The following is a 72,089-nucleotide window of genomic DNA, read 5'->3' as shown; positions in this document are numbered from 1 at the left end:
CACTGTTTGTCTGTGATTTGTCATCCATAAGAAAAAAAAATCATATTTTTCAATATTAAAAGAAATCTCTATTTTTCAACATTAAGAGGAATTTCTATTTCTCATTATTAAGATAAATCTCTATTTCTCAAATGTGTTCAAATTAATAATCTTGACTGTCATTCAAGACCAGAGAGATAAAATAGGCTAAAATCTTTAAACGACTTTTTTTCGACAACTTAGATGTACATGTGTAGAGACCAGATAATGGACTTACAGTAAGCTGAGATGAAAGGCTACCGAGTTTGTTAACATTAATGACCTTGACCTTCATTGTTACATGCTTTTCTGCTGCAACACCACATTAACAGTCTATAATAATAGAGGGTACAATAACATTTCAAGATGCTTTTACATAATGGATTTAATAAACTTACCTTTCTTTGTCTTAATAAATTTACCTTCTTTGTCCCAATAAACTTACCTTTCTTTGTCTTAATAAATTTACCTTCTTTGTCCCAATAAACTTACCTTTCTTTGTCTTAATAAATTTACCTTCTTTGTCCCAATAAACTTATCTTTCTTTGTCTTAATAAATTTACCTTCTTTGTCCCAATAAACTTATCTTTCTTTGTCTTAATAAATTTACCTTCTTTGTCCCAATAAACTTATCTTTCTTTGTCTTAATAAAATTACCTTTCTTTGTCCCAATAAACTTACCTTTCTTTGTCTTAATAAGCTTTAATTACCTTCTTTGTCCCATCGTCGATCTTCAAGAGTATATATCTATCCCTGGACTGTGCCATAGCAACACAGAAGGCCATGCATGTATATGACGATTTGTGTATGAAATGATATAATATAGTTTGAATGGTCTTTGATGTCGCTGGGCATGAAGGAGTGGGACGACTGGTTTACCACTTGTCAGTATATTGTAATCGGGTCGGGTGTTTTGTTTGATATCTTTGTGGTATGATTCAATGAGATAACACTATAAAAATGGCTAAATTTACACTATAACAGGGAAACACAACATGAATATACCGAAGCCTCCCAAAAAATAATACATAAACAGGCAAAAGATTGCACACAGAAGAGGCCGTTTAATGGATAACGGGACAGTATGTTGGCTTTGAATTGGACATGGATGATTCGTTGTCTTCGCAAGAAGTCTCCATAGTTCCGTGTTTTGTCAGGAATACCTTCAGCTATGACATAGTCGAGGGTGGCATATATAACAACAGCGAAAGTAACCCTAAAGTTTTGAAAATGTCGCTAAACATACAAGTAAACGGGAATGTTGTTATATATCATGAGAGGTAACTCAAGATGGAATTTAATATTGTCTGTGTAAGAAACATTGCAACTCTTTCGTGTCATACTGCAAACCAACTAATTTTTGTGTGCGATTTAATTTTCGCGTATATTATCATTCTTGGCGATTCCTCGGTGATTAGAAATAGCGCAGATTAGCGATAGCTGCTGCGAAAATGCCTCAAATACGGATTCATTAGAACAATACAAGTTGATGACTATTAACTTGCGAAATTTTAACACACTGAAACAACTGATATGCAAGAAAACGCAAAAATAAAAATTCTCGCGAAAATAAGTTGTTAGTGTTGCTATAGCGTAACATATAACATTTGAGTAATGGCTTATGATTCTATGGGAACAAATAGCTACACGGGTTCGTCTTGGCATTCAGATGTAGAAACGAAATATAAAATTTAAAAAATGACGTCTAAGGTTATTGGTAATTAGATAAACTACTCTTGTATACACAATGCCGTTTGATAAAAAATAAACTGTATTAAGGAATTTATTCCGGATTAGATTTCAAGATAATTGCGAGCATCGGCGACGACCCATTTAAACCCATTTGATTTATTATACGCTACGTAAACGTACGTTACGTCAATGCATCTCTGACGATGGAACATAAGCCAATTTTTTACACGTGATGCCAACAATTAAACATGCTCCACCGACGACAGAAACGATACTCATCTTTTAACAATAATTGATGTTTAATCGTGTATATATATGACTTATTATCACAAAAAAATAACAAACAATAATTTGTTTTGATTTTGGTGCATGCGCAATCAGTAATTCATTCCATATAGGACATACATGTAGTGCCACGGATTTTTTTTCGGACGCAATTTATTATTTCTAATATTTTTTCTTGAAGTAAAATTAGAAGCTAAATTTTTTCAATGGTGGCCATGGTGTAAAGTAAGTAACTTTTGTTGTAACTGAAAAACATACTAATTCATATGCTCATGTTTTTGATTGAGAAAAATACCATTTTTCAGCGGTGGAACATCTTTGACCAACGGCGATACATTTCTTTTAGTAATCATTTGCGAGTTAAGATTCACGTAAAAAGCTTTATGACGCGAGTGTTTCTTGTAATGCGATGGAGTTAAAAAAGTACCGATACCCTTCAAATTTCTAAATGCGAAAAAGGCGAAGCTTGACATTTTGATAAATATATTTGAATACAAAAGTTACCAACATAACGGAAAACGTTTGCGGAAAAAGACCATTCGAGATGCCAATAATAAATCTGGCTCCAGTTTCCTGAACATACCTTAACTTAATTCTTAAACTTAAAATTCTCCATCGGAAGAAACCATTACAAAGGTTAAGGAAAGTTTCTAAACTTCAGATATTTCTCTTGAATGTTGTAATGCTTTTCTATGGAGAATTTGAAGTTAAGGAATTCCTTAAAGTTAAGGCATATTCTTAAAACTGGACCCATGTCTTATATCCGTGTTGTTTGTTTTAACTACATCGTATATCCGTTAGAATTCGATACATTATATAACGAAATAAATGATAACAGGCACAGCTAGGTAAAAAGTCTGTACCAAGAAAAATGTATTTACTAGGTCAAATTCGCAAAAACTATGATAAATCTATCTTAATTAAGTACATGTTTTATATGATGACTTGCAAATGTAAGATTTGTTACGAAGTTCATCGGAAAGGTTGCAAGTGAGTTTGGGTTAGATAATAACTCATTCTTTCCTGAAATTTCATAATGGACTAGTCTAGTCTTTGATTAAGAAGAGTCTAAATGTGCCTCCAGGGGTAAATAAGTTTAGGCTTACATCTGTATAGTAACAGACGTCTGCAATAGCCACCACATATTTGGAACTCAACATGTACAACATGGGTCAGTTGTCAGGCTATACGATATAACAACGGTTTATTACCTGGAACTCCGGCCTTTAGTACTTAATTGACACTCGCGTTATCATCAAGTAATTTAATTGATAAGACATAAATCACACATATGTAGGTATAGACAACGTAAAACGGCGAGAATGGTACCGGTTCATGAGATATTTATCTGTTCCATTTGAACAATAATCAAATATATATGGATACAAATGTTGGTAAAATTTAGACTTACCTGGAATTTTAATTTACCTTCCGAATTTCTTAAAATAGAAATACACCAAAAGCTTTACTCCAGATGAAATAGGTATTACATTGTATTTAGATTTGTTAATGTATGAGTACGTTTATAACAATTCACTCATAGAAGAAAAAATATATATCGACAAAGAAAAATCACATTTAGTTTAATTTAAAAAGTCACAAAAGTACGAACTGATAAAATAGACATGTGTAGTCAACATTGCGAACTTGAATGCTAGCCAGAAAACTTGGGTAGTTCCCCCTCTTTCTACTTCCTGGTTAGTTATATCGTCTACTTAGTTAATGCGTGGAGACTGAACGAGTGTGATCGGTTAACTAACGCTGGATAAATGGACAGGTAGGTTAACCTATGTAGGATTTAACAAGTAAAATATTACTTATATATAAGTAAGGACTAAAATAATACTTTTATATAAATTGGCAGGTAAAATACTAAATATGTTACTTGTATATTAAGGAACAGGTACAAAGGAGGTGAGATACACATATTTATTCTTGGACAAGTAAGTAGTATTAATAGTTTAAAGTAGTACTGAAATGACGACATACGTGTATAAAGAATAAACATAACATTTTATCACAGAATCCGTCTGATATTCCGTGAATATAATTGCGTATATCACTAGTGTAATACTGTATATCCTGTTGTTTTTTTAAACACATTTTGAAGTTGTATATCTTCGAAATGTAGGTTGTAGTTTTGTGATAAAAAGTATCGTAAATTTGTGTTCATTTCATATAAAGTTTTAAGATTTGCTTCTTTTTTAACTTCTGAAATGAAAACTTATCTAAGATACTATATATTTTTTAAGTTCTAATGTATTGATTTCATGAAATGATATTTTGATGATAAACTAGTTATTCTGTGAACTAACGTATTTTTCGCGTGTGATCAGATTTAGTGTATTTTAGCGAATGATCAGAATTCGCGAAAATAAATCGCCGCTAAATCGTTTCCGCTACAAATACAGTAGAGCTTTTAAAGTGTAAATCGCGATATTAGTTCGTCATGCATGAAAACGCGAAAATAGGTTACCGCGAAAATAGGTCACCACGAAAATAAGTTACCGCAAATAAAGTCACCGTGAAGCTAAATTACCAGCAAAAATAAGTTACCGCAAAAATAGGTAACCACGAAAATATGTTACCGCAAAAATAGGTCTTTACGAAAATAAGTTACTGCTAAAATAAGTTACCGGGAAAAATGGTTTACAGTAAAGATTTATTAGTGTAGTTTGCCCATTTTTCTCGTTACAGCATTACTGTATTATATTCTTTCATATCTTCTCAAACAAAATGTATGCTTATCTTGAATGGCATGTTGTACATATGGCGTCCGTTTCATACATTTCATTTTTTTACTCTATTGTCAAAACAGGATTCTTGTGTTTGTTCTCCATTATATCTTTAGGTGCTTGTAATCAGGATATGATTCTCAGTTTGTGGCTATGCTTAATTCTCTTATCAAATTTGAATCTCGTGGAACTTGAGTGATATTACCGCGTTATGCGTCATTTTTTAACCACTTTACTCTTCGTTATTTTGAACGTATTTGCGAATACATAAATTAGCAATCATTATTTCGTTCATTATAAATATCTTTTATACAATTATTTGCGAGATTTTCGAATTCAGTTTCGGGCTCTCCAGCGAAATAAAGCAAAAACTTATATCTCGGAACATAAAGTAGCCTACAGAACGTTGTTGTTTCTAGTCCACCACTGTTGTAATATACCTAAAAACTAATCATATGGACCCATTGAGCATGAAAATTAACAATAGTCTTGCTAATTATCATATCTCCGTTTTAAATCGATCAAGGGTTTTAAAGTCCTTAAACTTTTTTGGTGTGGGAAGATTTCCGAGTATATACACGTGCTTTAGTTTGTGAAGTACTTGTGTCGCTCTGGTGAGTGTTTACATTAAAGACAAGCTATATATGGACTACCTGGTATGCAGTGATATTATGTGTATTGAACTTAGTAAAGTGTTGTAATCTTGACAGTTTGTGTGGATTACTTTGAGGAAGTTGATAAGATACGGTAAAGCCAACCAATCGATTTTGTTCTAAGTATATCACTGACCAATCAAATCTGCTCTAAGTACATGTACACTGAACAGTGTAATATAACGGCCAGTAAATAATGGCATCTCTCGCAGATTAAGGTTGTATGTTGGGACCATATATTAAATGATTTCTATATACTGTAAACAAACTTGTTTTCGAGTGAAAATAAATTTCGCATAGATCACGAAGGTAATAACGAATCTCGAAAATAATGCACCGCGAATTTGTTTCAAATACAGCTATAGTAGAACCTTAGAAGTGTTGATGTCGAAAGTGAATTGTCGCGAAAAAAGTCATTGTACAAGAAAACGCGAACAAAATTTATCGCAAAAATTAGTTGGTTTGCAGTAGTATGATCAACACTTTCATATACTCGTATGTATTAAAGCAGTATTTGTCGTTGTCAAAACAAAGTCAGTAGTACTTCATCAGGCACCGAAATTTAATGTAAATTGCTTCCATTGAATGAAATGCAAAATGTTTGCTTTAATTAAAAAAGAAAAGCTCAACGAAGTTAATAGGATGGCAAATATGAAAGTTTAGTGCAAATTCCATGCACGTTTTCGTTGCGCCATTTTCACTAAGTAGCAAAAACGTAAACAACACATGATGTTAATTAGATGCAGTTTGAGGCTATTTGGTCGATACGCTAATGTGCAGTTGTGGTGCATATCGATTTATTCTGCAACATATTGATGCAATCTTTGCGTCAGTGTAACTTCCTGAAGTATGTGTTATAAACATGCGGAATATAGTATCGTGTATAATTATTTATTACTTCTATTTCCTGCTTGTGCGTTCTTCTTATTGGTGCTTTACCCGAGAACAGGATATACTAGAACATCCTTGTCGATTTGTTCCGTCTGTAATTTCGTTATTTTGTTGTTTGTAATCCATATCACTGAATAGCATGGTGTATTAAATCTTGTATAAGCGACTACCTCTATATAAAGACCACCTGGTAACTATGGCCACTCTCTTTGGGTCCCAAATGGCTATTTCCATTTTTCTTTGTCCTTTGGGTGGTCTCTATGTACAGGTTTAACTGTATATTCGTTGTGTGTTGAAGTTTTGATTGTTTTCGTGACAGCAGTATGAAATGGGCAAGAGTTCCTCTATGACAAGAAGACACAACATCAGTATACCGCAGCCTCCCATACAATCACACATACACACAATGCATTGTACACAGAGGAAGACCATCAATGATCTTAGCTGGTGATAGGTCCGATGTTTAGCCTGGTTATTATAACTAAAGTTAAAATTTGTCATTACAGAATTATTACTATTGAATATATTGTTTGTTACATAATGCATTGGATTTACCACGAAACGATTTAACAATATTTGCTTCGTTCACATCAGCCTAAACACTTTGGAACCGGAATAAACAATATTATGTAAAAAAACCATTTGTTTGCATTCGTTGTATCATATATAATATTATATATATATTATATAATGTTAAAGTGAACAGTCGGGCAAGGATGGCTAAAGTCGGTAAAAATGGTGTGAATGTATCCAGTATAATTTCTTATGAAATGGAAAAATAAAATCTCTCGTCAAATTCTGTCTGCGTACGAAGAAATTAATTTAAAGTATGGAAATTCTAAAACGTCCTCCCGGCTCACTATGTCCGTGGTTACATTTCCACGCAGCCTCGCTTTCAATGCTTTCAACTTTTCTTTACTTTAATGGTCAGAACTGGGAAACTAAGCAGAACTTGACCGTCGTATTAATATGTGAGAACTTTTGGAAGGCCAATGAACGCATTTAGACTGGTTTTCTTTGCCCGACTATTCACTTTAAAATATTGTTATATCACTTTACTAAGCATGCATGATTACTTTTACTCTGCTGTGAACCATGTTTAATGTCACCTCGTTGCGAATCGTGGTAACACATGGGTACATCATCAAGCATGTTTATAATGCTATTCTGCAGGATTGAGTCAAATAATAGATGTTTTACATTGTACAGTATTTCATAATGTTTTACCTAAGATGTTTTACATGTTTGTACAATGCGTTTAGTTATGCTTTACATGCATTGTATTTCGCAATGTTTAATGCACTGTATATTGTATTTTCTCGCATCATATTACAAGTTTTACGGACATAGCCAATGGGTGAATTGATTGATTTATGCTTGCTTACTTTTATTGATGTTGGACTGCTTTTTCTCGATGACTTTAACGTAAAAGGCTGAAAATGAGGGTTGTTTGAATTTCTACGCAATGTGAAAACCGTGTAGTTTGTTTTGTAGTTTGTGAATGTTTTGTTTGCACGTTGCTGTTGAAACTAGAGGGGACAATTATATATATCTCCACCTGTCCATCCTCGATACTTTATTACTATCACTGACGTTATATCCACCCTTAAAGATGCTCCACCGCTGACAAATGGTATTTTTCACTATCAAAAACAGGAGCAGACGATTTAGTATTTTTCTTCAGTTACAAAAGTTACTTACTTTACACCATTATCACCATTGAAAAGTTTGAACTTCTAATTTTACTTCAAGTTAAAAATATGAAAAATAATTAATTGCATCCCGAAAAAATTCCGTGACACTATATCCTATATGGAATGAAGTACTGATTGCGCATGCACCAAAGGTGAAATAAATTATTTTTTATTATTTTTTGTGTTAATTAGGCATATATGTACACGATTAAACACCAATTATTGCTCAAATGATTTATATCATTTATGCTCTGTCGGCGGTGAAGCATCTTTAATATATACGTATATGTCATAGAGTTGGGCGGTTTGATTGCAATACAATGTTAAACTATAAACACTTATTGACATTGAATGTGGAACCGAAAGGTAATATGGCAATTGATACTGCTGCCAAAAATAGACATTTTCAGTCAAGTTTTGGTTTCTATACGATAACCTAAAAAAATATGAATTCATTTTATGAAATTTAATACGCAGATTCAATTGATTTCGGAGTCCGACAGAGAACATTGTTTCGCTTCCGCGATACATAATGTTTTACATGTAAAGTGATACATTGATCCTGCACTTGTTTGCGAAGCAACTTCTATATTTTTTCTACATGTGACATGCATCTAAATTTATATGTTTGTTTTCACACAAAAAACCTTTTTTATTCTTTTTCAAACTTCCTGCTTGTATAACGTAAGTTGAACTTCCTTGTTGATTGTTGAAAACCTGTCATTATTATTTGAATTACAGGTAGAATAATGTTAGAATACAATGTAGTACTAGCGGACAATCGATACCCACAGCCACGATACTATTATACCCGGCCATTGGTCTATGTGACGTTGTGTTAGCTAACAGAACATTATCTATGTACACGTGTTAATACTGGTAATTATTCAAATTAAAGATTTTTCTTTGAGTATGACAATTGAATTTTGTCACTAGTATGAAATAACAAGTTAAACGAGACGCTATTCAGTTGTGACTAGTAAAAATAAAATAAAAATTTAAAAAAAATAAATAATAAAATCAGTACATAATTAAGATGGTTATCTGCACGTGGTATTTATAGCAAGCTTACTTATTGTTTCTGCGTGTATATTAGAAACGCCGTTGTATAATGCCCCATACGGCAATGGAGATAATGACTTATTGTAGGGCTTAGAATCGTTGGGTAAATTGGTGGATATTTCAACACTCATCGATTGTTTTAAATTTTAAATTGTCGAATGGTGTATACGTTATTGAAATATAAAATGCCCAGAGTGCTTATAAAATTCTATTGTATACCAAATAATTTTCGTGTGTGGCTAGATTTTCGCGGGATATTAGAAACCACGAGAAAAATATCTCCGCGAAAATATTATAATAAAAAAAACAATAGAGCCATATGACTTCAAATCGCAAATTTACATCGCTGCGAAAATGTCGTTAGGGATGTCAGCGCAAAACAAGGTCACCGCAAAAAAAAGTTGTTTACAGTATGTTGTACGCGTGAATTAGCTTTCAAGGAGCGTTCGAGGATTATATATAGTGTACTGTAACCGTGTAAATTTACGCGAGGGGACATTTTCGCTGTTAACGCAAAGATCGCTTGATCACGAAAATTCCTCTCGCGCGTAATATTTTGTACATGTGTAAAGTTCGTCTTTCAAAGTCTGAAAAGTGTATCTATTACGAAAATAAGAACACCGTGAAAGTTTTATTAAAGCAAATCGCGAAATTGAGCACTCGCGAAAATATTCACGTTTACAGTAATACATAAAAGTATAAACGCTTTAGCGTATTTACAATGTTTATGATCACGCCTTTATCGTGACCGCGCCCTTTCCTTTATATAAATGTATATCATTTTAACTTGTTTACCTGCAAAACCACCATTGCAGTCAAAATAAATGAAGAAATGTCCAGTACTGTAAACTAACGTATTTCTCTATATGTGGTCAAATGTCTCGAAAAAAATGGTAACTTTAAGTACAAAACAATTCTTTAGTTGAAAAACCGCAAAATTAAATCTTTGCAAAAATGTTGTTAGGCATGAAAATGCGAAATTAAGTCGCAATTAAAAGATAAGACGGCTTAAATCTTAAATTTCATAACTGTTAAGAAAGTCGTGAAAAGTACCAATACAATATTCAGATATAGGGAGGTTAGGCGTCGTAGCCGATTTTGTTTATGGACATATAATCTGAGGTTGATCTAAAGTTTTTGCACCAATGGTGAACCTTTCACGATAAACAATGACAAAGATATATTGAGAGCGCTCAGAACGATTTTATTTAGAACTGGCTAGTTCTTTAAATAATATAGTGCCAAGAAGCTGTTAACATTATATTCCGCTCTAAATGTAAACCTATTCTGTTTTGAATATTATAGAGTTATCTGTACTTGCGGGTAGGTATTGATTGCGACGTCATGTAATTGCGAGCGTAACGCCTTAATTTTCGCAGAAAACGACGTGAATTGTGCATGCGCTCACAAAATAATGAAGTCACAATGAATACCTACCCGCAAGGGAGCTATCTCTGTAAAATGCAAAGACGGAATATGTATTTTAGTTAAAATGCATTATGTAGTAATGTACCATGGATTAGGTCACAATCGTGTGTAATATACGTAATCAACAAATTGATATGGTGACAGCCCTAAAGTTTTTGCACCAATGGTGAACCTTTCACGATAAACAATGACAAAGATATATTGAGAGCGCTCAGAACGATTTTATTTGGAACTGGCTAGTTCTTTAAATAATATAGTGCCAAGAAGCTGTTAACATTATATTCCGCTCTAAATGTAATCCTTGATCATATTCTGAACTGTATTGGAGTTGTGCAGTGGCCCGTGACTTTACTTCCTGGTTAAATTACATCAGACAATATTTGGTTTATTTTTGCCTTATCTATCTCATACATACACATATACTCGAAACGATTTTTAGTCATATGATAAACACAAAAGTCAACAAATGGTTGCTTGTATATTGAAAGTAGTTCAAACGTATTTTATGCCCGTCATAAAATGGGGGAAGGGGTCCCACGCCAGCTTGTACCTCCCTGTACCGTCTTGGCGTGTTGCCTTACGCCCCTCTAGTTATACGACTCTCCCTGGTTTCATTTGAAGGCAGGAGTACTTTTGCTTCGCAGCCATTTTTAGTTCTTTAAATTTTTAGAAGAAAGTAAAGGAAATATATATATTTCTTAATCTATTTCACACTCAAGACACATTTTAACTCTTCCTGTTCTGAGAATGGAACAGTTCATTATTCAGTTTCAGAGTTGAATGTTTAACAACGCTTAAGCATTATCTCTCTTTGGTGACACAATGTGTGTTGGTAAGGATTGATTTTATTTATGTCATATGTTTGTCCAAGTATTTCTCGGATTCATTTCGACCATGACCTACGTTGCTATGAGATAATATAAATTGTTTCGTCGTCAAATGCTAATTCGGAAATAAATATGTGACATTTATTGCGATTTTAAGACTTAAGGATTTGACACAAGACAAATATACAAGTAACATGGCATTTGCAAGGAGATTAATGCCATATATGGTCAAATTCTAATATTTCTTTACGATACCAGAGTCGATGAACACAGAGAAACTTGTAACATCTGATTATTGTACATCAAACACATTTCCTTCAATTGAATGAATTGAAAATTATAACTTTGAAATTTTTGACTTTTTTTTATAAAAATTCATTAGTAATAGCTAAGTATATAAAAACCATGAAGAATTAAAGTAATGTTACAACTTCGTCATTTCAGCTACCATAAAGATGAATTTTCCCAGTTTACTGCGAGAAGTTCCAGCTTCCCGTTTGCTCAGAATGATGTGAAATTCATGGATGCGTTCGTTCAGAGGAATAATACACATGAAAGGCAACAACACGATTCATCTACCGCAATTTCTTGGCCACAAAGCGTTTCTAGTGTGAACACTGATACCAGTTATGACCAAAACAGTGACCCAGCGGGTCGACAGAACCATTTCTCACACGTGCACAGATCAGGTCAAATGGCCTCCGGAAGTGGAAGCGATTGCAGTTCTGGATTTCAGTTTAATCAACGCCGTGAGGAGGGCTATGACTACGATTTCGTTCTACCACGTGAGGACAAATATGACTGTCCAATATGTTTGTTAGTACTACGGGACCCCTACCAGACAGAGTGTGGACATCGATTCTGTCAAAACTGTATTAAGCGGTGGCTCAGGTTAGTGTGCTGGAGTATTTTCTATGTCGACTGAGTTAGAAAATAATAACTCACGAAAACCTATTCTGTTTTGAATATTATAGAGTTATCTGCACTTGCGGGTAGGTATTGATTGCGACGTCATGTAATTGCGAGCGTAACGCCTTAATTTTCGCAGAAAACGACGTGAATTGTCCATGCGCTCACAAAATAATGAAGTCACAATGAATACCTACCCGCAAGGGAGCTATCTCTGTAAAATGCAAAGACGGAATATTTATTTTAGTTAAAATGCATAATGTACCATGGATTAGGTCACAATCGTGTATAATATACGTAATCAACAAGTTGATATGGTGACAGCCCTTTCAGATAAAATGAGTATCTGTATAAAAAAAATCTGCTACTTTGCTCTGTCACAAGAAGAAAAACATAAATATATCCCACAGCCTCCCAAAACACACTATCATAAGGAGACACAACATGAACATACCACAGCCTCCCAAAACATACTGTCTTAATGAGACAACACTATCATACCACAGCCTCCTAAAAACATACTATCATAAGAAGACATAACAGGAACATACTACATCCTCCCAAAACATACAAACATTATTATATCACAGTTCCCGCAAGGTCAAACCATGCATACCATAGCCTCCCATCCTTACACATTCTACTATTAATGACAGTTTAAATTTTAAGCTACATCTGCACACACCAACCTTGTGGGATAAGTCTTACATTCAACCACGTATTGCAGTCATGGAGGAGGATTGTTTTACATTATCGGGTATGTACCGCGAGCCATGTACCCATAATAAACGGCAGTGACCGAATGGTTTGATATGCTATTTTACCGCTAGCTCATTACCTCAGGGTCGTGCGTTCGATATGAAATTCGGACATGTTATAAAATGAATTCCTCCACCAACTGAATGTGGTTCTTCTCAAATGACTATTTACATAAATAAAGTTACCAGACGTTCACAAAGAATACAAAACAAACACATTTCAAACAAAACAAACCAACAAAAAAAACACATTTTTTACATAGCCGATATACTTAAAACAAAACAGATAAATATCATATAAGACAAACAAATTTCATACGAAACAACGAAATTTCATACAAAAATAGACAAATTTCATAAAAATTCAGTGCCTTACAGCTATGACAAACCTAACCAGATTTACAATTTTTAAAATATTGTGCCTGTTAGAGAAATAGATATAGATAGCAGTATTATCTATGATTACAAATCTTTGGCAACATTCGCGACTTCCTGGTCCACATTGTAGGACAGCCATTACTACGTTTCTTCCTGGTTGGATTCTTTAAAAATATCTACCTGGGGTAGAATTTGTAAAAAAAAATATGTACATGATAGCAAGTATTTAACACGTTATCTTACAACTGTTACCTCCTGCTAGGCTCAGCTACTGATACTGCATAACCGGCTATTTTCGTGAGTAAAATAAAACAGATAAATTTCAACGGTGTCAAATTTCGTGATATGGTATTTAGGGTATGTCGATTTATCTGTTCTCCATATAACGCGGATCAAAGCGATGTCTGCGAAAATCGCGAAAATATATTTACTGCGAAAATGACTGCTTTTTCTAGAAAATGTATTCATTACTTTGCGAAACATTAAGGGTGCCTTAATTTTTAGGTCATCTGACCCGAAGGGTCAGGATGACCTATAGTCATCATGTTTCGTCCGTCGTCGTGCGCCGTCCGCCGTGCGCCGTGCGCCGTCCGCCGTGCGCCGTGCGCCGTCCGCCGTGCGTTAACTTTTCACATTTTGAACTTCTTCTCAAGTTTGACCAGTGGGATTGAGCTGAAACTTACCTGAAATGATCCTGAGATGGTCCCGACAAAGTGTTGTTATTTTTCGGGTCGATCTGAAATCCAAGATGGCCGCCACAGCCGCCATCTTGAAAACACATTTTAAACTTCTTCTCAAGTTCTACCGGTGCGATTTGGCTGAAACTTGCATGAAATGATCCTGACATGGTCCCGACAAAGTGTTGTTATTTTTCGGGTCGATCCGAAATCCAAGATGGCCGCCACAGGCGCCATCTTGAAAACACATTTTGAACTTCTTCTCAAGTTCTACCGGTGCGATTTGGCTGAAACTTGCATGAAATGATCCTGACATGGTCCCGACAAAGTGTTGTTATTTTTCGGGTCGATCCGAAATCCAAGATGGCCGCCACAGCCGCCATCTTGAAAACACATTTTAAACTTCTTCTCAAGTTCTACCAGTGCGATTTGGCTAAAAATTGCATGAAATGATCCTGTTATGGTCCCGACAAAGTGTTGTTATTTTTCGGGTCGATCCGAAATCCAAGATGGCCGCCACAGGCGCCATCTTGAAAACACATTTAGAACTTCTTCTCAAGTTCTACTAGTGCGATTTGGCTGAAACTTGCATGAAATGATCCTGACATGGTCCCGACAAAGTGTTGTTATTTTTTGGGACGAACAAAAATCCAAGATGGCCACCACAGCCGCCATCTTGAAAACACATTTTGAACTTCTTCTCAAGTTCTACCAGTGGGATTTGGCTGAAACTTGCATGAAATGATCCTGACATGGTCCCGACAAAGTGTTGTTATTTTTCGGGTCGATCCGAAATCAAAGATGGCCACCACAGCCGCCATCTTGAAAACACATTTTGAACTTCTTCTCAAGTTCTTCCAGTGGGATTTGGCTGAAACTTGCATGAAATGATCCTGACATGGTCCCGACAAAGTGTTGTTTTTTTTTGGGTCGATCTGAAATCCAAGATGGCAGCCACAGTCTCCATCTTGAAAACACATTTTGAACTTCTTCTCAAGTTCTACCGGTGCAATTTCGCTGAAACTTGCATGAAATGATCCTGACATGGTCCCAACAAAGTGTTGTTATTTTTCGGGTCAATCCGAAATCCAAGATGGCCGTCACAGCCGCCATCTTGAAAACACATTTTGAACTTATTCTCAAGTTCTACCGAAGGGATTTGGCTGAAACTTGCATGAAATGATCCTGACATGGTCCAGACAAAGTATTGTTACATCTCTGGTTGATCCCAAATCGAAGATGACTACCATGACACTATGTCTAATTAATTTCCTATATTTAAAGGCCCTTGGGCCTCTTGTTTGAAATAAAATTTGTTGAAAGAAATTGAAAATGATCCTGACATGATCCTGACAAAGTGACACCATATATAATTAATTTTACTATTGTCAAGGTAGTCAGATGACCGTTAAGGCCCTTTGGGCCTCTTGTTTTTATCCTGACAATGAGAAATTATCAAAGAAAATACTAAGGAAGAAGCGATGACTGTTTCTTTCATGACATCTCTTCTTTTTTACATTTATAAAATATGGTTTTGACATGTGGTATGAAACCTGCTAATTTAAAACTGGAGCCATACTGATTGTGTACCAATTTGCTATTGAATTTAGCATTCAGTATGATATGGTGGAAGTAGAACTCCGGTTTGCCAATCGCCAGTATACAAAAAATCTTATATTGATAATGTATTAGTTAGCTGCTGAAATAAGCTTTCAGTATGGCGGAAGTAAAACTTAACTCCGGTTTGCCAACCGCCCGTATACAAAAAAAATCATGCGATATTGATACCACTGTTTCAGTGAGACAACACTATAATTTGCACGTGATCACATTTATGTTAAAGATATCGCTCTTAATGAAGGTCGCTTTTTTAAATTCTGGAGAATCAGTTGGATAACATTTTTGCAGGTTGTTCACATGAGAAAGATGATATTTTACATTCCGGAAGTGAATATCGCCTTTCGAAAGATTCAATGAACGTTGTGTTAAATGTTTGTACGACTGTTTAAATGCCCAACGAAGTGTCATTTTACGTACATGATGAGATTTTGATCCTAATGGATGCCCTGAAATCAAACACATGTTTACCGCTGTTTGTTGCTAGGGAGACGGAGGCAGAACCACGGTGTCCAGTTGATAATGCCCCTTTGGGTGAAGGCCAAATCTTCCCTGACAACTTTGCCAAACGAGAAATCCTAGCTTTATTAGTTAAATGTCCCAATCACAAGGAAGGCTGTGATACGCAGGTGGTTCTGAAGCAGCTTCAGGTACTGAACCCTATATTCTTTAAGTAAACTCGTCCAGCTTTGTCTTTAGAAGCGTTCAAAGGTCTTTTCAGGGATGAAAAAGTAAATATCAGTATTGATGAACCTGGATATCCCTCTGGTATTCATTTTGACTGTATGACCGTTGAAGAATGATTATGCATTTGTTTAAAGATTGATTTCCACGCATTTACGCTTAAATTTTCTTAACGCAAATTTGATAAAAATGAATTGTAATTGTTATTTATCAATGATTTTGTATTCATTATTTTTTAAATAGTTTGGGTTTCAAGTTTTGTGAAATAAAATCCTGCAAATCTTGTACAATCTATGAAAAGTACAAAAAAGTGAAGTATGTTTTCGAAAAATCTCAACTTAGCGCATTTACGCTACAGCCTATCTTTGAATACATTGTATTTTCACATTGCTAGGTTTTTCATGAATATACAGTTACACACTAGCGTTTTAAAAATGATACAATGTTTCAGCTTTTAATCTCTTTGCTGTTGTGCAATATATGTACAAAAATAAACAGTTTGGTGAATGCATGTTTGTTAGACTGTTGCCAAATACGTTGGGCAATGATAGGATTATTCTAGATATTTATAAAAATTGATTTGGTTAAATGCTGTATGTGTTTTTTAATAAGTATATATGTGTATTATTTCGATTTTATTCAAATGTGTTGGTTTGTTTTGATTTTAGAAACACCTGGAAATTTGTGAATTTGCGTGTGTCCCCTGTCCAAATCGATGTAGCCATATTTTGCTTAGAAAAGACCTAAACAATCATTTAGAGGACGTTTGTCATTTAAGGACAGTGAAGTGCCCGACCTGCCATACCGAATTACAGGCAGAATATTTACAGGTATGGACTGTTTTGTTTAATGCCGCAGCCTTTCAAAATATACATACATTCACACACGCAACAAATGCTTACAGGAGAGGCTGTCCTTACATGAAATCAGCTGCTAATAGGACCTTAAAGCTCAATCAAGCAACTAAAAAAAAGAGGAAAAATTAGTTATTGATAATTAAGACTTTTCTAGGAGACACTGCTAATAAGAAAGGTATATATTTTAGCAATACTCGCGCCATACATATTGCTCTGAAATATGATTGCTATAATTTTATCTATTAAGATCGTAATTTGCAGCTTTTCCTACATGTACCTATCTTTAGCGACTAGTGATTTCGATGAAAAACAGAAAACTTCTCTTTGTTTTAGAATCATGTGGATATATGTCCGTTGGCGAACGTAGAATGCCAATTTTGTGGAAACGATGGATTGATTCGAGAACAGGTATGCTTTGTTTTGATAAAGATTTATACGTTGGTATGTGTATACTATAAAGCTACTTACAACTTATTGCTGTTTGCGTGCGATTTAATTTCTCATATTCCACATTCTTATCAAAATCGCGAATATCAATCTACGCAAAAATGAGGCAAGTATTGGTACAGTAGAACCATATGACTGGATCTCTATATTAAGTCGTCGTGAAAAAGTGAAAAATAGTTAGCTCACATTGGTTTATTAGGACTTAACAACAATTAATATAACTTTTGTTTTATCAATTCTCTAAATAGTTTTCAATCTCCATGTGCACGTGTTTATCAAAAATATCGATCACCATTCAAAATTTGATAGCAGATCATTAAATTGAAACGAAAGATAAAAGAATTAAAATAATTGCAAATAATTGCAATATGAAAAAATCACATACATAAAATGCTAGCTCAAGATTCCTTTACGATTTTATAGATTTGTCTTAAGAAAGTGACGTTAATTTTGATTTTATGTGCATTTTTATGAAAGATAAATATTTGGAAGATTCAAAGACTAGGAAAATATGAGATCGCCAAATTGATATGAATGAATTATGTTAACTTACGTATCCCTACGGAATGTAATGAGCAACTAATGATATGAATCGGCAGAATATATTTCATCTGGAAGGATACATTAGTGTCCTATATTGTTGGACAGCATTTATTAATTATATTTAATTATAATTATATAAATAATTATTGTTTGTTTTGCCATTAAAGAAAGACAATAAATGGAGCAAAACTTGAATAAAAATCATTTTAACATTATCAAGTTTTAGATGAAGTGGAATTGCCCTAATCGCCTTTTTGATAAATCAGTTCAAAGTCACATTGAATGCGATAGCGATGAAATTTTAATATCCTATTTCTTCCAACCATGGTTAAGGTTAATCAGGAATTTTAAACGCTCTAAAAGATATTATAGTGTAATTTAACAAAGAATAACAAATGAGTTAGTTAAATCTAGTAATTAGAATTTCGTCCAATAAAAATTGCCCGATTATACCTGACCAAAGGTGAAAAAAACGTTGATTGCGTAATTTGATAATTCTTTTGAAACGTAATGCTCCCTATTGTCTCAAATTTAGTTGTGGTCTAACGGTTACAAACTCAAAACCAGCAATGCGGAAATCTTATCTTTTCTTGTCATATTGAACAATGCATTACAATAAGGCGTTTTTGTCCTACTCCGTTATAAAAACACTGCAATAAATCCTGATAATTAATACTGTATTGTGAAGGGAGCAAGTTGATTTGATAATGCAAAACGTCAATGGGGTAGGGTTAGAGTTTATTGTTTAATAACATAGCCTTATTTTGTGTGAATTTTCTTTTTTTAAGGTAACAGTTTTAATTTTATTTAACTTTTTTTGCAGCTTCAGAGACACCTGAGCAACGATTGCCCAAAGGCAGTTATTGACTGTGATTTTAGAGAGCTAGGTTGTAAGGAAACGGTAAGTAATCTTAAAAATTACAAAATTTACTTATGGTATTCAGAAACATATATACATAGAGATTGGAAACTCCTTCTTTGTCTATGTTGACAGGCAGAGGGACCTCCGGTTTATAGGCATTTTCCCTTGGCTAACTACTTTTAAGTGTATTCTTTTAAACATGATATTTTTGCATCATCACAAAGTTTAAACATTATATCATGGTTTGATGTGATCAGTTTTCCCAATTTATGTTATCTAATATGATTTTTGAAAGTATGAAAATAAGCAACTTTACCTGGTTTTTCGAAAATTATGCATTCAAAACCGGAAGTGCATTTTGTTTTATTAATATATAAGTTAAAATATTATTTTTTCTTTCCAAAATCGTACTCAAACCATCTGAAAATTACTTAACTTTTATAACATATCAAAGTTATTCTGCTGTATTTAACTATTTAAGAGTTTATCTAAAAGCCCCTAGGGACATACAGAGGTACATCTGCCGATCGTGAAAATGGCGAAGTTGCCAATCTCTATGTATATATGTTTCTGTGGTATTACTGTGTAGTTGCTGTAATCACGACGGTCTAAAGATGCTGCACTGCCGACCAATGGTATTTTTTCTCTCTTAAAAATAGGAAAGGAGCAGACAATTTAGTATTTTTTTCTTCATTTATAAAAGGAAAAGTAAAAGTTACTTTACACCATTACAACAATTGTAAAGCTTGAGCTCTTAATTTTACTTCAAGATAAAAATATTTAAAAAAAAATGATTGCATCCTTTAAAACAGCATTGACACCATGTTGCAGACACCAAAAACAATATCTATTGTTATTATTTTTGTGTTAATTAGACATATATATACACGATTAAACCCCAATTATTGTTGATGAGTACCGTTTATGAATATCACATATATATGCCAACAAAAAAAGGGGGAAATAATTTATGAAAAATTACCTGTTAGGCTTAATATTGAAAAATGATAATGTACAAACAATTGTCTCCGCGAAATCAAATAACTGTACAACAATGTGTAAAAACTAGGGTAACTTGACTTAAGTATTTTGACTGGCTTGATCAGTACTTTATAGACATAAAAATTAAGGTTGACATTTACCAGGGCCTAGAAGTTCAAAAGAAGATTACGCTAATCATAGTTTAATAAAAAAAAATTACAATTTTTTTTCTATAATTATGATGCATGACATTGCTTACCTATTTGCCAATATCGGAGATATAAGCATAGGTTTAGCAGCAAATGTGAAATTGATAATTTTATAATTTCTTGGTTGAAATTATCACTTTATAACAACTGAGCCGAGGGTACAAAATAACTTCGTTTTAACCTTAGTTAATTTCGTTCTAAAGATGATCTTCAGAAGCAGTTCACGGTATGATAACTAATATCTTGATGAAATGGTTGCTTTATATCCTATGGTGACCGATAAAGTCACATTACTCTGGTCAAGCAGACGATATGGCTGCAAGAAAAATAATAAGTGTTTAGATATATAATATCGAATGTTATCGTTTATCGTTTTAACGGTTTATTTTGCGAATTGATTTTGCGCATAGTTACTCATTTAATTACATTTTGGTTGAAGGTTGAAAGACAGGCAATGGCGAAACACATGCAGCACTGCCAGCAGGACCACATGCAGCAGATGTGTACAACCATCGTTTCGCTTGTCCGTCTACTCCAGTTAAAACCTAATTTAAACGACACCTCAGGGCAAACCTCCAATCAAGGTGGCCAAGGGGAAGAAGGCGAGAATTCTCTAAACGTACTTTCGGGTTTGCTACAAACAAGCATGGCGTTGGGCCCTCAGTTGGGACCGCAACCTCCTCAGCGTCCCCACCGGCTAAGACAGCAGTTCAGTACGGATAATATGCTGAGTCACGCATCGTCCGACTCTTCTACAAGCAGATCAGGTGAAGCGATTGGGCGACGAGACGACGACCGAGCGATTAGCGCTAGAACTCAAGCCATGTCTACTGTCAGCATGACGTCTAATCACATACCAGGAGTGGACCTTGAAGGTGCTCCAAGATTACCTTTCCACCAGGATTTTGAATTCCAGTCACTAAAATGTCAGAACGCAACGCAGGACGAGAGTCTGGCTCGACACGAACAATCTTTAGTTGAAATTCAACAGAAAAATGACACTCTTGAACGGACTAATAGAGATCTAAGATCAAAGGTTAAAGCTTTGGAAAGTACACTGGCAGATATAGAAGGAAGAACGTGTAACGGTACATACCTCTGGAAGATAAAAAACTATTCTAAGTTCCGACGGGAAGCTGAGCATGGGGACACCACAGCAATTCATAGTCCTCCATTCTATTCCAGCTTCTACGGATATAAGTTGTGCATACGTGTTAATCTGAACGGCGTGGACAGTGCGAGAGGAACGCATCTCTCTGTATTCATTCACTTCATGCAGGGAGAGTATGATGACATTCTAGAATGGCCTTTCAGCGGTCGTATTGTTCTTACGGTACTTGACCAGAATCCAATTTGTGAGCAAAGACATCACGTCATTGAAACCCTTGTTTCCAAGCCTCACCTGGCTGCTTTTCAGAAACCCGTTACTCCAAGGAATCATAAAGGATTCGGATATATGGAGTTTCTGCCTCTAGGAATTCTGGACAATTCAAACTACATAAAAAATGACACCCTCTTGATCAGAGCATTTATTGTGAACAGTTCTACGTAGATTGTCAGCCATTAACTGAGATAACTTCTGTTTTTTCTATCAAACGTTATCGAGTGAATGAACGTATTTGTATTTAAGTAATATGCGCGTTGTGAATTGACCTGCAATAAGTTAAACCCGTGCTGTTAATGATCTGTGGGTACAAATGGGCCGGAATGTATTAGTGTTTAATTAATTAAACTTTTCAGAATTGAAAATTGTATTTTTTTTGTAATAAGAAAAAAAAATGTAGCTGCCAGACCGAGGTTCGAATCCAGGACCTCCGCACACTAGTCGGATACTCTTCCGATTGAGCTATCTGGTCACCGATGATCGACCCAGCCTTATTCCACTATATTCCTCCCTCCTCCTTTCTCCCTAAAAACACAACAACTCCCAAGTTCGCATATCCCCTGCTAAGCATACTGCCAATGTTTGGAACAGAGGTTTACAAGCTGGCCAATTTTGTAAAAGTAGCGGCCAGGCCATGGTTCCAACCCGGAACCTCTGAATACTAGTCGTATGCTCTATCCAGTCACTACAAAAAATGTAATTATCGACCCAGTCCATTTCCGCTACATTATAATGATTACCTAAGCATTAAAGTTGTATGTGCCGTATTTTTCATACTCACGAATCAAGAAGCGCTTTAATACGTTATTCCGCATCAAAAATTGCCAATAAATTTAGAATTACAATACTTCCAATGCATAGGTTTAAAGTACAAGTACAAATAAGCAATGGAAATAATGTTGGCAGTACTGCGAGTGTATACAATCAGACAGGGAAGCCAAGTTGTGGTCTACAATTTCATTTTACATTTTTACCGTGATATCGATAATTTAAAGTGAGTTCTGCTATGTTTCTATCTAAAATTACATAAGACATAAAAGATAAGGATTTTTCAGTGCATAAATTCTGTGTTGTAACTAATATTTATACGGCACCATACATGTTTATCTGTGCCTTTTAATTATTGTCACAGCGTAATTCATCAACCCTTCCGGTTTATAATAGATTATTTAAGAAAAAAATAACATGAACATTTTCGCCAAGTTATGGCACAAATACCTTGAATATTTTTTAAAGTTATGTATATATAACAGGAAAATCTGAGTTTACTCTAAATAAACCGCGAAATTTTAATGGTCTCATGTACTGTAAACCATCTGTCTTTCGCGGCTATTAAGTTTCGCGATATTCATTTTAAACATGTTCGCGAAGATTAAAATTCGCGGTGTTAAAATTTTAATTTCAATTAATATGATGTACCGGTAGATGATAATTCGCGGAGATAAAATTTCGCGAATTTTATTGGATCGCGAAATTCGCGAAAGTAAATCGCATGCGAAAGAAATTTGGTCTATAGTAGTAACCAAGAAAACAACCTTAGAAGGAAGTCGTAGGTAAGTGATGTAGCTTTTAACTGCGAAATTAAAATATTCAGCCATGAGACATAAAAACGTTATAGACTAAACATTTAAAAGAGAAATGACAAATATAAGAAATAGAATATTAACCTTGATTCATCAAATTAACTTCCGTGTCTATCTATACAGTTTCTTTTGTATGTGTATTCTCAGATATTTTTCTTTACGTTGATAAGAATTTCGTGACTTGCATTTTGTAAGAGTTGATGAATCATAGGTTAGGTTACATCTTTGTTTGTCGGGATTTATAGTTCGACGTATTCCATTATAGTTATCTTTTCCATAATACCTTACCTGATTTAATCAATATTATCTTTAGAAACGATAGCCTTGCGTGCAGTATTAACTACTAAAACACCTCATATGTTCATATACCTAGAGTTTCACTATAATAGAGGGCAATGACTTACGACAGAGTTAAAAATCTGTATTTTTTTAGAGATAACAAGTGCACGTAAAATAAAAATTTCAGCCCATGGTATGATAAAAAGGTTATAAACTCTAAAAGTAGATTTATGTATTTATAAGGAGCAGGTCGGTTGATTTTTAAATGATATACAAAAAGAATCGTGCTCCATTTTCAACTCCCCAGTTCCTGAAGGGTGGGGCCAAATGGGCTATTTTGGTTATTTCCAAATCAATCATATCTAATCTGAAACTAAACATAGGATAGAATTCCTATGAGATGAAGATTCAAAATTATACGCCTAGAGGGCCTGAGGGGATGGGGCAGGGGCCAAAGCTATATATTTGTTTGTTTGCATATAAATGATTTTTTGATGCTGTGAAACAGCATTCTTATGTTCGCTCGGCGAACCTGTGCACATCTAAACAATAAAACCACTCCGCGATGAAAATAAAATGATGTTTTGTTCATTTTACATACTACTTGGTGGTATGAATAAATCGAACCTCAGTATTCAAAAATACAAACATTTAATTTGTACATACATATGCACCATAGACGGTGTGTTTTGAGTGTTCAGTTGGGACTACATGATTTTGGTCTCACTACGCGTCATCTTGAGTCCCGAAAATCACGAACAACGCCTTCTTCGATGTCTTCCTCCGCGGCAGGCTTTCGGTTGATTTTAGACTGTGTAATTTTTTTTCAATTTTACGACATTCATGTTGCTGATCGATTAATGTAATCAAATGTTAGAAAGATAATTGCAAAAGAAAGTTCTAATAACGTTTATAAAGCCTGTTTGTTTTGGTTGCATTGACGAACTATATCTGATGCTATTATTGCGCAGTAAAAGTTACGAGATTCCTCCATTTTTCTGTCACTTGGAATTGTGTCTTTTGTTTATCGACAACTGCGTCATATTGAAACGGAAAAAATACAAAATTTGTCAACATAAACTTGCAAAATATATTGATAATATAGATCTATATATGTACGAGCAACTTAAAGTGACAAATGAATTTACATTGCCATGTAATCTACGGTAGCCTTACGAAGACTTGCTAAAGTCCGATGCATTGCATGAAATTTTCTTGATGTTAGCGTTCTTATATATTCAAAAGAAATTTGAGTGTTATTAGTAGCCAAATAATGTACCTTTTATTTGACAAAAGTATCTGGCCATGCTTTATTATTAGTCAAAAGTCACGATAACATTGTCTTCTACAGTAACTGTTCGGTTTACGAAGGCTTACTAAAGTCCGATGCATTACATGCAGTTTTCTTGATGTAAACGACTAGCGTTCTTGTGAAGTTAAGGAAATCTGAGTATTATACGTTACGAGATAATGTACCTTTTATTTGGCAAAGGTATCTGGCTAAAGTGTTATATTTTTCCGAAAATATTCTTAAATGTCAACTTATTTTTTTTTTGTCTTTTTAAGAGACATTGATGAAAATGATAATTTTAGTAATTAATAAAGAATTATAAAAAAAAATATTTATACTGAGATTCTGACCGGATCTATTTATTGTTGTTGAAATCGTGATTTCAGAAATAATTTAAATATAAAATTTAATTCATTTATTTTAGGAAAATGTGTTATTCAACTTATTGTTCTTGAAACAACTTTAAATATTATAAAAATAAATACGGTATACCGTAAATAGATATTATTTAACTCCAAAATTCAACAATGCACACTTAGTATACTAATTTCAATATTTAAATGAAAAACCAATTTCTTTATTCCTTTGTTTGAGTCCTCCATTCACAGCATCTATGAATGGCCTTGTCACTTTGATTTCTAGGAAATAAGCACCAGACATGTCACAAAAATAACCAGGTGAGCGATACAGGCCTCTCTGGGCCTCTTGTTCGGATGGGAAATACCGAAATCACTGCTGCATAGAGGAGGGTAATGTATCTGAAGCGAAAGTCCACCATCTAATAGTAGTTATTTGACTAAATCGTACCTGATGGGAGAAACCTTAACAGCGCTTTGCATTAGTGTTGTGATTATCAGTAGAATCTACAGCTGAATGACAAAAGAAAATGAGAGACGTGATACTTAAAACGATGGCGATTGTAAGCTCAAAAAAGAAAGGATAAATGATTTGTTACCCAAGTCAACAGGAACGAACATCTGCTTAAGCAGCTGCTATGGGAATATAAAGGACAAGACATTTTCTTTACACATCACTAACCTGAAGGCAGTTTTCTTAAAGATTGGTATCAGAATATTTACGTTCAGTTTTCTTCCCCGGCATTTTTTTTCAATTTTTGTTCCTGTGTTGTTTAAGTTACAAGATTTGCGATGATACCAAATAATTTGTAAATCAGTAAATTGCAGTAAAAGTAATCATTAACTAATTAATGGTCATTACCAATTAACGAAGTAAGGTGGTATAGTGTATTCAGGTTGTCCGTCTGTCCGTCCGTAGACTCAACCATCGGCCGAATACTCTTACTTAGTTGCAGGTGTCCTTATACAGTATAGATGTGTGTTATCGATATCGGGACACAACATCCCCCACCTTTTATAACCCTTTGTTACCGCTACTCCTGCTAAAGTACTTAAGTGATTTCAATAAAACTTGGTGGCAAATATCTTTAATCATTGACATATTTGTAGGGAGGGGGAACGGGTGTATAAGTTGGCTTATCGACAGCTCCAGTTTATATTGTTTAGTATGATTTTGATATAATTCACCTTTACTGTCTTTTAATAGCTTATTGTCCGAGTTACACGTACTTGATGAACGTGTATAGTTGTGAAGCTAATTACTTTAACAACACAGTAAAACAAGAATGAAATAAACTTTGTTTGTGGACAATGCAAATTGAGTGCAAACAAGCAAGGCCCTTATGTAATTGTCAACAAAGCAGACAAATAGACACTCTCCAGACCACACTATTCTTGTAACAAGTGAACCGGTCTCCCCACTTGCGATATGAGCGGATTGCTGATCAAAAACACTACGCCGGCTATTGAATCAGAAAAACAAAACAAAAGTGAAGCAATGGAATTCTAGTAAAACGAGAGTCGTCTTATTTGAAGAATAGAAAAACCTGTTTCATTCTTTGTTGCATTTTTTTTAAATTGTTTTTTTTTTACAATTTTGCAATAACACTATCATCGAGTGGAATTCTTTACCGAATTTCTAGCATATATTCCAGTTCTGAGTTCTGATCTGATAAACCTCACATTGGTTTATTCGGTTGTGGTTGTTATTCATTTTGTTCTAGTATATAAAAATATCAATATTGACGTCGCATTCCTTCAACGAGGACACTCAAAACTTTGAATCTGTCACTAAGATACAATTGGCTTTGTTAGCAGTTGCTCTACGCTTGTGAATCAGACTAGTGCAATGCGATCCACAGCGTTTTTAAATGGCTTTGTCGTGTTTAAGATATCCATTGTGGCACCACAGTATGAACAATGACGTGACATCATTTAACAAATATGTGACGTCAAGAAACAGTGACGTCACATCAATAAACAATGACGCGACGCCAAGAAACAGTGACGTCACATCAATTGACAATGACGTGACGTCAAGACATAATGACGATAAATTAGGATTTGACAAAACTACTTCCACCTTTTCCTTGCACACAAGTTTGCATTTGAAATTTTTTTTTAATACACTGTGTATGTCAAAAAGTATCGTATTTTTTATCGCTGATCAACCTAGACAGAAACAACTTGTAACTTCAGACTCTTCTTTCTAAATTATCTTTATTTATCAATCAATAGGTTATAAGATTATTTGAAAACAAAATGAATGGGAACAACTATAACATTAAAAATGCGTGGTAGATATTCTTTTCTAGATATGTTCTGTGATCTGATGGGGCCATTTGAATGAATAAGAATAAGATATAAGATATGAACATATATGTGAGGAAGAAAAGTGATGGTGATCTGTTCTGACGAAAAATCTATGATAAAATTAATTAACTTGCCGTTAATAAATTTCCTGAATTTTGATAATACGTCACGCAATTAGCATAGTTTCAATATGGTCTGATTTTGGTTTGTGAACGTATGTACTCTTTAACCTTAAGTCGATCAGATGAATTCGTGACTTTAGTGCATACAAGGTATATAGATATAAATGTAGATAAAAATGAGTCCACGGTAACCAAATACTGCTTATTTAAGCTAGCGTCCTTTTTGTTGATGTTTAAATTAACAGATTCAGTTAAAAGGGCGTTAACTTCCATGCTGTGATGACACACCTCATTAATCATGACGTTAGAACAGGTTATATTTATAGCTGGGTGGGCACGCTTGTATTGTTAGTGTTCTTCCTACACACACCTTTAGCGGCGTAATATATAAACAGGTACAATTACCTGTGAACGAGAAAGAAATTAGCATATGTAAGAAAACAGGCTCAAAAAATACGCACCATTGAAATAGTGTCCACCCATTAAAAGTCCATAATAAACAAATAAACAAGGATGATTATTAATTATTCACATTCGCAGTACATGGCTACATGAAAATTCAGTTGTAGTTGGTACATTTTAACTGTTTTATAATTCAGTTCGATACGATACTATCAACGGTGTATTCATGCTAGTTTTATCTAACCGCGACACACTTCTGGTAATCAGTGTGCCCGATATTCAATTCGCGGTAGATGTCCAATTCACAGAATTCGCGCTCTATCGACCACAGATTGTCACAACGATATAAATATCCAACCAGAATACTCCACGGGGTACTATCACTCACTGTAGAATATATAACGACAGTGATAGTAACCCGTGGAGTATCGAGAACGATAACCATCACATGTATTAGTTTGTTAGAATTTTTTAATATTTATTCTTTGGTACGTCATTGAACATTTCGGTGGTATTTGGAATTCGTGGGTTTTCCATCGTCGGTTGATTAGCCTGTAGTAAACGGAGCGTTGTGGAGTTGTTGTTTGTTTGATTAATTAACGTCCTATTAACAGCTATGGTCATGTAAGGACGGCCTGCCATGTATGCGGTGTGTTGCGTGTATGTTGTGCAAGGTGCGTGGTTTGGGAGACTGCGGTATATTCATGTTGTGTCTTCTTGTATAGTGGAACTCTTGCCCATTTTATAGTGCTATATCACTGAAGCATGCCGCCGAAGACACCAAGCAACACACTCCACCCGGTCACATTATACTGACAACGGACGAACCAGTCGTCCCATTCCTGTATGCTGAGCGCTAAGCATGAGCAGAAACTACCACTTTTACAGACTTTGGTGTGTCTCGGCCAGAAGACAGAACCCAGAGCCTTCCGCACAGTGGAGTTGACACTGGGTTTCCGAGGGTGGGATTTTAATGAAAGTGCGAATACAGTGAAAATAAACTATGAACCAATGGAATTTAACCGACATCGTGTAGCGTATCGTTTCAAAACGGCTATCTCTATTTTGCATAAAGTCTGTCCTGAATGTTCTCATATTAGTTGATCTCGTCCAGGCTTCCTTATCTCTATTCCTGTTTAAGTAACTCCACATGACCCAGCTGTCATAGTTCTTAGCCAATCGGATCACCTCGGAGAAATTCCGACAATTTTCGGAAATATAACAAACGCCTGTGGTCCAATCAGATTGGAGTATTACACAGCTGTCATAGTTCTAAGCAACATCAGATTATCTGTATCCATTACATTTCCGTAACACACAGCCGAGTGAACCTACAGGTGGCGCTGATGTTATATTATTTTATAGTAGTATTCCGATGTCATTTAAGGACATGTCTAATTGGAAGATTGATGAGGTCAGAGTACCCGGATAAAATGATCTACAGTGAAGTCACGACCAAGAGATTGAGGAACAGTGGTAGAATGTCCTATGAGCTACAATGACCCACTAAGTTAGACGTTGTTGGGGGATAAAAACAAAATACGCAACAGAAATAAGTAATATTTTATTTCATTTTATAACTTAAGATTGAATCTATTAACACCAACATAATACATGGAATTAACATCATAAAAACTACTTCACTAAAGCAATAGTCATACGAAAAAAGCATGACATATTTTGTTAAAATTTCAAATACATCTTCATTGGTGATATTATACATACGTGCAATAATTTCTTTCATAACTTAAGCGTATCATAACGAATTCAATAACTGTTGCCTAGTACGTTCATATTGTTTAGTTTGATAATGCCTGAAATTAACATCACAAAAACTACTTCAGTTATCGACCAAGGCATGACAATTTTTGTTCGACTTTGCAGAGAAATATTCATACGTGTACATGCAATAATTTCTTTCAAACCTTTTAAGCGTATAGTAACATATTTAACAGCAGAAGTCTAGTATGTTACTGTATAGAGAAAAGCTAGTGGCATTGTGCAAGAATATCAATCACTTCTCTGGTGGAATTCAACTGAAATAATGTTTATTTTGTAATTAACAATTATTAGTATGTACAATTAGTATTTGTCTTGTAGTTGACATGAAAGGATCCTTTGAACATGGTCATTTTATGCCAAAAAATAGTTTTAGGCAAAATATACAAAATTCATGTGTGTATGGTACTTAGACATACGTATTAGTTATAACTCATCGTGTACAAATAAATTCAAATAAAACAAAAATCAGAGTAAAGTCTAATGAAAAAAAATACAATAACAGGCAGCATGAAATTGTAACATACGCTCGTATATACAAATTAAAAATAGTTGTAGAGAGTACATAATTCGAAAATAATAATATCATGATAATTTGATTTAACTTATTTAATTGTTCTAGCGTCCTAATAACAACGTGTTCCATTGGAGGACGTTGGGTATGTTGTATAGTGTCTTCGGCGGAATGATTCAATGAGATAGCACTATAAAAAGAAGAAGAGGTCCTCCATCACAAGAAGACACAACACGAATATATACAGCAGTTTCCCATAACACGCACCACGCACTTCACACACGCGACGCAACGCATAAATGAGAGGCCGTCCTTAAATGACCATTGCTGTTAATAGGACGTTAATTTAATCAAAGAAACAAACCAATTTTGCAGGTGGAGGACCGCATACGTAGCCGGAAAGTTATCACCGATTTCGGCCCGGCTCCGGCATTTAGGCTAATTTCGAATATTTGTTGGTACGAACAATATACGGTAAAACATGTCATAGCGATCAAATATCTATAAAGACCACCTCTGTAATATGGTTGTTTTCCTTGTATCCTAAATGGCCAATTTAACACAGTTTTGAATGCTAAGATATTTTATCTAGTATGGCCTGGTTGAGAGGCACTATAACCTCATGGTATTGTCAAGAGATGGAATAGTGCCCGAGCCAAGTTTGGTACATCATCTTCACATGAGAGTCGGTTTTTATGTCATCGTAACAGAAGCACGTAAAGGGATACCTCGCAACTCTATCTTCATTTCCACACCATATTATTACATTAAAAGTACAACATATATAATTGTTGCAGAAACTGTGTTTCTCTAAAACTAGATTCAGTTTAATCATGAAGATTAAAAGCAAATTAAAATAGAACATGAGTGAGATGGGTTCTGTAGAAAAACAACATTTGTGTCCGCTTCCCAAGGCATTCTTGCAAATAGTATCCATGTGTGTAGCCAATCAAAATCCAGTATTCTCTCACGTGATATACTAATAGACTATATGACAATTTTCTTTCTCATTTGGATGGTCTATATAGACAGGTTTATCATTTTTTCTGTATCAGGATGGCAGTTCATAAATGTCTTTATTATTTTTGGACTCTGTAGCAATAGAGCTCTGTGTATCATACAGCGAATCAGACATAACTCTAGATGTGTCTTTCTTTTGGAAGACATCGTATGTGTTCGATACCTCTCGAGAGGTGTCGTACATATTGTCTTCGCTTGTTGTATCGATTCTTCTTGGTGACATGACGTCATACGTACCTGTATCGGAGGCAAAATTTGCATGACTGTATTCATCGTCATTGGCCACCACTTCACGTCCATTTTTATGGTTCAAATTATTATAAACGTCATCTGTTTGATTCACTGAATAAACACTGTCATCAACGTCAAGTCGTTTCATGCTCTCGAAGTTATCATAACTACCATCCGTGTTTCTCACTACCCTGGAATAGTTATCTTTGCTTGACTTGGCATCATGTTTATGTTTAATCGCAAGTCCATTTGTGGGAAATTTCTCGTGTGAGTTGTCATTTTCATTTCTTTGTGCGTCAGACATCAAAGGTTCTTTGTTGGCTGCTTCTGCTAATAGAACATATTACAGAAATGATAATATTTGGATTTTAATTTGGGTACCAATGACGATTTATTTACAAAATATACAAAATGTTTAATTTTTAACAGTATCGAACAACTCAGAAAGTTAATAAAATGTTCGTCATGCTTATTGATTTTATAACACAATCAGGATATATATGATGCGAGTGTTGCAAATATTTCTTTAGGTTCTAAAAGAGTATTATGAGAAGCATAAATGAACACTGAAGTTTTGAAAGCGGAAGATATTTGTTACTGTCCTTCGGTTCACTATGCCAACACTGATGGCGCAATACGAAATGGTAGTAACTGGTACAGATCAGAATGACATACATTCTGAATCCTTATTTTCACTTTCATTCAAGTGATGAATACACAGTTATATTCACTTGTGACCGTTACAATATAAACAAACCAAACTGAAGTGGCATTCAAAGAGAGGCCATTATGATATTTTCTAATATTGATAGTGAAATTTTCAAAGATCTCTGTCAAATAACCGTTCTATTGTAAACACTATGTTTGGTTTAGCCTCAACACTATTAAAATGCAGACAACGAAATGATTTGAGGTAATAATGTAGACATAAGTATTGCACTTTTTTGTGGCATCTATGATCATTACGGATGTCTGAGCATTTCAGCCAATCAATTTATATGGCGCTAGATAGCGCAATGTAAATTTGTTTGCAAAACTTTTGCATTTTTTTTAGTATTTAGACCGTCTATGATCAATATGGATGACTGAGCATTGCAGCCAATTAATTTATATGGCGCGCTAGCTACGAGTGTTCAGACCATAGATGCCACTAAATTATTGTTAAATGCTAAAGGCTTTAACTTTTTTACAACTCACTTTGAAAGTTCAAAAATATGTTGCAAATCTTTCGTACTTCCTTAGTTTTTCAATATGGATTGTAATAGAACTCTACCACGGGTTCAAATGATTTCACCTTCACTAATCTTACATACCTATTATATCTGGTTGTGTTAGCTCATATGTCTGATTTTCGGCAAATGACCTTTGACTCGCTGTCCTGGTTTTCCTAGAAGTCAAAATATCTCTATATAATATGATTATATATCACAAGACAGAATGAACAAGATTAAGATTCTAATGTCATAGATGTATCTAGAAAAAATATTAAGTTTCATTAGTTTTTTTAATATTTCCACGAATTACCTCCCTTCACTTGTATTTGCATAACTATGAAACGGACATTCATAGATGTTGTCATTTTGTCAGCTGGTATAAAGCATAACAACTATTGTGGTGTTTTAAGTAAAGTTATGTCACTACAAGTATCGAAGATGATCAAAGTAAGAATATATTCTAAGACCTGATTCATCAAGTTAAATCTCAATGATACCAACGTAGTAACAAAATTTTAATGGAGGCGAGCTACAGACAGCTGTCACATGTAAAAGATAAAAAAGTTAACTTTTTAACAGGTGTTAATATCATATACAATGAACCCATGGCCGGTTGGGAAAAAAATTCTCTATAAACTCAAAATATCAGTTTTCGTTCTTCGCAAACAGATTTGGGGGATACAAATTTGATTCTTTATGTATTTTACAGTAAAAAGTAAAATATATGTACAATCTGAGATATAAAGAACGGAAACCTAATATGAAATTATTTATGAAAAATGTGCATATTGACAAACTTATTTCTTAACGCATGCGGGGGTGTATGAAATAAGATAAGTCAACATAACGCGATATATGTACAATCTGAGATATGAGAATGAAAATATAAACTGCCACGTTATTTGTGAAACAAAATGTATAAAGAAATATTTTTTTTCTAATACCTGCGCGGGTATGTGAAATTGGATAATTAATGACTATTAGCATTAATAACTTATGTACATAGATTTACAATTGCGCGAACATGACATATATGGATTGCTAATTAACACAATTAACTTATCAGATTTCACACATGATGAAATGTCCGACTCATGATTGCGTCAAAATTGATGACGTAATCGACAATCTACTGCATTGTCAAATCTAAGTGGTACATGTATGCACGATTTACACCCCGTTCCTCACAACCATTGGGGAACTAGTGAGGAATAAGAACAAGCCCAAAGTGAGTTCATGTTCTTTCAACGACAATGGTGTGGCCAAAAAAAGCGGAAAGTTTACAGTTGCGAGCAAAATCGTTATACGGTGAATGTGACCTACCTCACTGTCATTTGAAGGTTTCTAAACATGTGATCCCCTTTACGATGATATGAAATGGCACACAACAGAATGACTATTAAAACGATGGTGCCTGGTATTGCTAATCCTAGTACAAGTCCAACATTTGTCGCGTTCTGTCCAGATTTTTGTCTATCACCTACAATACATTAAAATTGAAAAGTGAATATCATTTAGTTAAAATGACACACGATACATAAAAAGAATCGGCCAACCAGATTACCAGATTTAGAATGAAAACAAAGAAAAATTAATTACATATTGATGACTTACTAGATCCGGTACCAAAACAAAGTCCGCTGATATGGTTACACTCCTCGCCAATATTACAGGTACACGTTTGGTTGCATCTGTCTCCATACATACCAGTAGGGCAAGCTGACAACAAAATCAGAAACTTAATAACCACTGTATATAAGATTAAGATGGTGGGTTAAGATCAACAACATATTCAAAAGGAACCAAAGATATGTATGATAGATAAAACTAAATAAAGTGAATACATTGAGGAACACAATAGAAATAAAATGGGGAAAATATGACATACTATACACAGAAAGTTTTGCAGCATCATTACAAGATTCCTTTTCAAGTAACAAAAGACACAAATATTCACTGGTTCCAGAACAGTTGGAGTGAAAATGATCTTGTTTTGTGATGAATGTCTATGTTTGTGGTATGAACGTAATGATTCATTTATTGCATGTATTTAAGTGGTGTGGTGAATGAAAGCCCTCCTGTGTGGGGACATTTATTTATATTTTGAAGACAGACCCCACTGCCTTAACCTTGTCAGCTTTCAGATGTATAACATATTTGGGGTATTTAATGTTTTTGTGTTTAAAAAGCCCCAAACATATTCCGTTTTTGCTTATTACAGAGCTACCTCCCTTATTACAGAGTTACCTCCCTTGTTACAGAGTTACCTCCCTTGTTGCAGAGTTACCTCCCTTGTTACAGAGTAACCTCCCTTGCGGGTGGATATCCATTCTGACGGCATTATTTTGTGCTTGAAAATCACGTTGTTTTCTCTTAAATGTATGATGTTACACATGTCGTCACAATCACTACCTACCCACAAGGGCAGTTAAGTCTCTAATATGCAAATGCAGGATAATAAGTAAATAAAGCAAATAAAATAATTAGATATGGAAAATGGTGCGAGAGCCCTTCTGCGAAAGGGAAATATATTATCATTTGCATGCTTTATTGAATAAGATATTGTTTGGGGGAAATCATTAACATAATTATGTTTCATTGCAAAATCATGTTGTTAAGATATCATTTCAATAAGCTATGCTTTTGTTTTACACTTTATAACGTACTTTTTTCAGGAGTTGAGGAGTTGTCTTTCCACACATTAATTTATACATTTACCAGGGCCTCATGCAATGCTAAGACGTTTTTTTTTCGAAACGCATTTGTGACAAATGTGAATTCATATCCTTGATCTTCAGATACTAATATCACTTTTCTTATATTCACTCGTGAAGGTTCTGTAAGCAACAACTTATGTGGGAGATGAGATAGAGAAGCCTGGTTCTGGAAAGATCAGCATCAGGAATTGGTTGTTCGAATACCAAAACTCAGCATTGACGGTTTCGAATTTGACCGCCATTCCTTTGTGATCGTCAGAAAAACTCTCTGTTGTCCTTTGATTGTCATCCCCCTCCCCCACCTGAAATGTCTTCAATTTTACGATTTTACGATGACCCTGTTCAGAGAAGGATACAAAGACAGTGATATTAACCCCTGGAGTACCAAGGATGGCGTAATTAGTACTAACAACATACCCTTCTCACACGAGTAACCGGTCCATCCAGAAAGGCACTCACAGAAAATAGTTTCATTTGCAGGAACACAGAATTGAGTTTCGTAGTCGACTGAGTCACAAGTTTCTAAAATATAAATAAAAAAGTAATTGAAAGACCTTAAAAACTTTCTTTTCGATCTTTATTTTAGAATAATAATAATAATAAATAGGGATAAAGTTTAAAACTTGATAGAATGTCAATATAATTATTAAATATTATTTTTTCCCAAGTTAAAAAATAAACCCCCCAAAAAACACGTTTTTGGCTAGCCATAAACATACTATATGTTAACAGACTACTTTAGATATACAAACATCTATGAAATAAAGAATGGCGAAATTAAAGAAGAGATATGCTATTTTATGAGAACTTCATTAAAATTGCAAATATACCTGGTTTAGGAATAGAGGAGTTAAATCACATGATTTAACGCTATTTTGCCATCATAATTTGTTTTGTTCCATATACGTATCAGAGCCAAAGTTAAAGTATTTACGTTAAAGTATGTTATAACCATTTTATATGTTATTAAGATTGATATGATATTTAACTTTTAAATCACCTTTTGGGTTATTAAGGATATCCTGAATAAATCCGTGTGGAAGTTCTATAGACAAGTTCTGTTGCATCACACCGCTGCAGTCACGTGTCCCTTGTGTTACGTCACAGTTGGAAGTTCCGTTCACATCACACAGGAATCCTGTCATAAGTAGTGCAACAGTAAGCATCCTCGATACTTCAGGGATTACTATCACTGACGTTATATACATACCTTGACTATTTCATAAAACACCGAAGGCAGTTCAGTAGAAAAATGATCAACCGTAGGCCTATAGAGACTTCCTTTGAAGATAACATAGAGTGACGCCCAGGGGTGGATTTAACGTCAGTGATAGTAAACCCTGGAGTATCGAGGATATTGTTATAGGTACTATAAACCAACTTTCTTTCGCGTTCTATTTATTTCCGCGAAAGTTTATCTCCTTGTAAATCGCAAAATTTATCTGCCGCGAAAAAAGGTTTTTTTTTATAGTAAACGGGGCGTTCATACTTACTTGAAAGGCATTGTCCATTCATTGGATGGCAAACCTCGCTGGCAGTACAGTTGCAAGTTTCCTGACACGAGTTTCCGTATGTACCGGGCGCACAGTCTAGATATAAAATTAAAAAATAAAATAGGGTTGTTTTGGTTTGGTTTTATTAGTTTGACGTCCTATAAACAGTTATAGAGTACCCGGAGAAGATTCGAACTCTTGCGATAATTTAGACCATATATAGCAATATAATCAACAAAATACTACTGTTTTTTTTACTTCGTCTATATCATCCCTCGGATATAGAAATAAATAAGTCACTATATAAGGTAGACATTTGTATTTCTGGCTAAAGGAAAAAGTATGTTAGATGCATTATAATCAATTCAGAATACATACTTGATATAAAGACGGGAACTATATTTGAAACATTACAATGTCGCTTTTTAGATAAAATGGTGGTTGAAGTTGTTAGATGGCCATTTTGAATCCCCATAAAAGTGGTCATTATTCAGTGATGGTCACTAAGATATATTTACATACATTTGCCACAGTTTCTCCCTCTCCAACCCGATTTGCACGTGCATTTTCCATCAACGGGGTCGCAAACTCTTGTCCTGCTGTCTATACACGTGCACGTCTGTTCACAGTCAGGGCCAAAATAGCCATCATCGCAGACTAAAATCAACAAAGGATAAACAACTAAATATAAGGTATGTCAAAGTAACCATTCTTCTTCAGGTAAACACACCAAAAGGGGATTAAAGCTGTACATAGTATGCTATAAACTTCACATCGATATCACCATGACATTTGCCAGTGTAATTATTTATATCGACATTCCCCAAACGTGTTGCCGGCAATAATTTTTAATAGTTCCATATTTTCGCTTTTTGATTTTAAAAACGAGAAAATAAAACGTTTAAATATTCATGATCTGGCTTTGATAGATATGATTCAACTATTTATTATTACTTCGCGAATCAAGTTTTCGCGATAACGAAATCCTGCGAAATCGCGAAAATATCATACCCGCGAAAGTGAACGGATGTGCAATATTCATTGTACACTGACATTATATATTATAATGCACATCAATGATATATATAAGTAACGTACAGTAGGTACATTTACAGAGTTTTTACAAGTTTTATATAAAAAGTAAAGATTAATGTATTTAACATTTCCCACTAAAGTGTAAATTATATTTAAGCATTGATGTCGCTATTTTCTACGCGGATTCTCACAAAAGTTTGCAAACATTTTTTTTTCATATCCCGATAAAATTAAAAAAAAATAGTGACATGTTTGCAAACTGTGTGAATCCGCGTAGCGGATTCTCACAAAAGTTTGCAAACAATTTTTTTTTTTTCATACCCCGATAAAATTAAAAAATAGTGAAATCAATACTTATAATCAATTTTATACTCTATTTGATTAAATGAAGTATTTTTAAATGTACCATTATAGTGGTTTTTCAAGGGATTCTTTTGTCCGAATCAATACGCAACGTCAATGTCTCTATTGTGACGTCACGATAACGTCGGGGTTTCGCGCCATTCTCGGATTTTTTTTTATAGTTGTATGCAAAAATAATATTGGCCAATCAGAAAGCCAGATTTGGTATGAAAACAAAGAAAAAATAATTATTACACTGTGAAAATATTACATCTCCAATTAAAGTGTAAAGAATATTACACTTCCCGAATAAGTGTAATACCTTACCTTGTGTACAGTTAGTACCGGTTAGACCCGCTATACATTGACATTCCCCAGTGCGAGTATCACATGTCGAGTTAGCCGGACATGAGCATTTCTGTGTGCAATAGACACCAAACTTTCCTTCAGGACATTCTAAAACCGACAAGAAATATAGTCTTTCATCAATCCACGTAACAATTTACGTTTTTTCATTAATATATTTGCCATCGGCAAATAAGGATGTAATATCTTTCCATGTTTAAATAATGTTACATTTGGTAGTACTCTTTATCAAAGCTGAAATCATAGTCACATTTGGTCTTCAAGATGATAGTCTTTAACCTATAATAAGCATATTTTACCTGATAGTAATGCTTAACAGAAGAAAAATATGACCCGTTTTCATGATAATTATTACAGAAAAACAATTAAATTTAAATACCTTCATTACACGTATCACCAACAAACCCCGGGCTCGTGCAGTTGCACGTGCCATTCACGTGATCACATGTACTATTGTTATCACAAGGACATACGTTTTCACAGTTGTGACCATAAAATCCATCATCACATACTGAAAAAGATAGAGTGAAAACAAAACAGTAGAGAACAAGGTTTACTGACGAAATAGCAAGAAGATAAATTGTTGTTTTTATATAATGCGAAGTGAGGCAGCAGTGTCAATCGTCTTTTCGCCTTGATTTAATTTGAATTTTCTGTATAAAGTACCAATTCAGTGATATAATTTCCTGGTTTTTCCAATTCATCAAGAAAGGAATATTTACATTTTAATTTCAATCAATTTTATTCAAAAGCACATGGCTAATGTTTCAGGCAATACATATTTCCTCCAACTGAAAAAAACCGGTGCAAGTTTCTAACATAATTAACATTATATCAGTGAATTTTTCCAATCCACATAAAATGTTAGAACAAATTCAGACATAAAGATTAGACATTTTATGAGCAATTCGATTCTTTGTTACAATCCTGACAACCATGTTATATAACTTTAATGTTAATATGGGAATGTAGAATAATAGGATTACTCATTTGAATTTTTAGTTTGATTTTAAGCAATCTTTATCTGTTTCATCATTAAGGTTACAAAAACATCCTTGAGAATCTCTCAATTATTACCAAAGTGCTCAGAATTTACATTACTAGCAGAACGTCTGAGCTGGCACAAAATGACATCCATAGTTCGCGAAACCTAAAGGTACAGTGTGTCCCATAAATTGTGTTACACTTTCAAAGTTCAATATTTTGTTTAATGCCACACCTTAAGCACCAGAATTTCATCTCCACAAAGCCGTAATCATAAATTTCAAATTTTGATTAAAAAACAGCTTTTCAAACATATATATATAATTTAGCAACGATTTTCACAAAAAGACACATTTTTCAAAAATGTGGTCAATACGACCTTATTCCTGATATTTGAACAACATTTCAACACTATTATTAAAGATGAATTCTTATTTTATAATGCGTAAGTAATTAATTGTAAAATATTTTCCGGTAATACTCACTCAGAAATATTTGAGTTGTTTGGAATTGGGACATTAGATGACCAAAATACTGGGTCATAATATCAAAGTATAAAACACTTAACAGTGCCTGTATAATATTCTCTTAACGTGCCAATATCTTAAAAGTGATTATGACGTCAAACGGTTTCTGCAGAATTATTTTTTTATGTTACTCATACAACAAAACGTTTGATTGCATGTCTTCATACACCAAAATATCTTTTTGTTGCTCATGTATGTCAAAAGTAATAACGTTTTGAATGTGTAACCACATTTATGTGACACCCTGTACTAGGGAAAAATCATGTTATAACAAGCTGATCTACATATAGGAATATTTCAAATTCTTAGCGAATATCTTTCATTTTCATGATGATATCAAAATGAGTGTACCATGGGACTAATTCAGTTACCACGTGAAACCTAATTACGTTTGAGCAGGACTATATCTATTGGTGATGGGGTGACGTCAAAAGATGATATCCCGAGCTAACGTTATTTCTGCGGTAAGATTACAAACAGTTACGTTCCATTGGACTAGATACCAGTCCCGCACAAACGTTAATTAGTCCCATTCCTTTGGTTTGATTAGTTTAACGTCCTATTAACAACCAGGGTCATTTAAGGACGTGCTAGGTTTGTTGGTGGAGGAAAGCCGCAGTACCCGGAGAAAATCACCGACCAGCGGTCAGTACCATAGTCCCATTCCATTCTCATTTATGTTCAAATCAGCGATTAGGTTTCACGATTCTCCTTTGACCACGAAATCTTCGAAACTCAATCATTAAAATATAAAATTACTTATAATTCAGTTTGAATAATTCTGTGACATACCAATTAAGCATTTATTTTTTTGCGTTTACCTATTTCTACAATAAAACAAATTCAGGTGTGGCGCATTTATGTTTTATGACGTCATAATTCACGACGTACAAATATTTCAGTCCATGCAAAAGTAACTGCAAAATTTTAACCAATAGGAATGAGTGTAACATATGAAATTAAATTATATTATGATTACCATCGGAACAATTTGATCCGGTCCATCCATCTTTACATTTACATTGACCCGTAATTAAATCACAATCCTGCTCCGTGTTTCCTGTACAGTTACACACCAGGGAGCAGTTATCTCCATACAATCCGGGGTTGCATCCTAAAAGGAAAAAAACACACAATTTGTATTAATATTTCCTTATTATCAAATGACAATGGGGGACTTTTAATGTTTGCATTCAAATACATAAATTGTCGGATCATTGAATTATTAACGGCAATGTAATATCTGTGAAGACGCCAACTGCAGATAAAATATTTCTAATTAGATCTATGCATAGACTTTAAACAAACTTATATCTTTTATATACTTCTTTTATCTTTAGAGGCATTTCCTAACAGATAGCGGATCAAATTACTGTTAGAACTGTTTTTGTAGAAACTATTGTTTTCTTCTCGCAGGATTGGTCTTTTAGGACGTCAAGCATTACAATGCATCAAACTCCATGTAACTAGAGTGACGACTATGTTTTCTAATATATGTAATATATAATGCCTATCAGCCACCCTCATTTAGGGAATTCAAGTGTGAATAGCCCCGTCATTCATTCCAAGCATAAGAAAGAGTAATGTTAATTCTCATATAACACTAGACAAGATTTAAAAAGTTATTGTTGCCCATATAACACTTTAAGAACTTATTTAACTTTAACACGAGCTAATTATCGTTTAATAATTTTGCTCCTCCTGAGCTGGGCATTAATTGACATCATCTTAATGATATCCTATCTGAAGATATGAGATAAAAATACATATAAACAAATATAAACATAATGAATATATGATACCTATGATATATAAAATAAATCATTTGAAATACGCAATATTACAACGCACTTTGAAAAATTAATGCACTTTGAAATTTTTTTTTCAAAGTGCGTTGAACCTGCACCATATTTAACGCACTTTGAAATAATTGTTTTTTATTTCATTTTAACGCAAGTATGCACATTGTCTTCTCTAATATAGATTAAATGCTAATCAAAGCTAATGTGTTGATGTCTTGCAGCCGCTTATTTCATAAACCTACTATTGTTGATTCTTACCTTTCATACAAAACGGGGCAGTATCATTATACGGGACTAATCCCGAACAGCAAATAGCTTCAGTGGTGAGCATATACTTTGTTGTCAAGCGTGTCCGTGTACACGACCTAGAACTAACAAGTTACTCATCATTTTAATGACATAGACTTTCAATACTTCAAAACATAAAGTTCTTTTTTTTTTAAAATAATGACAAATAATTACGAAACTTTTAAAGGACACGACATAGAACTAAACAAAAATCCTCAAAATTTAAATCATGTATGAATACAGCATAACCTGTCTAAACCGAATTCATCATGACCAGCATATTTGACCGGTATGGACAGTTTTCGAGATTAGAAAGTTTTTATTACTATAATTAAGAAGAAAGTTGTCATACGATATTTAAGGTAAATGGGCATTTTTTAACAGATTACGCTATACATTAAGTTTACCCTGTACATTAGATTTACGCTGTACATTAAGTTTACGCTTTACATTAAGTTTACACTGTACAATACCTGTACCGCAATTCCCGCTTTAGTGCATGTGGGTTTTATAGAAATAGAGATTGCACAACGAGTGGATGTGATTAGGATTAGACATGGCCGGTTTTGACAGGTTACATTGTACAACAAATAATAACTTTACGATATTAATTTTAAATAAGGGTACCCAGTTTTAAAAGAAAACATAAAACAAATGTTGTTGATATATCCAGTATAATTTCTCATAAAATTTCCTTCAAAATATATTAAAGGAATCCTAAAACGTCTTCCCGGCTGGCAATATCCTTGCTTAAATTTCCATGCAGTCTGGTTCTCAAGGTGTTAGACGAAATTATTTTTAGAACTGTGCTTGATTTACACAGGGCTTTCCCATAATTGCAATGGTTAAAATTGAACAACATAAACAGAACTTGACCGTCATATTGATATGTAAGGACTTTTGGAAGGGCAATTAACGCATTTAAACTGGGTTTCTTTGTCCGACTATTCACTTTAAATTACTAGTAATTATTTAGGCGGTTTGAGATATCTAGGATGTACCTTAAACAATCAAATATTGTTTCCCGTTTGCGGGAAATACACATGAAATTACGACCAAGAATAAAAACATATTTTAATGAAATGGGATTGCACTTATTGTTAAGTACCAGGTACAATTCAGAACTTTCAAAAGATTTTCAAGACTTCTAGAGGGTATTCGTGACTTATAAAAGATGATAAAGACTTATAACGGATGTTCGAGACTTATAAAGAATATTCAAGCCTTACGAAGGATGTCCAAGACTTATAAATAAAGTCTGTGCGTTGTCAACTGCGTTTATACTACTGTATATAATGAAGATCAATCCTAAAATGTTTACCAATTTGCTAAATTTTATTTTATACTCACTAATACTTGATGTGACATTCCCTCCACCACAGAATACCATTGCATGTTCTTGTTTGAGCTTGGCATGTTCCTGTATAAGGTTCTATAGCTGTTGTGGAGGTTCTGGTAATGTAATTAGTAAAAATTACAAGTTAATTACATTAACCTGGTAACTTTACATTATTGAAATACATCTCATTAACATTGCGTTGTTAATATAATGCAAATAAATCAATATTCAAAATTATTAACCTTTCTGAAACAGAAACTTACAATGAGTTAAAATGAACAGTTGAATGATTGTATATAATAATTTTATTGATTAATTGTATTGATTAATTTTATTAAATAATTTTATTGAATGATTTTATTAAATGATTTTATTGAATAACTCTATTGAAATATTGTATTGTATAATTTTATATAATAATTTTAAATTATATAAAATGTTCGGATATAAAAAAGTGTTTTTACAGCGTACGCTTTATTCTTAATTCGTATGTTATTAGATTACATTAAGATGTAAAAAAAATCTTACACTTTTTGTCGAGTGCAATTTTTAGGCGAAAACAATGAATCGGTATTTGCATCTGTTGTGGAGAGAATAGTGGTGCTTTCGAGAGAGAAATTGACGTTTGTCGTTGGTGATGTTTGTTGTTGCGTTGTTTGCGCCTCTGATGATATAGTTGTAGTCTGGGAATCAGCCATGCTAAGCGATGCAAGAGCAATTAACATTGGAAAAATATCCACCAGCATTTTCGTATATTGTGTCTAGTTTTGGATGACTAAAATGCAGCAGGTTAAAGTCTGAAAGAAGAAAGATATATTTTTTGCTTATCATCATCAAAACCACCATCATCTTCGTCATCACCATCATCATCATCATCTTCACATCATCATCATCAACATTATCGTTATCATTATCACCATTATCATCACCATCATTATCATCACCATTATTATCATTATCATTATAATCATCAATCATCATCGTCGTCGTCGTTGTCGTTGTCGCCGTCGTCGTTGTCGTCGTCGTCGTTGTCGCTGTCGTCGTCGTTGTCGTTGTTGTCGGCGGCAACGGCGTCGTATGATATTAAATCAAAATTGCTGTTCCTGTGTATCTAATTGTAGTGATGAGCAAGACATTATTTTAATTCACATTTTACTGAAGTAGGCTTCTGTGTTTAGAATATCAACCAAGAACCTTTTAACCCTTTACATCCCTACGGGAATTACAATATACTTATTCCGTCTTCTAAAACGCATGGTTGTCTACTTATATGTATCTTTGATATACATTCAGTTCATTGTATGCGTCTTGATTATTGCATGTGTTATGAAGTGTATGTATGTGTAGTATAATGTAGAGAATATAATTATCATTGGGAGGAAGGAATGATGTAATTATTACGATTTAAAAATGACATCCGGCAATGATACAATAACAACTTTCTAAATCGATAAACTACCTCATAAATCTAGTACATTCCTGAAATAATCGCCTGGAAAACTATTTTGACATTACATATGACATATGGTGTTAGTGTATGTGAAATGTTTAGAGTTTATTCTTAATCATTTCTTGTAAGATGGCAGGTTTTACAACCTTCGTAGGGATGATGATGATGATGATGATGATGATGAAGATGATGATATGATGATGATGATGATGATGATGATAATAATAATGATGATGATCGAGAATTTAAGAAAATTAATTTCCCGCGAATGAAAGTCGGTTTGTAGTATAACTTTTAACAGATAAAGGCAAATATGAGTTTATAGAACGACAATTGCATGCGGTCATACCAGACTTCTTATCGATTTGATAGACTTATACAAATACTTAATCAAGATATGTAAACATGGTGTGCCACTAGATTATCGCTCACAGCTGATAGCAGAGCATGTCAATATCCATGGTGGAATGTATTCAAGAAGGAATGTGAAAACATATCATGCATTCTGTAAACATAATATGATAAGATGTTTTATTAGAACAAATGTATATTGTGTTTAAAGGCCCATTAACTTTCCCTGACGGCGATTTATTTTTATAATTATTAATCTCGTTTTTGTAAAACAATATTAACAATTTCTTAAAGTCGATATATTCACACCATTTTCGATCCCCATGGTACCATCACTGTCATCTTATTCACACCCATCCTCGATACCCAGGGGTTACTATCACTGTCATCATATCCACCTCCATCCCCCATACCCAAGGGTTATTATCACTGTCGTCATATCCATCCCCATCCATCGATAACAAGGGGTTACTATTGAGGATGTGACAATCCCTGACAATGCTATGTATCTATATTTAAAAACATTTCAACACTCACGTAACCATGTTGTCAGAATGAATGAAATTCAATGTTCAAAACCTCTATGAGAGGCATTTTATAACATGCACATGTATCAAAAACAGAAATAGCAAAAACCGTTAGAGACAAATAACAACGCACGCACGAACTGAAAGAAGTTGTAATTAACTAATTGACAAACATTTCACCTCTATCAACGAGCATACAGCCTTTACAATTGAACTCAAAATTATAGACATAAAATATATCTCAAGATACCACAGAATGTGCACCTGTCAAGATTTTCTTCGAGTGTGTTAGTGTGAAAGGAGCTGGTCGGTGTGATGTGTATATACGGTCTCTGTCACTCAGCTGAGGGAGCATGCTGTTTTTCACACCAGAGACCCGGGTTCGATTCCAGGTCGGGACACTCCACAGGAATGTGTATTTCCTCCTGTTCTCCTCAAGTTTACACACTATTCGAAGATTTTGTGTGTTCTTTCCAACTGTGAATGCACTATCTTACCAGAGACGTGGGGTCCACTATCTGTCTTAGCATTAAAGCCCACGCGTACATTTTTTTCTATATTGTGTTTGCCTTACAAATTGCTTTTTACTGCCACTGACATTGGCTTTAAAGATATCTAATTTCATTCTGACAACATGACTGCGTGCGAGTCGGGAAACAATGAATGAATTATTCTTCATCATCTATCGCTTACAACAATATATGTTGACGCTCTCATAAGGATGTAATGACACATAATATATGTACATTAATCTGCACATGACTTTGTCATCAACATTGTAAAAATTAAAAATGTTATGATAATGCAAAATGGTGTTACAAATGAACTATTGTGAGAAGCTTGTAAATATATATTAAATACCTTACCGATATATTCTGTTTTGCTCGAATGACAGAAAGCTTTAAAACAATTCGTCTTACAATAAATCCATACATTGTTAGGAGATATATGAGATGTTACATCTATATATACTATACCTTATCGGTAGTTACTGCTGTGTTGTAATGATAGAAGCACACCCATTTTAAGATTAACATTGTTTTTTTACAATAAAGCAACAAATTGTTAAAATGAAATGTTGGTTGGTATATAAGAGCTTATATCTATATATGATATAAGTCATCCTTCCTACTGCTGTACTCCAGCGAAAGAAGTCATATCCGATTAAAGAATAAAATATCTTACAATAAGGCAACGAATTATTAAAATGAAAGGTTGGAAAATATCTGAAATCTGAAATGTATATCATCTATATGCTACATACCTCATCGATAGCTACTGCTATACTCCAGCGGAACAAAACGCACCTTCTTCATACGTTGGGCAGAATTTTAATCACGTCCTCTCGGGTCCAACAAGGAAGTAAATCGGAGGTGTGTACTGTTTGTGAGTGTGTGTAGTTCATAAAGCTGAAAGCTTTGTGTTAAGTGGAAAGTGTCGACCGGACAGATTAAAAGTAGACAATTTCCTGAAGAAAAAAAACTTTACTTGGTACCTAGGACTCAAGATATTTGAGTGGAAAGATAAAATTATAAAAGTTAGATTTCTTATGAAGTATAGTTATTTTCTCCTGTAGCTCATCAAAACTACGATTTTTTATCAATGATTTTGAAATAATGTAAAAAAAAACACTAGTCACTTTTTTCAGAGAAATGAGTGGAAAGATAAAATTATAAAAGTTAGATTTCTTATGAAGTATAGTTATTTTCTCCTGTAGCTCATCAAAACTACGATTTTTTTTCAATAATTTTGAAATAATGTCAAAAAAACACTGGTCACTATTTTCTCAGAGAAATAAAATGCACTCTATGTCAGTATCATCCTTATTTTCTTCTACCAAAGTGACAATAGCGAAAATAGTTCAGATTATCTAGACATTATCTTAATCTAATCTTCAGTTTAGTAAGGATTATTATATTTACGGCCTGTTAACAGCCAGGGTCATTATGTGATGACCTACCTTGGATATGGTGTCCAGCGTGTGTGAAGTGCGAGGTGCGTGTTTTGAGAGACTGTGGTGTATTCATGTTGTGTTATATTATTCGTATAGTTAAACTTTTGCCTTTTACATGTATAGTACTATATCACTGAAGAATGCCGCCGAAGACACCAAGCATCACTTTACCATGAAAGGAATTGATATAAACTTTTAGCTTTCTGTCAAATTCCGAAATATACTTATGTTTGTATGTCTTGTCTGTATATCATTATGTCTGTATATCAATATATATGGATATATATATAGTGTTCAAACTAAACTACTACTTTTATATATACATTTTTTTTTATGTCTCGGTCAGGGGATAAAACCCAGAACCTACATCACATGGGCAAGTGTTAAACCAAATGCCAAAAGTGAGGCGGCGTCAAGGGAGACGCTAGGAAGAAAAAGGTAGTTAGGAAGAAGAAAACAAATATCCTAAATTTAGTCGTCTTTTACGATCACATGTTAATGATAATTAGTATTGGCACAAGAACTGTAATTTATTTTCTCAATGTTTCTTACTGGTTTGAGTTTATCATTTTTGTTAATATTTAACCTGTTTGCAGCTTTCTTAGTTAGTTGTTGTGCAGCTTTCTTAGTTAGTTGTTGATTTTAGCTGCTATAAATGGTTACTACTTATAGCGTTCTCAAGTGAACAAAAACTGGAAATGAGTTTTTAAGCATTATCAACAATTATTTAATCAATAGGACAGCCAATCTCTTTATTACAATATCAGCATGTTCGTCGACTGTAGTTAGATATTTGACATGGCCATGGTGTTCCAGTTCCTTTCCCTCACACAAACTGTTGCCCGATGCCGAAGCGGACAACAAATCATCTGTTGCCCGATAATTTTTTTGTTATACCCATTGACTCAAAACAATGCATTGACGTCACGAATTGTAGGTGTGACGTCACTCCGCTCATACAGCACATTTTAACAGTCGATTTTAACAGTTCATTAGACCGCTCGACGGAACAGTTCATTTCTTGGCATTTTTGTCAATAGAGTTTATATAGAAACTATTATATAGGGGTATAAGAACATCTTTTATGAAATCGGCCGTTTGTTTTAATTGACAACAACAACATTGCTTATTCTTATGATACTACGGCAAATATGGAACCTGTTCATTGTTAACTATGACATCGGATATTGGATATATTTGTTGTTAACTACGCCATTACTTAATAGATATGTTTGATGTTAAATACGTTATCAGGTATTAGATACGTTTGTTGTTAACGACGTCATCAGATATTGAATTTTTTTTTTTTTTTTTTTACTACGTCATCAAATATTGATTATGTTTGTTGCTAACTACGTCATCAGATTTTGGACCTTTTTGATTGATAACTTCGTCATCAGGTATTGGAAGACGCTTAAACATCTATTTGATCTTACAAGTTTGCTACACCTAATATTCGATATCGAATCTGTTCTTTGTATTTCAAAATATGGCAGCTACCAATTAGCTCAATTGGAAAAACAATTTACAAGTATCATATGGTTCATACATATCTTTATTATGAAATATCAATTATTTCCATACACATGCCATTAAATGCTTCATTTGCTAATATGTATACATTCACCGTATATTTATAAGTACAATTTGTATGGTATGTCTTGATATAGATTCAACATAAACATTGTACAAATTTATTGGGTTATATAATAGTATGTACATCATGATACATATTATACTGAAATATTTACATGGACAAACATAGGTGACATGTTTAAATATGTGATTCATTTGTAGTATTAATATATTTTTATTTTGTTGAGATTATGAGGGTATACTGATAATGGAACACATGTAAATTATGTAACCCCTTATATTTACAGTTTTTCACGTAAATTAATATTATTTTTTTCTCGCATCATATGCTTATATTTTTTTTAATTAAAATACACATATTTTTCTCTCCCTTCATCGTCAACGAACTCGATTGAACAGCTGATTTGAATCGAGTCATCCATATGTTCCCACCAAAAGCGGGGTAATGACCTAACGTTGCCATGCCACCGACTATTCCTGTAACAATAGAATCGCCGCAAGGGTTGTACTATCATTATTCACTGATAATGATGATACTAGAAAGCATGGTTATTGAGTCAATGTCAATGCAAAATGTAAATACACGAGGATCATCTGCAAACCACTTTTTTTTATTTAAGCATGAATGTTTTACATGCATTTTCACCTTTAATAACGTTATATGGATAAGGAAACAAATGTTTAGAATACATTCAAACCTATGGACTTAGGCAAAACTGGGCTGTGAAACTTGATGATCTTTATACACAGGTTGAATTCTGTTGAAATTAGTCATTTAAACACTGAACAAATGGTCTGATTAAGTAGGTGGTCTTTATACAGAGGTTGTCACTAAGACAGTATGTGAGTTTCTACTGGAAGAAATGTTCGTTGTTTTGTAAATTTCGTAGTTTCCATGGTTTCTGTGTGACCAAGAATAAAATTCAAAACAACTTGTTTCATATTACCGTATATGAGTTATCTACCAACTTTTCAGGAATATTATTTACAAGCTAGCAAACCATGAAAGAAATATCAAATTTCATATCATACACTATCGTGTAACATGTGTATCATTCGCGCTCTTTCAAATAGTTGTCAAATATATAATTGCGCACATAAGTATTCGTCAAATGATATACATATTATTATTATTGTTATATTTTTGTGTACGTACGTATCATATCACCCTGGGACTGATTGTGATGTCATAAAGATATTCTCTAATGTCATGATTTGAAAATAGCAGAACAAAATGGCATCTTTTGATTGATACATCTTCACATAAAATGGGATAATTATATACAGAAATCGAACGATACATAGGTAATGACACAATACAATTTTCAAAATTGAAATATGAAAAAAATGTACTGCATGTTTAATTCTTAACTGATTATATGATATTTGATAATGTCTCATATGCGATGAACATAAATGAAAGACAATGAAAAACGTTCTTTTTAAAACAATCAGTTATTCAAATAGAACTGAAAATAATTGTTAAACCAAAACTTGACAAAACATAGATATCAATGGAATTCATAGTACATTTGTTATAGGAAAATGATTATCCGTTATCTCAAATAAAAATTCATAATGAGGTAAAAACGGTATAAAGCTACATATGTAGTATATTAATAATCCGAAATAAAAGCCCAAAGTAAAATCAAAAATCATTTCTATGGAAGATATATTCAGCCACTATAGGGCCTTCTTCAGTCCAAATAAAAATTAGAGTACATAAGAAAATTAACTGATATTTTGTGCATGATCGTACGTGTCATCAACGTTCGTATCTACTGGTTGTGTACAGTGTTTATTTTCAAGTTCGTCATATGCTTCATTGCTATTTCCTGTTGTGCTTTGCGGTATCTTCATGTGATCGTAGTAATCGCTTCCTGGTTGTCTGATGTCATGGTTCCCCGTTCCTAGTTTATCATAAGCGTCGTCCGTAACTGCACCTTTGTTTACATACGCATGCGCAGTAACCGGTGGCTTTTCTTCGATTTCCTGAAGGTTGTTGTGATCTCCATTTACTACTATATTACCAATAGCTTCATCTTTAATGCTGGTTCTTTTGAGGAACATCACACCCGATTCCTGGCAGGGGGAAAGTTTTGGTTTCTTTCCGGTTGGTTTGTCAACTTCTGTGTACATATTTCCATTTGGAGCAGGCGAACGTCTGGGGCTGTGGCCGCCATGTTGTTTTCTTTTTCTTTCAATCTCCTTAATCGACAAGTTGCTGTAGTAATCAGCCAAGAAAGTGTTGGCATTACCTATAAAACCAAATTAATTCTTACTTACATATTTTTTTACGAATTTATTCCATCCGTTGTCGCATATCGCACTAATGTCAAATAAACATTCTTTAATAGTTCTTTTCATATAAACATTCTTTAATAGTTCTTTTCATATAAATTCATAATCCTGGTATCAATCATCAGTTTTACACGAATTGATTCAATAATTAATCACTAATCACTATGGCGATACACAAATGTTTTATTTTTATACATAATCTCTGTAAAATTTATTGTGGTGACTTTTTTCATAACTTCAAGGGTTTTCTCTTATTGGTGAGACGGCTAAAAGATTAATGACTTGTTTAAAAGGTGATTATGCTAATCAAAGTTTAATTACATTTTATAAATCATAATAAAATAATTTCTTTTGAAGCTAACCTGGCAAATATTCACTATTTTCTGTAGTAATTTATTCTTTTCCCATTCGCCAACTTTTGAGAAGATGTGATCAGAGGATTTACAGCAAACCAGAAAAGCACATTTCACTCGATATGTGACTAATTTAATGTTTATAACCGTTTATACAACCAGGCCCTGAAGTGGGATACAGTTATTGACAAGTAAGATAGAATTGCGTGTTAATACGATTGTTTAACATCCTTACCTGTCACGCTCCCGTCAGTGCAGTCATGTGACCTGTCAATATAATTACATAATTACACAGGTGATGCACATCTACCCTTCAAACGCCATGATGAACTGTTCCGGAAATGGAATGGGAAGAGTTCAAATGAGATTTTAGGTATCAATTGGTTGTATGAAAGAGCATGATTTACTACTGATCCTATGTTATTTCTAAAATAATTCGAGTGAACCATACATGTCGATATTGTAATTTATTATTTCAACGTTACAGCTGGTTGAAAATGAAGTTTTAATGATATAACCAAAGTAAATAGCAATATTGATAATAATATATGTAAATAAATCAAAATAACCAATACAATTGTAGTTTTTGTATCAAATTAATGAAAACTTTACTGTTGTTCACTTTTATAAACCTATTAACATTGTACAGTGGCCCCTCGATAATCCGAACACTTCTAAATCACAAACCGTCCGGATGTGATTTTTTCAGACTGCCAGATCCTATTAACGTAGTCAATATTAAAATCCGTTTCCTGATAATTCGATCAGGATTGTGAGTTTCCTGAATATCGGCGTCCGGATTATCGAGGGTCATCGTAATAGCATGTGAGTACGGATGTTAAGATTAATTTGAAAAATAACGTTACTTGGTTATGTTTCTTTTCCGGACACAATGGATGACGAAGGCGAGTATGATGACCAGAACAACTACAGCCAGGACAACTTGTATAACGACCAGGAGATAATCCGGCACATCATCCTGATCGTCTTGTGGGGATGGAGTAATACCTGAAAGGATGCGGGATCCAGATATCCGGAAAATATTGCTTAGTATCATTCAACATTTCTATTACATACGTAAGTCATCAACACGCTAACCAGTTAGCATTTGATTGATATATTTAAAAAGTTATTTCTTATACTCTGTTTTTTCTTTGAATGTATCTGTTTGATAATGTAAAATAGATTATTTTACAGGCACTGAAAAATATATTTACAGCAACTGAATTATTATTTCAAATATATTTCTTAAACAAATGGAACGTGACTAAAACAGATCATTATAAATTCTCTTAAATGCCCATATGCTTATGATAAAACAGTTATTTGATCAAGCATTGCGTAATTCATTATTTGACGGTTTGTGCCGGAAGTAAATGACATGAATCCTTACGTTCAGTACAGTTAATTCCAGTGTATCCGGTAGCGCAGGCGCAGTCACCTGTTTGTAGATCACACGTCTGATTGGCCGAACAGTTACACTTCTTTTGACAGTTCAAGCCATAATAGTCGGGAGGACAAGCTAGTGAAATAAAAAATATTCAGTTTAGTACCAAAAACCCGTACCGTAAATCAACTTATTTTATTGCAACACAAATATGTGTTTTCAAGCAAAACTATTCTCACGAAGACTCATTTATCACTGTTTTTCCCCGATAATTCAATCGCATGCAAAGTGCGCACAATAAAATCGCACGCAAAAATACGTTAGTTTGAAGCACTTTCTTATGTTGGAATGCCACGTAAAATATCTTAGATCTTAAAAAATGAAAATAAATTTCTTGCTAATTTAATCACTTGTCTATCTACATATATAAACTTTTTTTTGTATTCTAGTACATATATTCATCAGCGTAAGTCGTTTTGTAAATCCGGCATTAAAATAGAAATGTTGCAAATAACATAATTATTTACATACAGGCCAACCTGTCTATATTCATCAGACAGCGAAAAATACTCTTTACAGCCAAAGTATGAAGTGGCGAAAATTAAAAATAGTTTGGGTACGAATGATGTAATTTGCGAGTGGTGAAAATAACCGGTATGGGTGTTAGGACACATTTTGCTATATTCAGCGGATAGTATAATAGTATGAGAAGCAAACTAAAACCTGATACTGGGGAAGTAAATTCGTTGGTTTTGGTAAAAAAAAAAAAAATAGAAAAGGAAACACACGAAAATTAAATCCCGACGGAAAAGGATTCACATTATCTGTGCTAGCATCGTGGTAAATTAACCGCGTAATTACCTATTTTACATATTTACTTTATTCGGTAGTTAAATAGTATAAGAAGCAGACTAAAACATGATACTGGGTGTGTAAATTCGATGTTTTCGATCAAAAAACGAAATCCACGAAAATAATATCCGAACTAAAAACAATAATTTCACAGTATCGTGGTAAGTTTACCGCGTAGTTTACCTGTTTGACATGTTACCCCCATCCATCCTCCCTTGCACCAGCAGTCTCCTGTCGCTCCATTACATGATATTGTGCTGTTCCACTCACAGACACACGTTTTTTCACAATTTACGCCGTAAGTTTTTGGCTGGCACACTTTAATAAAAAAAAATCATGGACGCATTTGTAACATTTTAACGTGAAAACATGCTTGCTTATTTAATCATTTGTTTGTCTCTGTCTGTAAAACATTTCTTTTTTTCTATTTTGGTACATATATTCACCCGCGTAAGTTATTTTGTAAATGTTGCATTAAAATAAATATTTTGCAAATAATGCTTATAATAATGAGATAAATATCAATATAATCAACAAAAATGCATCTTAAAAAAACTAACGAGTGTGAAATAAATATCATATGTATATTGACATTCATAAGTATTGACATACAGTCAAACCTGCCTACATGTGTATATCCAAAGGACAGATGAAATAATAGTCTTTATAGACTGATTGCCTTTATCTTAACTTTATACACCGGCTTAAATGTGTTGCAATAGGTAATTTAATCATATTAAGCAGGTGCTCTTTATACAGAGGTAATCGCTAAGACAGGTTTAACTGTATTGAGTACCGTACGAGATTGACATACCGTTGACACATCCGGGTCCTGTATAACCAGGTTTACAGGTACATACACCTGTGTAAGGATCACAGTTTTGGGTCGGTAAACAGGTACAGGTCCCTGAGCAACCGTCTCCAAACTTGCCAGGAGGGCAGACTGCAACCAGAAATGTACCTTGTTAATTGTTACTATTTTTTACCAAATGGTACTTTAAATCAACTTTCTTTTGGGTTCGATTTGTTTTCGCGAATTTCATGATGAAGGTAAATTTATGACAGTTTTCTTCCGCGAAGATAACTTTTTACAATTCCTTTACAATTAAATTCACATGTATTTCCATGAGACTTTAAATCTGCGCATGATAATTTTCGCGAACTTGTTTTGAAACAGAAATCGCGAAATTTAGTAACCGCGAAAGTTGGTTTACAGTATCCCAATCTGATTAAATTACATATTTACTGAGCATGATAAAGTATCTGACAACATCTATAAGAGGTCACGTTCTGGTGACCTTTATACTATATGCAATTCAGATAAAGTGCATCTTCTACACCTAGTTACTTCAATTGAAAACGACATTTTGTCCTAGTATACATATACATTTAGCTGTTTGTTGACATCTTTGGGCGAAGTGTCTATAAACACAAAAATAATTCTGACAGCTCTCTTAAATTAGTTCATTTTAAAGATATTATAAGCAGTAATTTGATTGGCAAATTGGAAATTTTCCCAAAACGTGATAAGGAGTGATAATACGGATCTACATTTTAATCATTTTTGGGGTATCCAAAAAGCTTCAACAATCACTGAAATGTACATGTAGTTATATAGATTGGTATATTTATTAAGTAATATCCATCATACATAATAAATTATATTTTTGTTGCAAAACCATATTCCGCTAGGTCGATACAGAATCCAACAATGATGAATGTATCGACATCTGGATGGATAGTCAACATTTACCAGTGAATTCTGTAGATATCATTTAGTGATTTAGCTTTTTCGTCATGCCCAACATAAAACTCAGCACAAAGTGAACTGAAATTGAACATCTTATAAAGATGATCACAACTTATATAAGAAAACGGTTTATTAAATATAAACCATGTTGTATATACATATAACATGTGAAGCCATCCAATGATGATGGTCAAAATTATAAAATGGACACATCATACTATAACGTTCTCTTTTCAAATAGAAATCAACGAAGAAAAACATTACCCTGGCTGTAAATAGGACGTTAAACTACTTAACACAAAGAAAAACAAAATAAATAGTGGTATCCCTATTGTGAGGATTTGTCATTGTATTTCTCACTCGAACTTGTCACTACTACAACAATAATACACACACTGGTTACATCTACAATCAACATGTCCCTCTTGTCAAAAATAACCCCATGAATAGAATAGGTTAACCTAAGTCTATATGCATGTTCAAGTGACAGCCTTGTAAACTTCCTGATAAACTTAATTCAAGTGAACGGATGTTTCACCGCGCTTGACTTATACACACACACACACACACACACACGTCTAGATCGAAAGGACAATTGTTTCCCATACACAGACATGAATGTTTAACAGTGTCTGACTATCAAAGACTCAATTGATATTGCATCCCTTTAAAATACTGTATAACATTAAAAAAATATTCGTGTGCACTTTTCGTTTTCTTTTTCAACCTTTTCAAAAATTATTTCGTGCTTAGAAATATTTCTACACGTAGTTCATTTTTGTAACAATGATTGATCCGAATGTGACTAATTAGAGAAGTTTATGAATTAAAATATGACGTGGTGAAAGTAAATTACCCGCACGGAAATTAACGATTATGTGTTATTTTAATGATAAGCAATGTTTTCAAAATAAACCCAAACATACATTTTAATAATTCTGATTTTATCAAAAGTACATGTAGAATAGATTATCTTACATGATTGACAACGGAATTTTATATCTGTCTCGACCTACGTGGAAAAAGACTTATGTTATAGACAAAATATGATTTTATATACAGTTAGAAGCAATATCATTATGCATATCATATGTGGCGGCAGTCTTCATCCCAGCAAACAAAACAAATTCACGGCGTTTAAGACATTAGAGAGATATCTATATCTGATAGCTTTGTCAAATATCCATAATAAATAGGACAAATATGGCTGAAAGCAATATTGTTATAGCTTGAACATCATTATTAGGTATGTGACGCTTTTGTTTATGTCTAAAGAATTAACCGGAGGCCAATTCGGACCAAAATGCCATCAAAGAACAACTTTATCACATGCCGAAGGTGGCTTCCTAATGTAAATGACATTTTTATTTTTTACTGTAGAGTCAAAACGGATGTTAATATGGCTTTCATCCTGAAGGATGCGATTACAGATAATCTTTTTCCTCCAGTCAAAATTGTCTGAATATCTTCTTGTGTAAACAAACCTTTTATCGTCCAAACCACGCTTTCCTGTGTGACATTCTAGGTCGTAGGCTCGTGGAATCGCAGTCGATGTTCGAATTATGACGAAAAAAGGATTGCTCATTTTATTTTCGAAGATTAATGTTAGTAAAAAGCCTCAAACATTATGTCTGTTTTATAATACTCTTGAATTATCTTACTTCCACTGAAGTATCCTGGTTTTTGTTCTATATATAGTAAGATTATTATCTTTAGAGGTTATGCATATAATCCCTAGAAAAGAAGAGGAAATGTCAAGAAAAACCCCGACTAAGAACAGATATGTTCATTAAATCGCTTTAAGTAGCAAAGTTTTAATTATGAGATGCTGTATCATATCTTCACTTACAATCTATCTGATTAGGTATGTTATATGTGTCATTTGAACGGGGTTTTTAATTTACATGAAACGGAAATTGGAGAGTAGTTAAGAGTATGTAAGACCTATCCCTAGATGTGAAATGGCTATGATTACGCCTGAATAATTACAATTAAAGCACACAGATATTTAACAACTAAAATAATAAGAAATAGATGTCAAACAGAACAAAACATGTGTGTGAAAAGAAATGAAATACAGTATATAACTTTTGAAGTGATGTATTTGACAACATAGACAAAAACATTTTTGTTCGAAGAATCAGTATTTTGGTAATACGCCTAGAGCCAGGTAATACGATTTTGACAAAGAGATCAGATATAAAATTAAAACAAATGTCTAGATTGACATTCAGAGTCAAGTCTTGACGTGTGGTTTGGATCAATGTATATGCAGAATGGCAAATCTGGCTTGTAAAGATATGTTTCTAATCTTGAAAGGGAAATCCACAGAAATCACAATGTTATTGAAAAAAATGTTTTTATTGTGGCCACTGAGGCCCGGTTTTCAAGTCTAGTGATTAATTTCTTCTTTCTCGTGTCAAAATACACGTAAGAATTCCGTCTGTGCATATTACAGAGTTATTTACCTTGCGTATCATTAGTAACAATGTCTTTACTTTGCGAACACAAATTACGTCGTTTTCACAGAAGTGTATGACGTACCAATCAAAACCTATCTGGAATGACAGATAACTCTATAATATACAAATGCAGAATAATGAAGTTGACTTTGTGGTCGAGAGTTGAGAATCATCATAATATAACACCTCTTTCAATATCATATTGTCACCTTTGTGTCTCGGTTAGCGCAAAAGAAATGTGACAAAGCAAGTTCTTTGCGGCTATGTTATAAGAAGTATCTCCCTTTAGAAGAACTCTTACCTGGAACACAGACATCTCGTGTAGCATCATGGACGTAGCCATAGCAACACACCGACACATTTGAAGTGCTGTAAATTTCCTTGTATCGGAGCTGGTTACAGAATGTTGACCTGAAATGTGACAGCATGTTTGTCAAGTGATAGCATCAGTATGTTTAATTGTGATGGTTTGATGATTTTTTTACACTTAAGTTAGATGTGCATAAGTTATCAAAATTAAGGAATGATTATTGTCAGTATGTACACTATATATGTTACTTAAAGTTATATGTGCCGTAACTGGCCGAAATTTTTGACATTTTATTTTTTCTTCAATTATCTATTTAACACCATAAGTTTTAATTAATGAAGCTGTGAAAATCATTCAAATGGATAGACAAACATGTATGATGCCTTATAAACGTTAGTTAGAACACATAGGTTATGCACTGTGAAATTCTTATTTTTAAGCCTTATACATGTTTTGATGAAAACATACCTTCTGAAATCACTTTTCAATTATTAAGAATACTGTACAAATGTGAAATGAAATTGTAGACAACAATATGGCTTCATGGTCTGACCGTATGTACTCATTTCACTACACTGAAGATGTTAATATAATGATTTTTGGCAGTACTGCCAAAAATCATTTTCAGCTCTTATTTGTACATGTAAATTAAAACCTGTGGATTGAAAGTATTGTAATTCTCAAAATGTTGGTAACTTTTGGTGTTGACTAACATATTAAAAGCTCGTCTTGACTCGTGAGTATGAAAAAGAATATAAGAATTACCTTGAATAGGCGTTCAAGTAATGGTGATATAACACACAAAAAAACTCTTAGTGAACTCTTAATAAGCCGTGAAGACACTAATGATGAAAGTACACTCAGATTTTTGTATTATACATGTGTATCTCAATAACATAAAGAACATATAGAGATTGAACAGTGTTTTGATTGCGTTAAAGGTGGTATGAACGCAATGGGATACAGACATATTCAATGTAGCGCGTTACATATAATGGAAACCTGTATATGATCTGTTTACCTATTGTTCGCTTAGACGCTCCCAGAATTATTCACCGACAATCAGATGTTCTGTATATTTAGGTGAGATGAGTGACCGTACACACATGTACATCTGACGTAACTATGGGATTCCCCGAACATTCCTGAGGAAAGCCCCCCGGTTGTAGCCCCGACCAGCGATTCATTTTGTAGTTTATTACCGTTACAATGATTGAACACATGTTTTGTTTTGATGTCAAATACATATTTAATTGGATCTAATAAAAACTCTTTATTGTTATTTTAAAATCCGTCAACTTATGACGCAAAATCTTATCGAAGCGTGAACTAAAAGTAGTCCGAACCTGCACTGCGATTGTATTCATACGTCATTGCGTTTACGCTAATTTGAACGCAACTCCCCTCCAGTTGACTATATAGGGGCATATGTAAATATATTCAAATTAATGCTTAAAATTGATAATATTAGATATTATCTTCAAAATTTCGAATTTATTTTTTGACTTTTTTTCATTACGCCGTTATATCAACCAATTAAAAATACCGTTACCAATAGCGATACCATTTTTTCCTTTATTGGCTAATAGATTTAATTTTGTAGCAAATGAAAATGTCATTTCATCATATACTGGCAAATCACCCGCCGCTTAGAATTTCTTCCATCAAATTTCAAAGTTATCAAAGTTTGTATCAAAAGCCCATTTTAATTGGTCTGTTACAATATTTCACAGGATTAACATAAAATAATACACAATAAACTTCAAATAATTTGGGTCACGAAAAATTCTACAAAAATGCTTAAAAAGTAATTTGTGCTCTCGGAAAATTTTAATTTCTCCTGTTACATGTATATCAAAATCGCGAAATCTGTTAACGCGAAAAGAATCGACTGTTTGGCAATAAAGTATGGGGAATTAATTTAAAGAGCTACTTACACTTTTTTGCTCGTACACACCCATGGTTGTACAGGGTCGCAGGATCTTTCCTCTCGATAACATACGGCACTATAGTATTCTGCCGCAATGGTTTTTGTTCTGTAAAACAAGACAATGGTGGTTAGTTTATTTCCCATTTTGAATTAATGTGCTTATAGATTTAAGTCTCCAATTTTCAGGAACTGAGAAATAAAGTCACATGCATTAGGGAGATTAACGATTCCTACCATCTTAGAAGATATAAAATATAAATGAAAAATTAAATTTTCTCTTAATATGATTCATTGCAATGAAAATTTTTCTTGTTGGCACAAAATGAACATAATCTGTCCCAATTTGAATGCCTCAAAAACTGAAGTTCTTTTTGAATATTGTTTTATTTCGTGTGTGTGTTTCCTTTGTTGACGCAAAAATGCAAACCTTTTATGTAACTTTAACATACACAATATATGTATCAGAACATTTCTATCATTTGCTACAGTTTTATATTAGATAAGCTTATAAAACGTAAGTTAATTTTTTGCTTATACATTGCTAATGAAAACATAGACTTAAAATCAATAATTATCCGGTAATATTTCACATTATTCTTTAAAACGTAGAAAAAATATTCAGAACTCTGTAAGGCCTTGTTATCAAAAATATCTAAGAAGCGTTCCAGCATACATACGAATTATGACTGTTCTCTTAAGAATATTATAGAGAAGTTGAAAGTTAAGAAAAGTGGTTTAGAACTTCTGTCGTCTTTATCGGAGGGGTAGATTTTAAAATAATAGTATATTAGGAGGTGAAACTATCACATTGAGGAGCATACTTGTTCTCTCTCCCTCTCTCTCTGTCTCAAATACAACTTTATATATTATGTAAATCTTATCTTGTAAATGCCGTCTTGTCTTTGTAATTTGAATGTTTTATTTTTTGGAGGGAACAGGCTTTATATAAGTTGTCCAACTTATGCCCAATCCCATTGCACATTTTGCAATAAAATATGTTTAAATCAAAAGAATATTCCATTAATTTATGTTTTCTCTGACAATATAACCTGTGACCTTTGTGTGATTACATGCTTGCAAAATCAGTGATTGGTATGTACCAACTATTTACTTGACACAATTTGTATTTATTATGTGTATGAAATGAATACACAAAACAAATATTTATTTCAAAAACTTATATTTCGAGTTATTCGATACATTTAATATCAACGCGCAAAGCTCTTAACTTAATATTAACCGCGTGAAAATAAGTGATACCGAATAACCGGTTACATGTATATAGTTGAATTTTTAATGGCAACGTTTTCAGCGGTTTTAAAATTTTGCGAATTGGCTTTCAGAATACAAATGTATATATGATTCAACCATTTCCGTATTTTTCGTAACAAATTGTTTGGAGATCATAGCGATGTCCAGCAAAATCGCGATAATATCAACCTCGCAAAAAACGGCTATACGATATGAATTTTGTAATTTGCGGAGAATTGTGTCAATTAAGTGTGCTTCAATCTTTAAAGATGCTCCAACGCTGACAAATGGCTTTTTTTTTCTTCGTCAAAAACACCAACGATTTAGTATTTTTCTTCAGTTAAAAAAAGTTGGTTACTTTACACCAATACCACTATTGTAAAGATTGAGTTATTAATCTTACTTCAAGATAAAATTATTAAAAAATAATTAATTGCATCCCTTAAAATTTCCGTGGCACTATGTCCTATCTGGAATGAAATACTGATTGTGCATGCACAGAAAGCAAAAATTATTTTATATCATTTTTGTGTAGACATATATTTACACGATTAAGCATCAATTATTGTTCAAATTATGTTTTTCGTTATGCTCTGTCGGCGTTTTTTTTTTTTTTTTTTTTTTTTTGTCAGCTATTTTTGGTTGATGTAGTAAATAATGAGATAGATGATATATTTTACAAACAAACGCAGTTTATGTATTTGTAAACATTCACCACATTGTAGGTAATAGTAGACTATTACTGATTTTGAGGCACACTCCGACTGAGTCAGGTAAAACGTTGGTCGGTAGTTTTTTACGGAATGTTATGATGGCTTTCTTCCACAACCACTGGTAGTAACTTCATAATATTTAATAAAGACTTCATTGTATCTTATCATCATTATCCAATTACTGAATTGGATAATGATTCAATTACTTATTCAGTTCCTGAATAATAACATGGAGTTTTAAACATCGCTGCCCAACAATACACATTTTAACGAATTTAGTATTTGCCTATCTAAAGCCTCACTTCAAATACAAAAATAAATAAATAAATTAATAAAAAACGTAAATGCGTAAAAATTCCAAATTTATCAAATACTCGAAATATCGGCAATTATCATTAAATTATGCGTTTATATTATTTGTCTTTTTCAAATTCATTTCAATTTATAATCTTGATAGTGACGGATCTACCTGATCAAATCCAACAGTATACGTATATGAGGATAGCAACGTAGTCTTTGCTGAACGAGTCTTATTGATAACCATTAATTATACACAGATGCTTCGATTTATCTATAAAGATAGATGTGTATTAGATCTTTATTTTCTAAGATGTTTAAGATAATTGCAAGCTATTTCAATCTATTTCAAACATAATATTGCTTTTTCGTGCCATTAAAGGGAAATTTGGCGGATCAGAAAATCAGAAATAGGAAAACAAAGCAAAAATTATATATCTATTAAACAATTCAAATAAGATAAAAACTTCATTTTTTTGTAATTGGATGATGATGATAAAATACAATGAAGTCTTTATTGAATATTATGAAGTTACTACCAGTGGTTGTGGAAGAAAGCCATCATAATATTCCGTAAAAAACTACCGACCAACGTTTTACCTGACGTCAGTCGGAGTGTGCCTCGAACTCGTGACTCAGTCGGACAAGGATAGCAATATAATGCTAGACGCTTTGTTCATTCACTTGGTAACAAATGCCACATTTTATAGACGAAGGAAACTCTTTAAGAGATAATTACTCCGATTGACTAATGTTGAATGTATATAAACAATTGATAATCTAGATGCCGGGTATGCCAATAATTTTAAATCATATGTAAATTCAGCAACCTTCCATGATGTTATGAACACGTTTAGTTTTTGAATAACTTTTACTGAAAAGCACATGTTTCTAAATGTTGTGATTTTGATAACTATTATTGTAAATTCTAATCATTTTAGCATATTTAATCATTTTAGCATTTCTTATCATGATCAACATTTCTAATCATAATTAACACTTGTTATAATTTTAGCATTTCTAATCATGATTTACATTTTTAATCATGATTTACATTTTTAATCATGATTTACATTTCTAATCATAATCATTTCTAATAATGATAAACATTTCTAATGATGATAAACATTTCTAATCATGATTAACATTTCTAACCCTGATTAAGATTTCTTTCCAGCGCAGTATGTCACATGCAGGTGTGTATACTGGGAAAACCCCATTTTTCTAAAGGTATTGAATTTGATAATCATTATTAGTTTTTCTAATCATGATTAATCTCTCCTATCATGATTAACATTTTCATAGTATGAAGCATACAGGTGTGTAACCCACTAAGTGGAGAGTTATGTATGTGTGTATCATTCTATACATTTGATATATTTCAGTATGCTATGTAAAGGTTATGTCGATAAAGGCTGAGTTCACTGTAATAAACCGTTACCATACTTACGTTTGTGTTTCTATGCAATCTTTTCCTGTGATGGTCGAGATGCTTGTTGATTCTGGGGTTGTTGTTAAACCTTGAACAATTCCACTTACTAGTAGTACTCTATACACATAAGAACGAATTATCGTCCGTGGTGGTGTCAAATGCTCCATCGCTATGTTGTTGAGATTGTTTAACATCTAAATGTGAGTAGGTATAATGAATTTGTCGCCTTCATCCACACTCTTATACACTTTCTGGAGTATTCGTGTGTAACGAGAGCAGAATACCTGTGGGATGCCCAAGGCAGATTTTGTCATACTTTCTCATCCACCTCGTTTATAAGAGATGCCATGCTAAATGCACGATAATATATATAATCGTATTTCAGGTTCAGAAAACATGCAGGTGAAATGATGAAATGAGTCTTTTTTGTTATTGAATTGGGTCATTGATTTGTAATTTTGTTCACGGTTCAATGGAAAAAATGAAAACTTTATTTATTTATAAACAAGCGTTCGACTTTATTCACACAGTAAACTACAGTCGCTATTTCAAAAGACACGGTTGGTTGCTTCTCTGTGTGTCAGCGATAGAATTCAGTTTAGAGGCTTATCAGCGAGACAAAAATTCTCATTTTTTGTAGTATTAGATAGAAGTAATCCTTTTTTCAAAATATGAATATACAATGCCTTAAGGGGTAAGGGATTTATGACCGTGTAATGTTTGTATCTAAATAATCTTCATTGTTTCTCTCACGAAGCTTAGTTTAGTTGATGCTACCTGATAAAAAAATATTTATGCTTTGTTTTTTTAACATTACTTACGTGGCAATGCACTCTGAATCCTCGGGTAAATTAATATATGACTGGTTTGGCTTAAAGGTGATAAAAACAGATTTTAAATATGCTATTTTTGTGTTGATATTTGTTTATTGTGGTGCACTTTATGATTTCCAACAAAAAATACAGGTTGTATTTGAAGTAATTTCAATCAAGTGTGCTTGAAACGAAGTCCACAACGACCCTTGTCTAGAACGATCGCATCGCTTATCGCCCCTGATATCACCAGGTGGCCGTAGATTTGTGACGTCATCTGAGACCAACAGCTGTGACAAGAGCCAGGAAACTCAATGGGGCAGTGTTGCGGTATTGGCGATTATAGATATTTAAAACAGTCGCGCTACGTGTAGTTGCTATATTGAATAGTGGAAATGAATCCGTATATAATATATAATCTATAACATACAATGATATAATAAAAACGATAGCTTACTCATTATTATCGTCATATTCTGGGCTATAAAATTGTTATGTTCAGTATGTTAAAGATGCTCCACCGCTGACAAATGGTAAATTTTAACTATCAAAAACAGGAGCAGACGATTTAGTATTTTTCTTCAGTTGCAAAAGTTACTTATTTTACACCATTACCACCACTGAAAAGTTTGTGAGCTTCTAATTTTACTTCAAGTTAAAAACATGAAATATAATTTAAATAGAAAAAATAACAAGAAAAAGGATAAATTACAACATTTAATTAACCAACATATATATAATACATCATACATATATACGAAACTACAAAACATTTATCAGTTACCAAAAAATATTCAATCAGAACAATACATAAAAAATGTTTGGCACACGGGGCAACTCAGCTATAGATAATTACAGTACCGCTGGCTGTAACACTTTGGTCACATTGCTCCAGCCCTACTTATAACATACATCTGTAACGCTATGAAGCGTACATACGCTGGCTGTGACACTTTAGTCACATTGCTCCAGCTTCTTAAAAGTGAATAATGTAGAGTACCTACTAATTATTGATATTATCAGCTGGCTGTAACTCTTTGGTCACATTGCTCCAGCATAATTAGTACAAGTTATGAAAAAAGGCTGGCTGTAACTCTTTGGTCACATTGCTCCAGCATAATTATTTAGTACCTATAATGTTATGAAAAAAGGCTGGGTGCCCCAAAAATAATGTGCCTGTATTCATAATAATACATATATATAACAGAAATTATAATAAATTTAGGAATGTAATATATTTGTCAAGTTTTAATTTGTCAGCATATATTGAAATAAGAATGATGTATCAACATTTAAGTGAGAAAACAGTTTGATTAGCAATAAGCGTCTTTTAGATTGTAAAAACGAATCTGAAAACTACGTACTGTATCAACATATATAAACACACACATGTATAATATTAGTCTATAAGACTATGAAAAACATTAAAACGATAACTTATGATGAATTAGTCAGCGCGATTTGAGCGTCCCTCAGACATGATTGAGGTGTTTTGATGTATCTGCAATACGCGTCCGATGACCATCTCCCTAACACTTTTATCAGATGGTCCTCTACATGTGCTGCTGCCGCAGAGGTAGCCGCCCCAATGCGGAATGAGTGGCCATTATAGAGTTCAGAGTTTATACCGATACATTGCAGAGTATGTTTGAACTTAGAGATGAATATTGAGCGTGTTAAAGCTTGTCCATTTTGTACCACGAACAGGGGATCATGTGATGCAGGACTAAACTGCATTCTGGCTGACAAATATTCACAACAGGCAGCATAAGGACATATAATGCCCCCAACCTTGAACAGTTTAATTTTCACACCTTCCCTAAATGGGTCAGTTTTTGACTTTTTGAGGTGAAGCATGACATACTCGTCTGATACTATAAGATCACTAACACATAAATGCTGAGTGTAATCAAATGATGTTCCAACTGTAAATTCACCACATCTTAAGAAGCCGAAAAAGGCGACGATACAGGCTGTCCTCATCATCAGATCTTCGAACAAATGTGAAGTTTTTCTCAGATATCCTATCACATCCTTCAGAATGTTAAATGTAACTGGGTATCGTGGTTTACTGATCTTTCTACGTGATCTCTTGACACCACCCAGGATAGCGTGCATCCTACTAAGACCATCGACGCCTGGGAAAGGTATATTGTGCTTGAGGCACATGAATTTAATACCACACACATATAATTTGATTGTAGAATATGCAAGATCTGAATTGTAACAATGTGCTACAAAGTATATGAGCATATCCTCCGAAACTTGCAGATCTGATAACTTCACATCAGTCAGGATACCCGCTAGTAACAGGAACCTAATAAAGTTGTTGAATCCTGTGTAGTATGCTTGTTTAGTGTTCGGAGCGATGGCCGTCTCCCACAAGTTGTCTACAATGGGGGTTAATCCCAGAAAACCTCTGATGGAGTTGGTACGGCACACGGCAGGTTGTTGGCCTCTGGAGCTAACTTGCGGAACCTCTCCATCTGTAAACGAGACAAAGAGTCAGCAATCACATTACACTTGCCAGGTACATGTTTAGAAAGTACAACAAAAGAGTTCATAGCTGCACACATTGTCAAGCGACGCATTAAAGGCATGATATGTACTGCTTTTGATCTCCCCTTTTGGAGAATAGCCACGGTAGCCAAATTGTCACAGTTAAAAAGTATACGAAGTCCTTTCCAATTATGACCCCAAATCATAGCCGCTACTACTATTGGGTATAACTCTTTAAATGCAATGGAAATTTCCTCTCCACTACATATATGTTCTTTAATAGCGTCCGGCCATGCCTCGGCAAACCACTGTCCCTGCATGTATCCTCCGTAACCTACACTACCCGATGCGTCCGTGTACAGTTGTATATCCTCAGACTTGGTAATATGCTGATCGTAGAATATGGTCGCTCCATTCCAATGTTTAAGGAAAGAAATCCACATTTTAATATCACTTCTACATTCCTGACTAATTTTAACGAAATGGTGTAACTTCTTGGCTGTAGTGGACAATTTGATAATGTAAGACACAAAACTTCTACCAGGGATAATGACCTTGCTTGCAAAGTTTAAGTGCCCTAACAATTGTAAAAGTTCGCGTTTGGTACATGATTGTCGACTTTGAAATGATTGCAGCATTGAAATGTCTCTATGGAGTTTATCCTCTGGTAATCTTGCTTCCATTTTGTGTGAATCCAAAATAATACCTAAATATTCAATGACCGTTTCCGGCCCACAGGTTTTGTGAAGAGCCATAGGAATGTTCAAGCTGTTGAAAATCTGGAATAACATCTGCATATTTCTTTCCCCACACTTACTAGGGTCTTCAAAAGTGATGAAATCATCCAAAAGATGCAATATATGAGACACACCGTAATTATTATGTGCTATCCAACATATAGCCCGCGAAAGGTTATCAAAAAGTTTTGGGCTTGACCTACAGCCGAAGGCCAGTCGCGTGTAAAAATAATATTGATTTTCCCAGCATATCCCATAAAGATGCCATTGTGATGGATGAATAGGTAAAAGTTTGAAGGCATCAGAGATGTCTGTTTTACACATAGTAGTATCCTTCCCTAGTTGTTGAATTAGTTGAATAGCGTCATCTATCCGCACGTATGAAAGGGAACAACTATCTTTGTCAATTAAATTGTTTACACTTGGATGATCGTCATCTTCATGTGGCGATGATAAATCCACGATAAGACGAGGTTTACCCGAATATTTACCATACGCTACACCTATCGGGCTGACCCGATACGATGAAAATGGCAATGCATGAAATGGTCCTTGCAAGAATCCTTTGATAACTTCCTTATGAATTAATTCCGTAACAGTATCACTGTCTTTCAAAGCTGATTGAAGATTCTTGCATACCTTACTGGGCAAAGGTATGTCTGGAACCAAAGTGTCAAAACCATAAGTTAAACCATCACACAGGTACTCAACAAAATGTCTATCCGGATGATCACGAAGCTCATATCTCAATCTGTCAACATTGATAGGGGTGTCAGCTATCATATTGAGTCAATTATCCTCAGGTGGGCCTTTACTTTGTTTCCTACATGTTTTAGCCCCATGACTTGAGGCTCTACACTTGAGACAAATGTGAGAAAACACACAACTTGATCCGAACTGGCACGCACCTTCATTAAAGTTATTGCAAACTTCAACACCGTTGATTTTGATCTTGGGACGGCCCAATCTGTCGGTTTCTTTATCACCGCTCTTTGTCTGTTTACCTAGTGCCGATGTTTGTGATGAATAAAACTTGGCATAGCTTTGGCTGTTCTTTTTCTCACGTTGTTGTGGGCAGAAAGGAGTTGCGTGAGATGTGAGACCACACAACTGGCATGTGTTGACTTTTGCGTTACCGACACACATACTTAAAAGACCTTGGTCCATAAGTTCCCACCTAACTTTTTGGTTGTTGTTACGGAGGGCTGCGGCTGCTTTCATCGCAAACTGACAGTGGTAGTCATAATATTTATGACCATACACATTACTGATTTGAACAATGTTCGCCTCATAAATGTCGAGCTCGTCTCTACGCTCAGGGAATTTCTCGCACATCACACGTTTGAATTTCCCAAATGCTGTGATAAACTCTGAGATGGTAAGTGACTTGTTTAATCTCGGATCATCAGACTCTTTGTACAAGTTAATATTAAAATTACGATGGGTGTCGTCTTGCCTGTCGGTGTCGTACTTGGGAATAAGTAACGCAGCTAAATTTACGTATTTCCCTTCAAGAATTTTCTTTCTATTAGCGTCCGATACAACATCTACGTGAGGTATGCTTGCCGATGCAATGCCTTCAGACGTATTCGCTGAATTGATCGAGTACCCACCTGTGTTTGGGGAATTGGCCGATTCTTGTCGTCTTAGTGAGGCGTACGCTGTCGACAGAGTATATTCAGGAGCCGAGTTGTTCCCTCCTTCCTTGTTGTTAACCAGATTTAGCACTGTCTGTTGCAGCGATATCATGGTTTGCTGCATAGTGTTCATGGTTGACAGCATGCCTTCTACTACACTGGGCGCCGCCATATTTGATGTCGATTGTTGGGTCACTTCCGGTGTTGGCGCGTTAGTTTCGCATCTAGAGCTGTTGGCTAAAGCAGACGCAGTGCGTAACAGTTCGGTATAATTCGAATCTTCGTGTCTCTCGGGGTTATCACGATTGCCATGTAAATTATGAGATATGTTATTCTCATTCGTCTGTTCATTGGTAGACCTACTGTTCACTTCCGCACCAGTACGAGTAACTTGTCTGCGCGCCATAGCTGGACGTCCAGCAGCATTCTCCATGTACAATGCTTTGAGCGCCGTTTTAGTCATGCCTGTCGACGGAACATTGATACCTAATTTGTTCAATTCTTCTTTGAGCTGAGTTACTGTCCAATTACCCGGGTTAGAAGAATCCCAAGGTGAATTAGTAGTGCGGGATCGAGATCGTCGACTCGCCATTGTTTATGTAGGCGGCTTACACACTTAGTCCAAAATCGTACCTAACACAGACTAATGAACAATAATTGTTCCCACAAAGTTCTTCCAGGTCACGTATGACGTAAATCCATTATGCTTAAAGTTGTAGTATGGTTTCTTTGGTGATTATAAGGATAAAATTAACGTATAGACTTCCCGAGAAAAACACAAAGGCTGCTTCTGATGCTGCTGGAACTGGACAAGTGACGCTATCAGATTATTCTTGACCAATCAGATGACTGCCCCTATCACGTGACCGGTCACTCTATACACTGACCCAGGACCCCTCGAGGCCCTACCTATGTATATCTTATCTGAGGTTTCTTCTATATCATGCCTTAGCCTAATAAATTGATTATACATAGCTCTAAATCTCTTAATTATAACCAAATTACAGATAGTATGTGAACTACACAAAATATAACACCAAGAACAATTCACAGAATAATTCCTAATATGTGTAAAATGATGTATGCAGTAGTTAAGGTAATATTTTTCTATTTAAACCTGGCTTATCTACATAAGCCTCAATTAATTGTTTCCCGAAAAAATCCGTGTTACTATATCCTATATGAAATGAAGTACTGATTGCGCATGGACCAAAGGCAAAATAAATTATTCTATATTATTGTTTGTGTTAATTAGACATATATATACACGATTGAACACCAATTATTGTTCAAATGATGAATATCATTTATGCTCTGACGGCGGTGGAGCATCTTTAAAAGCCATTTGACACTGTGTACGTGTGTGTCACTGACTCACTGGGTTGCGCTTGACTTTTGTCTGTAACTTAAGACTCAAAACATAGACTTTAAAGTTATACCAACATGAAGAAATATAACTTTACAAGAAAATGGACCCAAATTACAATGAGACTACATGCTACATGCACATACATGTACATATAATGCATATTTATATAAAAAAAAAAAAAAAAAAAACGCCACCCTTCAAACCCTATCCAAAACCCTATCATACCGCGATAAACGTGCCCCTATCCCGCCTTATGTACCTACTGCACACCTCTATATTTCCTATTTGAAGCTTAATCCTTCAGAACACCGCACAGAAAGGGCTAGACTTATTTATTTTCTTAAAGTTCTATAATTAGTTTTACGGATATGTACGAAATAGAATAACATGTACAGTAGTAACAATACACGCACGGCCGATAAAAAAGACGGCCGGGACACAAAACACAGATACTAGATACAATGACCTAATATGGATGACATGTACTCGTGGACAAGATACACATGTAATAGTTCAACTAACACAGGACCA

The 72,089-nt window shown here is 34.1% G+C and overlaps 4 protein-coding genes and 1 long non-coding RNA gene across 9 annotated transcripts in view; 2 read left to right on the top strand and 3 right to left on the bottom strand.

Moving 5' to 3' along the window:
* The window catches only part of LOC138330167 (TNF receptor-associated factor 6-like), a 25,475-nt gene extending 3,519 nt beyond the window's left edge, over positions 1 to 21,956 (top strand). Inside the window, exons 1-7 of one of the 2 annotated variants that reach the window (XM_069277592.1) lie at positions 3,459 to 3,772; positions 11,730 to 12,176; positions 16,112 to 16,274; positions 16,977 to 17,138; positions 17,499 to 17,573; positions 18,979 to 19,056; positions 20,647 to 21,956. In XM_069277592.1, coding sequence (XP_069133693.1) covers positions 3,765 to 3,772; positions 11,730 to 12,176; positions 16,112 to 16,274; positions 16,977 to 17,138; positions 17,499 to 17,573; positions 18,979 to 19,056; positions 20,647 to 21,759 — 2,046 coding nt within the window. In that variant the 5' untranslated portion in view covers positions 3,459 to 3,764 and the 3' untranslated portion in view covers positions 21,760 to 21,956. Of the gene's footprint in view, positions 1 to 3,458; positions 3,773 to 11,729; positions 12,177 to 16,111; positions 16,275 to 16,976; positions 17,139 to 17,498; positions 17,574 to 18,978; positions 19,057 to 20,646 lie in introns of those variants that run through there. The other variant, XM_069277593.1, reaches the window with a different exon arrangement.
* Positions 21,957 to 29,488: 7,532 nt separating this feature from the next.
* Positions 29,489 to 47,339, bottom strand: LOC138330166 (multiple epidermal growth factor-like domains protein 11). 4 transcript variants are annotated; one of them, XM_069277587.1, is made up of 15 exons: positions 47,181 to 47,339; positions 44,117 to 44,385; positions 43,600 to 43,701; positions 42,220 to 42,332; positions 41,139 to 41,273; positions 39,028 to 39,159; positions 38,610 to 38,738; positions 37,428 to 37,562; positions 36,906 to 37,001; positions 36,413 to 36,550; positions 35,830 to 35,934; positions 34,310 to 34,414; positions 34,019 to 34,175; positions 32,795 to 32,868; positions 29,489 to 31,811 (listed from the first exon to the last, which is right to left on the bottom strand). In XM_069277587.1, the coding sequence occupies exons 2-15, from the start codon at positions 44,332 to 44,334 to the stop codon at positions 31,282 to 31,284; spliced, it is 2,169 nt and encodes a 722-aa protein (XP_069133688.1). In that variant the 5' UTR covers positions 44,335 to 44,385; positions 47,181 to 47,339; the 3' UTR covers positions 29,489 to 31,281. The 4 variants fall into 4 exon arrangements, with proteins under 4 accessions (XP_069133688.1, XP_069133691.1, XP_069133690.1 ...); XM_069277590.1 differs by having other exon boundaries at positions 29,489 to 31,808; XM_069277589.1 differs by lacking the exon at positions 47,181 to 47,339 and adding an exon at positions 45,699 to 45,723.
* Positions 47,340 to 49,407: 2,068 nt separating this feature from the next.
* LOC138330164 (uncharacterized) lies at positions 49,408 to 54,675 on the bottom strand. The gene is made up of 5 exons (XM_069277586.1): positions 54,543 to 54,675; positions 53,514 to 53,642; positions 52,987 to 53,128; positions 52,356 to 52,387; positions 49,408 to 51,724 (listed from the first exon to the last, which is right to left on the bottom strand). Exons 1-5 carry the CDS (start codon positions 54,562 to 54,564, stop codon positions 51,198 to 51,200), a joined length of 852 nt encoding a protein of 283 aa, XP_069133687.1. The 5' UTR covers positions 54,565 to 54,675; the 3' UTR covers positions 49,408 to 51,197.
* LOC138330165 (uncharacterized) lies at positions 51,720 to 64,521 on the top strand. Its single transcript, XR_011209534.1, has 2 exons — positions 51,720 to 52,493; positions 53,026 to 64,521. It is a non-coding gene; the product is annotated as an uncharacterized lncRNA (long non-coding RNA).
* Positions 64,522 to 66,002: 1,481 nt separating this feature from the next.
* Positions 66,003 to 69,335, bottom strand: LOC138329852 (uncharacterized). Its single transcript, XM_069277141.1, has 2 exons — positions 67,926 to 69,335; positions 66,003 to 67,818 (listed from the first exon to the last, which is right to left on the bottom strand). The coding sequence occupies exons 1-2, from the start codon at positions 69,333 to 69,335 to the stop codon at positions 66,754 to 66,756; spliced, it is 2,475 nt and encodes an 824-aa protein (XP_069133242.1). The 3' UTR covers positions 66,003 to 66,753.
* Between the last annotated feature and the right edge of the window lie 2,754 nt (positions 69,336 to 72,089).

This window comes from Argopecten irradians, chromosome 8, assembly GCF_041381155.1.
Source record: "Argopecten irradians isolate NY chromosome 8, Ai_NY, whole genome shotgun sequence".
NCBI lineage: Eukaryota > Metazoa > Mollusca > Bivalvia > Pectinida > Pectinidae > Argopecten > Argopecten irradians.
This window is presented reverse-complemented; position numbering and strand designations above follow the sequence as displayed.

What these genes read in the sequence shown, in the direction of transcription:
- LOC138330166 (XM_069277587.1), bottom strand. Translation starts at nt 44,334, where the DNA reads ATGCTGGTGGATATTTTTCCAATGTTAATTGCTCTTGCATCGCTTAGC. An exon ending in GAATGTCACATCAAGTATTA is followed by an intron (nt 42,333 to 43,599) that starts GTGAGTATAAAA and finishes GTAACTTGTTAG; the next exon opens with TTCTAGGTCGTGTACACGGA. An exon ending in TTGTTTTGGTACCGGATCTA is followed by an intron (nt 34,176 to 34,309) that starts GTAAGTCATCAA and finishes AATGTATTGTAG; the next exon opens with GTGATAGACAAAAATCTGGA.
- LOC138330164 (XM_069277586.1), bottom strand. Translation starts at nt 54,564, where the DNA reads ATGGGGGTAACATGTCAAACAG. An exon ending in CGGAAAAGAAACATAACCAA is followed by an intron (nt 52,388 to 52,986) that starts GTAACGTTATTT and finishes TTATATTGACAG; the next exon opens with GTCACATGACTGCACTGACG. An exon ending in CACTGACGGGAGCGTGACAG is followed by an intron (nt 51,725 to 52,355) that starts GTAAGGATGTTA and finishes TTGGTTTTATAG; the next exon opens with GTAATGCCAACACTTTCTTG.
- LOC138329852 (XM_069277141.1), bottom strand. Translation starts at nt 69,335, where the DNA reads ATGATAGCTGACACCCCTATCAATGTTGACAGATTGAGATATGAGCTT. An exon ending in AAAAGGGGAGATCAAAAGCA is followed by an intron (nt 67,819 to 67,925) that starts GTACATATCATG and finishes GATTGCTGACTC; the next exon opens with TTTGTCTCGTTTACAGATGG.